Source organism: Rhinoderma darwinii, chromosome 4 (genome assembly GCF_050947455.1).
Source record: "Rhinoderma darwinii isolate aRhiDar2 chromosome 4, aRhiDar2.hap1, whole genome shotgun sequence".
Classification (NCBI taxonomy): domain Eukaryota; kingdom Metazoa; phylum Chordata; class Amphibia; order Anura; family Rhinodermatidae; genus Rhinoderma; species Rhinoderma darwinii.
In genome coordinates this window covers 179391266-179463354 of record NC_134690.1, presented here as the reverse complement: position 1 = coordinate 179463354, position 72089 = coordinate 179391266, and positions in this window count along the sequence as shown.

Genomic DNA, 72089 nt, shown 5'->3' with positions numbered 1-72089 from the left:
CTGTCCTGGAGTGGCCACGTCCTCAAGACCTAAGGGCCATACTGCGTTTCCTGGGATTCGCTAATTTCTACTGGCAGTTTATACCAAACTTCTCATCTCTGACGGCTCCCATCTCTACCCTTACCAAGAAGGATGTGAACGCCAAGGTGTGGACTCCAGAGGCAGAGTCCGCATTTAATATCCTCAAGAAAGCCTTCACTTCAGCCTCGATCCTCCATCATCCAGACGTATCTCGGCAGTTTTCATTGGAGGTGGACGCTTCTTCTGTTGGTGCAGGTGCACTTCTGTTCCAGAGGAGCACCAAAGGAAAGGCATTAGTATGTGGCTCTTACTCGAGACTTTTTTCTTCTGCAGAGTGAAATTACTCTATTGGGGATCGGGAGCTACTGGCCATCAAATTGGCTCTGGAGGAGTGGAGACATCTTCTAGAGGGCGCAGCTCACCCTATCTTAATCTACACCGACCACAAGAACCTCACCTATTTCCAGTCCGCTCAACGACGAAATCCCCGTCAAGCCAGGTGGTCGCTGTTCTTCACCCGTTTCCAATTCATGCTCCACTACCGTCCCGTTGACAAGAATCTAACAAATATCCCCTTACTAACGGTTTTAATAGGGGTGAACCACGGAGTTTTTCACCCCGCAATAGATTTTTTAAGAATAGCCTGAGGAGCAATAATTCTTCAAAACCTATTGTAGATTCTGCTCACCTTTTTTCACCAACAGACAAACGCACTATGGTTTCAGCACCAGTCTCTACTGCCGTTCCTACTGTACCTAAGCACATTAATGTCCCTATGGATACTATTTCGGCACCACCCATTAATCACCTTACTAAAGTACCCATCAATGCTTTTAAGGCTTCGGAATTGGAATTCCGTTTATTACAATTCCAATCCACCATTGAAGAGTCCTCCAATCCCATCCCAATATCCCTATCTCCTAATGAGTCCATTTTATCCTCTGACCATGGTATATCCCCCTCCCTCTTACAATTGTCCATTCATAATACCTCTGCTAGTCTTTTTGAAATGTCTCTACCCACCTGTACAGAGAATGTCGCCTTTGCATCATTGCCTAATGATGCAATTTTTGTTGCATCTGAAGCTGCAGCTTCAGCGCCTGTATCTTTTTTAGACACTACTACTTCTTTTTTAGGACTTCCCTCCCAACTCACAATGCCACCTGTCACGCCGACCATCAACAGCAACGACCAACTCATCACTTACCTCATAAGTCCAAAAATTCAAACAATTACACATTTTTTTCCCTTAGTTCAAAAAATATCGACAAAAAGAAAATTAGATATAGAGGAAGAAGAGGAGGCCTTAAACGAAATGCAAACAAAGAGACCCTCACCAACCAATCTGAAGAAACATCGAACCATTTATTAAAAATCAAACTTTTCAACTTATCCTCTTATGAATTTAATACACATGAGATTAGTCTCCTTAGCAAAGGTCTCTCTTTTTGCCCCGTCTCCCCACCCAATACTTTTGATCTCTTTATGAACCTTAATCGTTTTATCCGTAAACTTACCCTTACTAGGCATTTCTCTATGTCCAAAATGGCCCCTACCGTTCCATTACCGACTGCGATTTCTGAACCATCCACTTCAGTTAGTCCCCAAGTAATTATTGCCACTAATTTGAAGCCTAAATCAAACTTTTACCCTTTGCACCACCAAGGTGCTTTTATAGAAACCTTTTCTGCTTTAGTAGGTAATGAACTCAGATCCCTCGATAAACCCATTAATACTCCTCATAATCTCACTTACCAGGAGAGAATTGCATTGAAATCATTGGCCAAAAATAATACCATTGTGATCCGTTCTGCTGACAAGGGCGGTGGGATTGTTATCATGGACAAGGACAAATATTTGGATGAATCCTATAGAATTTTGGACGACAGCAGTTTCTATGTTAAACTAGCTATAAACCCGTTACCCATTCATATACCTAAATACGCCCTTCTTATAGATACAGCTTTCCATGAAGGGATCATCACCAAAAAAGAAAGAGGCTTTCTTAATATGCCCTTCCCAAGCATACCCTTTTTATACCATCTCCCAAAGGTGCACAAATCCATAACTAACCCCCCAGGTCGTCCGATCATATCGGGGATCGGGTCCCTTACTAGCAACCTCTCACATTTCATTGATACTCACCTTCAACCTTTAGTAGTCAGTCTTCCATCATACCTTAGGGACTCGACCCAAGTAATCAGAGAACTTCATTCACTTAACATCACCAATTCTATGTACCCCATCAATTTCCTCACAGCTGATGTAACTGCCCTCTATAGCAATATTCCCCACTCCAAAGGTCTAAAGGTCATTAGTTCTGCATTTTCTACTAAAACCTGTATGCCAGAGAATCAAATTGCATTTTTAAACAAATGTGTTGACTTTATTTTAAATCATAATTCTTTTACTTTTGATAATAAATTCTACAACCAAATTAAAGGATGCGCCATGGGCTCAAAGTTCGCACCGTCTTATGCTAATTTATACATGGGACATTTTGAAGATCATTATATATACCATGATCACCCCTTCAAAAGTAAAATTCTATTTTATAAACGTTATATCGACGACCTCCTCTTCATTTGGTTGGGCAATGAGACCGAAGCTTCATCTTTCATTGATCATCTAAATTTAAATAACTTAGGACTTTCTTTTACATACACTTTTTCCACTCTGTCTATTGACTTTTTAGACCTAACCATTTCATTTGACACCACAATTAACAAATTTATAACAAAGACACATTTCAAAACTGTTGATGTAAATAGTTACTTAAATTTCAACAGTGCCCACTACCCCCCTTGGATTAAAAATGTTCCCTTTGGACAGTTTAGAAGAGTGAGAAAAAATTGTACAACCGACTCCGATTTTACAGAGGAATGTAACCTATTGGAAAAAAGGTTCAGGGAAAAACATTTTCCTTTAAGTTTAATCAAAGGGGCACGTCAGAAAGCTTCTTTATTGTCACAATCTTCGTGCATTAAGCAAGATAGAGCAATCGAAAATAAACAGAAATTTAGTAATAATTTTATTACAACTTTTAATAGTGGAAACAAAAAAATCCGAGAGGTCCTTGATAAACATTGGCACATTTTGAGAAATGATCCCTTTTTAAAAACTGAATTACCGGATAGACCCACCATTACCTATCGACGATCAAAATCTCTTAAAAATATTTTAGCACCTAGTAAACTAAAAAATCCCATGGTACCTGTTTCCAGTTTGCTTCCTAGAATTTTGGGCTCTTTCAAATGTGGCCGACATAGATGTATGTGTTGCACTAATATCACTCACAAGACCTCCTTTTACACGTCCACAATGACTAAAGAATCTTTTAAGATCAATAGTTTTCTGAACTGTGGAAGCTCGTTCGTCATTTATTTGTTGGAATGTCCGTGTCATCTCCAATACATTGGCCGTACTACGCAATGTTTACGGACCAGAATCAATAACCACAGATTCAACATAAATACTGGTTTTTTAAAACATAGTGTCTCTCGACATTTCTCCACTACACATAATAGTCAGTTTAGCAGTTTGCTCATTACACCTATAGAGCAAATTCCGCACAATATCACTGATCGATTCAGCAAACTTAAGCAACGCGAAAACTACTGGATTTTTAAAATGAAAACCCTTCAACCTGATGGCCTTAATGATGTCTCTGAGTCCACTTTGGATTAATAATTGGCTTAATTACTAATACAGTATATTCTCATTTTTTCCATTTTTTGATATATGTTTCAGTTCATGATATGACATTATATTATATATTCATGACTATACTGTTTTTTGACCCATGTTGTCGTCTTAATATATTTGTGTATTTTATGTTTTGTACCATTAATGTTTTGTTTTATCTTCATCGTTGCTTACTTTTATTTTCTCTTGCATCATCAGTGTTTCTTTTCGTTACAGATTTATTCTGTATTTCTTTGTAATATATTCAGGTCTTATGCCCTTTACCATCATCAGTATTAATAGTACATACTGTTAATTATCAGTTACTGTCCTTTACATTTGTACATTTCATTATTTAGCCTCTTGTCCCCATATCATTCTTCATCTTTATTATTTCGTTCTTTACCTATTATCATTTACCGGCTGTCGGCTTTAATATCGGCTTTATAGCGCATCATTATACCATACCAGATTCATTTGTTCACTAATTTCTTATTAATTATTCATATCCAGTATTGGTACCCTTATTCTCTCAGTAATGCTCATATTTATGTTTTTGCATTCCAAATTTACACATATGACATCCCTTTTTTCTACATTCGTTGAACTGTTATTTATTTATGTTTTACCGGCATTTGCCGACTGCATTCTTTTGTGTGTATTAGGATTAAGTTCCAATTGTCTTTTTGACTCTCCTGATTATCGTGCCATTATACGGCCTATTTATACATTTTACATACTTTTTATTCTTATATTGTTTATAATTGTTGTATTGACACCAGCACCTATTTATCCGTTTATTTCACGGATAACCCCTCATCCTGTTCTGCATCCCCTGCTTTGGTACCACCTGTTTCATTGTTCCTATATTGTTTCCTAGCATATGGACTTGATCTTTCCTTTTTTATCATTTTTATCATTTTTATTATTTTGATTACGTTTATTATCTTTTGGTCATTGTTATCTGTCATTTTTTAACCTTTGAACTCTGACGTCACTTGAACGCCCTGCCCCTGTTCACATTGGCGGGTTTTTTCGAACTTTAAGACTCTATTTAAACTGTGATGTCTGTGCTCTCTTTCATGACCTGATGAAGATGCCGGTACGGCATTGAAACGCGTAGTCGTATTACCAATAAAATTTTATTTAATTATCATCATTTTATCATTGGATTATCATCAACATTCCGTAGTTTTCACTTCGGTCTTATCCGTGTGCAGCAGCGCCCTTGCAGACTCTTTTTTTCAGCCTACCCAGCAACGTTGACAAGAACGTGAGGGCCGATGCCCTGTCCACGTCATTTGAGACGGATGCCACTGTGGAGCCCCTTCAAAGTATCATAGACCCGTCCTGCATTGTCACTGCCAATCCTGTGCAGGTTAGAGACATCCCTCCGGGGAGGACTTTTGTTTGGTTGGCAGACTTGAGAAGAATTCTCTGCTGGGGACACACAGGGCCACACTTACCATGAGGCAAGTTGAGCCACTGGCTTCAGGCGGCACACTGCAGGGTCTTAGAGGGGGCGGCATTACAGAGCTGCTGGCCGACGTTTCCATCACTTATTTGCAGCTGCAAGATGTGCTGCCTCCTTAAGAGAATATGGCTCCTGTGCCACCTTAATATACCCCCCCCCCCCCCGACTTCCCCCGCTGCTCTCCACTCTCCTGTCCTTGTTGTAATGTGATCCTGCTCAGTGTCTGGACGGAGAGAGCAGGGGGCAGTGTGTCTTCACTGCACTCATCACGGCATGAGGACGCTCAGGGGAGATCCTGCCATGGACTCTCCACCTCTTCCTGATGTTCTCTGAAGTCTACAAAAGGTATGTGTAGTGTGTACTGTATGTATGTAATGTGTGTACTGTGTGTGTACTGTATGTGTAATGTGTGTGTGTACTGTATGTATGTAATGTGTATGTACTGTATGTGTTGTGTGTATATATATATATATATATATATATATATATATATATATATATATATATATATATACACACACGAGTATGTAATGTACGTACTGTATGTGTATATTTGTGTAGTTTAGTGTGTGTGTGTGTGTGTGTGTATATATTTGTGTATGTATCAGAGTGTGTTTGTATGTATGTACGGACGTACAGTACGGCCTCATGCACATGACCGGTTTTTCTCAGCTGTAATTTATCCGCACATTTGCGGATAAATTGCGGATCCATTCATTTCTATGGCCCTATGCACACGACCGTGGTTTACACTGATCCGTATGGGGGCTGCAAATCCGGAACGCAAAAACTCAAGACAAGTAATTTTACGGTCCGGATTTGCCAGTAATGGTGAATAATTGTGAATCCTAATGATACACCAATGCACAACTAACCAGTGCGGTCGTGTGCATGAGGCCATAGTGTGTGTGTAACGTATGTATTTATGTACGTATATGTGTGTGTGTGCGCAATATATATATATATATATATATATATACACACACACACACACACACACACACACGCCAATAAGAAACGAAGTGGCACAACGCTCACCTGAGCACTTTTGCTGTTTCGTTTTAGCGATCGGGGAGTGCTAAGTGCTCAAGACCCCCAATGATCAAAACGTCTGAAATTTTACTATGACATGTCAAATATCTTTTTTAAAGTTTAATTACACTTTAAGGGTCAGTTCACAAATAATTTTTTGACGCGGAAACCGCGTTGGAAAACGTGCCAAAAAATGGTTGAAAATGCCTCCCATTGATTTCAATGGGAGACAGAGGCGTTTTTTTACCCACGAGCGGAAAAACCATCTCGCGGGAAAAAGCAGCGGCATGCCCTATCTTTGGGCGTTTACGTCTCTTTCCTCCCATTGATAATGGGGGCAGAGAAAGTGTATTTCGCGGCGTTTTTGGCCGTTGCGTTCAATGGGCACGAGCGAAAAGCGCGGCAAACGGCGTGCAGGCAGATCAAAATCTGCCTCAAAATTCCAAACAGAATTTTGAGGCAGAATTTTCTGCCTGCAAAAAACTCTGTGTGAACGTACACAAGTTATGAGCCTATTTTTTCTAACTATTTTAAAGAGGCTCTGTCACTAGATTCTCAAATCCCTATCTCCTATTGCATGTGATCGGCGCTGCAATGTAGATAACAGTAACGTTCGTTTTTTTTAAAAACGTTAATTTTTGCCCAAGTTATGAGCAATTTTATATTTATGCAAATGAGCTTTGAAATGGACAACTGGGCGTGTTTTTTTCGTTATGTCCAACTGGGCGTGTTTTTTTCGTTATGTCCAACTGGGCGTGTATTGTGTTTTTAACTGGGTGTGTTTATGTGTATGACGCTGACCAATCAGTGACCAGTCAGCGTCATACACTCCTCTACATCTGCACGCTCCTCTCCTGAAATATTCTGTGCTGCTGTGAACTCTGCTCTTACCATTACGTAGCTCTCAGTCTGTTACCTCTCCTCCACTCCTGTCCTCAATAACACCTTCACATGATTGGCAAGTCACCACCCCGCACAAGATCCGCACGCTCATCTCCTGAAATATTCTGTGCTGCTGTGAACTCTGCTCTTACCATTACGTAGCTCTCAGTCTGTTACCTCTCCTCCACTCCTGTCCTCAATAACACCTTCACATGATTGGCAAGTCACCACCCCGCACAAGATCCGCACGCTCATCTCCTGAAATACTCTGTGCTGCCTTAAACTCTGTGGACAGGTCAGGATCCTGTTTTTTTTAAATGCTGCTGGGGAACCCGCTCGATCCACTATATAAGGCTGCGCCTCCATCCTCTTCTGCCCCAGGCACTTATTCCCAAGCACTGTAAACTTTCAGATTGGTTGCGGTGTGAATATTCGGAGAACGTGATTGGTTTATGTGCAGGGTAATGAACATACAGACAAGCAGTAGAAGACTGAATTCAATGAAATGCTCAGCCCTTAGTCAATCTTCTACTGCTTGTCTGTATGTTCATTACCCTGCACATAAACCAATCACGTTCTCCGAATATTCACAGCGCAACCAATCTGAAAGTTTGTCCATTTCAAAGCTCATTTGCATAAATATAAAATAGCTCATAACTTGGCCAAAAATGAAAGTTTTTTAAAAAAAACAAACGTTACTGTTATCTACATTGCAGCGCCGATCACATGCAATAGGAGATAGAGATTTGAGAATCTGGTGACAGAGCCTCTTTAATGTTCCCTAATATAACTGTATTTATTCATATATTTGTACTAATAAAGATGGGGGCAGCCATCTTTATTAGCATCTGTATATGTGTTTCTGCATGACACATACACAGGTGCTATATGGTGCACTCAGGGCTAGGGATGCACGATGCATCGAAACTTCGTTACTGTTTCGATACTCTGCATCCCCAAACGGTTCGATACCGTTATTTCATGTATTTCGATACTGAGCTGTGCGGCTGCACAGCTCAGTATAGTAACACATGAATGTATGAGAGCGGAGCTGCGGCCGTGTGATAGTCATTGCCGCGCTCCTGAGTCCTGACAACAAGTGCGCGGGGTCAGGATGATGCGATGCGGCCGGCACTGCACTAATGAGCAGCGGCACTACAAAACACACCCATGTTCTGTGTTCAGTGCCTGAACCACCGCTCATTAGTGCAGCGCCGGCCGCATCACCTCATGCTGACCGCGCGCGCACTTCCTGTCAGGAGCGGGGCAATGGCTGTATTACACAGCCGCAGCCCCGCTGGCGGAGATCAGTGAAGTCTCTCATCTCCGCTGTTATTCCCGTGAATGCTGCGATCACAGCGGACTGCAGCATCAGGGAAAAATGAGAAGGGGGATGTCCCTTGGATGCGTCACAGGGAATTCCTGTGATGTGATTGAGGGACATACCATATATGGGCAGACAGCCCAGTGTCCATTGAAGGACCCCAGGGCTGTCCTACCATATTTCCTGTTGTTAGGGCATACTTAGGTATGTCCTAACAACTGCCTGTGTACTATCCGTACACAGACTAATGTACTGGCATATAGATATATGCCAGTACATTAAAGTTTAAAAGATGTGTCAAATGTGTCAGAATAATTAATAACGATTAATATTTCTGCCGGATCTCTAGGTCCCGGGCGCCACAATAGGAAGTACAGTTCATTGACCTCTAGTTTCTATTGCAGCGCAGGGGAGAAGACAGAAGACTGCAGTAGGTGAGTAGATGTATTATTATTTTTCATACTGGTTATGTTTTGTTTTGCAGGTTCCGCTGGACCATTTGGACAACGTCGTGGATTCGTTGGATTACTTTGATGATCTACATTTTTTTTTAATAAAGAGGGTTATGTGAGAGAGTTTTTCTTTCAATTAAAAAAATGTCTTTTTTTTAATACTTTATTACCGTCTTCGTAATAGCCGCTGTCTGACAGGATCCATTACTAAGGCTGGGGCTTAGTGTTAACCAGTAAAAAGGCTAGCACCAACCTCCCATTATGACCCCAGTACCCAACGCCGCCAGGGGTACCAGGAGGAGCCAGGTACGATCCAAGACCCGACCATCTGAAGGGATGACGGTGCCCGGCCGTCGCTTCATATGTTCAGGTATTGGATTGTACCCGCTCTTCCCGGTACCCCTGGCGGTGTTGGGTACCGGGGTAATAATGGGAGGTTGGTGCTAGCTTTTTTACTGGTTAACAGTAAGCCCCAGCCTTAGTAATGGATGCTGTCAATCAGATAGCGGCCATTACACTGGCGGTAATAATGTATTAAAAAAACACATGGACATAAGAATTTTTTTTTTAATTTAAATAAAAACTCCCTCACACAACCCGCTTTCACCATTTTATTTAAAAAAAACAAAAAAACATAGATCATCAAAGTAGTCAAATAAATCTACGGCGTAGTCCAAACGGTCCATTGGAACCAACCGGGAAAAGTATGAAAAATAAAAAAATATACACTTTCCTTCTCCCCTGCAATGCACTAGAGTCTAGAAGTAAATAAAATAATAATTCCCCTTCAGACTCTGCTACCGGTCAACTGAAAAGTCGTTCGCCAGAGGGAACATTTTTTCCACATGGCAGAATACCAGGTCCCAGGCTCGGGTGAAGCTTTCTTTTACTCCACCATTGGGAAACATTTTTTCCTCCGGTGGAAGATTTTTCCATTGACATGTAGCAGTTCTATAGTGGTGGTGTTAGGGAGGACAAACTCAGCAATTGCACAATGCCCCCAAAATGGGCCGCTACTCTTGGGAAAGTGCTGTGTGCTTGCCTCCAGGCTAAAATGTGCCAGACAGCCCTGGGCCGTTGACTCCCTGCCCCACCGTTTTCTCTCGTAGACCACAGCCTGGTTTAGGCCTGCGGTCTACAACAGTCCAAGAGCACGCTATTGATGTTAGCGGCCTAGCGCGATTACGTCACTGCATCATGCCATCCGCGCTGGGCTGCTGAACTCAGCAGAAAGTCAGAACGTATGGCAGTGGTTACTTGAATAGATTTGGGGGGAGGGCGCCTTTCTGTAGTTCGCCTCAGGCAGCAAAGGGGCTAGGTTCACCCCTGGGGACACAGCTCTACACTGGCTGGGAACGCTGGCTTTCGTAAGACCCAGGACCTGATTGCTCATCTCTTCTGGTGGCCCACGCTAACCAAAGATGTTGTGGACTTTGTCTCTTCCTGCACGTTGTGTGTTTCTAACAAGGTTCCTCACTCCAGGCCTGCCGGCCTGCTCCAACCTCTGCCTGTAACCAATGCCCCCTGGCAGCACATTGCGATGGACCGGCAGGATGCAACACTGTCTGGGTGGTGGTGGACCGGTTCTCGAAGATGGCACATTTTATCCTACTGACCGACCTACCTTCTGCTCCCCGACTAGTGAGTCTCTTCATTCAGCACATCTTCCGCTTGCATGGCTTGCCCCTTCACATTATGTCCAATCGGGGGGTTCAATTTACCTCAAAGTTCTGGAGAGCCCTCTGTAAACTCCTGGATGTGAGATTGGACTTTTCCTCAGCCTATCACCCCCAGTCCGATGGGCAAGTTGAGAGGATCAACCAGATCATGGAGAATTATCTCCACCACTTGATCTCCTTGCAGCATGATAACTGGGTATAGCTTCTTCCATGGGCCGAGTTCTCATATAACAATCACAAAAGCGAGTCCACCACTTCCATTCCGTTTTACATTGTGTACAGTCAACATCCTAGAGTCCCTCTTCCTTTCTGCAAATCTGGCAATAAACCCGGTCCTCTATTTTGCTGGCAGTCGATCGCATGAAGCGAAAAGAGGATACAAAGAGGAGAGAGCCGCTTCAGTATCTTCCAGGTTCCAAAGTCTGGCTGTCCTCATGGAACATTCATTTAAAGGTACCTTCATACAAGTTTGCTCCCAGGTTCCTTGGTCCTTTTGAGATTCTGCAACAGATAAACCCTGTCTCCTTAAAGCTGCGGTTGCCCCCTACCCTCCGAATCCCCAACTCCTTTCATGTGTCCCTCCTGAAACCAGTGGTCCTGAACCACTACAGTGAGACTTCCAGTTCCACAGCTGCTCCCATCGGTTCTTCTTATGTGTTTGAGGTGAGGGAGATCCTGGACTGCAAAAGGGTAGGAGGAAGGACTTTCTATTTGGTGGACTGGAGAGGGTTTGGTCCTGAGGAGAGGTCCTGGGAGCCAGAAGAGAACCTCAGTGCTCCTGCTCTCATTAAGAAATTTCTCTCTCGCTCTGGTCCCAAGAAGAGGGGGCAAAAGAGGGGGGATACTGTAGCATCCATGGACTGTGACTAGGCCAGCTGCCTGTCCGCTACGGCGGAGCGGCCTAGTGGGTTTACATACCCTGTGATTGTGACACTGAAGCTGCATGTAGTGCCTGAGGAGCCTGTGTAGCTCAGCCAAGAAGGTGCTGGCCCCATGGAGTAGGCTCAACTAATGAAAGTCAGAGCCTAGAGGGTGTGCGTTGGCTGAGGTGCCAGAGAAGCCTGAATAAAGCAGTGCAGGGAGGACCCAGAGTAGCCGACATGAGAATGTTGGTATGAACTGAAGACGGGGACCGGTGAGATCGTGGGGTCAGAGAGAAACAGTGCAGCAAGACTAGAGGGTTGCCACCGAGGAGGTACCAGTAAGCTGATATAGAGAGAGTCTGTAACAAACTGTAGGAGGCATTCCTGTATCCGTGTGGGCTGAGTAAGTGCTAGCCCAGAGTGAGAGAGAGAGCCAAGCGAATAGTGAGAGACAGACTGTCCTGAGACCTTGTCACAGGCTGATGGATGTAAGGCCAATAGTGTTAGCGGACTTGGTATGTGCACAGGGACAGTAGTGAGCCCACTAGGCTTTTGGAAAAAGCCAAGAAATTAAGAGTTTTACCTCCTCCTGAGTAACGAGAAGATTGAAGTAGAAATGTTTGCTGCAAGTTATAAATAACCTGGGTGAAGATAAAGTTTACCCATGTAAAGTAACTGCTGTTAAACTGCTACTACAAGTGAAGTTGAGTGGTCCTTAAAGGGATGTTCCCCTTTGTAACAAGAATTTTGACTGGAACTGTGGTGGTCCCTCTGTTACCTGGTACCAAACTCCTGGTGTGCAGAGTGTTGTGTGATGTGCACATTGTCTAAGAACCAGTGGGTTGTGCACCTACTGTGCTAGTCAACCGGTTTGACTTAGGGTCAGCTCTAAGGGCATTATCTAAGTAGCCACCCTAGTATTCACACTTTAACTCCCATATGGGGATCTGGACTTCGCAGCAGGAAGACAACCCGGTCACTTCCTTTTGATGTGGTTTCGGTGCGAGTAGCAGGTGGCCCAGCGGGTCAGGATACAACGTGTAGTACACCAAGGGTACAGGCACTGGCAGATGAAACTTCGGCAGACTGGTGTGGAGGGGAAGTCATAGTTCATAACCGGTAGTAATCCTCATGCTCGTCTCAGGTAGCTGGACACAGACTGACAGTAGAAAGCAGGATTCGGACTGATGTGGGATAACAGGATGCAGAGTGGCAGCGAGTAGTTGGATGCAGACTGCTAGCGGGCAGCTGGATATAGAATGGTAGTGGGTAGCTGGATACAGACTGGTAGCGAGTAGCTGGATAAAGACTTGTATCGAGTAGCTGGATACAGACTGGTAATGGGTAGCTGGATAAAGACTGGTAGCGGATAGCAGAATACCGACTGGTACAGCCCCACTTCTGTAGATAGCGACATACAGCCCCCCTCCTGTAGATAGCGCCATACAGCCCCAACCCCCCCCCAAAAAAAATCTGCCTGTAGTCTAGTTAAAGGGGTTGTCCCACAAAACACATGTTTCCCCTTTCCACAGTATAGGGGATACATGTCCAACCGCTGGGACCCCCAGCGATAATCAGAACGGGGAACCGAAAGTCCCATGAAATGCTCCATGAAAAGCATGGGACTTCCAGGGTCTGTGTCCGGCTTGTGTGTCCAGAAGCTCCATATAAATGAGTGGAGCGCCGGTCACGCAAGTGCACAAGCCCCCTGTAGATAATGCCACACAGACCCCCTGTAGATGATGCCACACCCCCTGTAGATTATACCACACCCCCTGTAGATGATGCCACACACCCCTGTAGACAATGCCACACCCCCCTGTAGATGATGCCACATACAGCCCCCCTGTAGATGATGCCACACACAGCCCCCCTGTAGATGATGCCACACACAGCACCCCTGTAGATATTGGCACACACCTCCCTGTAGATAGTGCCACATACTCCCCCTTTATATAGTGCCACATACTTCCCCCTGTATATAGTGCCATATACTCCCCCTGTATATAGTGCCACATACTTCCCCTGTAGATAGTGCCACATACTCTCCCTGTAGATAGCCCCCACCCCCTCCCTGTCCCTGTAGATAGAGCCGTTGTGGCTCCCTTTATGAGCGGAATACCCGGACAGGCATCGGCAATACTCTGGCCGGTGATTCCGCTGCAGGAGGTTCCCCTGACATCACTGCCCTTATATGGACAGTGAAGTCATGGGCTACTCCTGGAGCACCGGAATCCCCAGCCAAAGCATTGCTGATGCTCTGGCCGGGAATTCTGCTAATAGAGGGAGCCCTGACTTCACTATTCATATAAGGGCAGTGGCACCTCCTGCAGCGGAATTCCTGGCCAGGGCGTCGGCAACGCTTTGGCTGTGGATTTCGCTCCAGGACGAGTGAATGGCAGAGCAGGAAGCAGATAGTTGCCATAGTATTCAAGTCCCGGTACAGTAATTTGCCGTGACTGTTTCTGTAAATTCGGGACAGTCCCGGCAAATTTGGGACAGTTTGCAAGTATTCACATATATCCCCTATCCTGAGGATAGGGGATACGTGTGTTTTGTGGGACAACCCCTTTAATGACCGAGATACCTCCCTGCTCTATCATAGTGTTTAATAGTATCTACATCCTAAGGGCGCAGGTACTATACTATTGAATGTGGCTGTAGAAGCCTTAATGGCTAATAGTGGCGCCACCGGACATGGGGGCCGTGACGGCGGGCATCACGGGCCCCCTCATGCCGCGGTCCCGTAGGAGCCGCTATGGCTGCTACAGGGGTAGTTATGCCACTGCCCGTAATGGCCGCAGGGGGGTGGGGCACAGAGGCACATAGCATTTCCAGTACTAAGCGAATGGTACAACCCTGTGAGAAATGCTTAGGCGGGGCATAATGTAGAAGAGAGTAGCCTCTCAGAAACCCATAGTAGCACTGGCTGAAAGCTGACTTTCACTTTGGCGCAACCAAGCTTAGGGGAACCCAGCGCGTTCAACATCCCCAACCCAGTTTCTAGGATAGCTCTGAATGATCATGCCACTTGACTTCAATAAAATCTGTTGAAATTGCAGCATCTGTGATGTTCTGGGAAACCCCTGTTACAGAAGGGTACTAAGCAGTAGTTTGCTGAGACTAAGTGTCCATATTAAAATAATCTGAAAAGAAAATGCGACTGCCCCCTTTTAACCATAGTGAAGAGCCACTACCCGTCTGTAGGATTACCTGTGCTTGTGCATTACACAAATTCCCATTGGTTTTCAGTAAAGTATAATACCCTTTTCCCATTTTTCCACTAAAGCAATGTAAAAAAAATAAAAATACATAATTGGTATCACCATGTACGATCTATTCTTATATAACGTTATTTAACCTGCACAGTGAACGCCAATCGACATAAAAATAAAAAAGTTATGGATCTCAAAATATGGTGAAATTAAACTATTTTTAAACAATTTTTTTCTTTATAACAGTGGTAAAACATAAAAAAAACCTATATCAATTTGTTATCGTAATTTTATCGACTCGCAGGTGAAAAAACCCAATGATGGACTGACAATTTTTTACCATTTTATAGATACATTATATGGTACATGAAATCATTTCATTAAAAACTACAACTTGTCCCGCAAAAAAGTTGTAGTTATGGCGTTTGGAATGCGAGGCGGGAAATATTAAAATTAAACAAAAATTAAATGAAAACGAAAAAAACAGAAAAAGGGCTGTGGTGCCAAGGGGTCAAATGTGACAAACTATCAAAAATATAAAAATATTTTGTGAGGGGCAATACATTTTCATAGCGCTATATGGACAAATGTATTGGGACACCTACACATTACACCTACAAAAGCTTTTATAACATCCCATTCTATATCTATAGGCATTAATATGGAGTTGGTCCCCCCTTTGCCGCTTAAACAGCTTCCACTCTTCTGGGAAGTCTTTCTATAAGATTTTGGAGTGTGTCAGTGGGAATTTCAGTCCATTCAACTAGAAGAGCATTTGTGAGGTGAGACACTGATATTGGACGAGAGGACCTGACTTGCAATCTCCTTTCTAGATCATCCCAAAGGTGTTCAATGTATTTGAGTTCAGGGCTCTGTGTGGGCCAGTCAAGTTCTTTCACAACAAACTCACCCAACCATGTCTTTATGGACCTTGCTTTGTGCATTGGGGCGCAGTCATGCTAGAACAGAAAAGGGCCTTCCCCAAACTGTTCCCACAAAGTTGAAAGCATACAATTGTCCAAAATGTCTTTGTATGCTGACGCCTTATAGCCCCATGGGCACAACCTTAGCCGTAATCCTGGTCCGCGATTATGGCTGCAGCCGGCCGCAAACAGGCACCCACATTTGCAGGCTGTGCTCCCATTATAAAGTATGGGAGCACGGTCCGTAAAAAGCAAAAAATAGGACATGTCCTATCTTTTGCTGAGCCTCTATACAGCAGTGACACCTTCCCGTAAATATACAGGATGGTGTCTGTCAGCCATAGAAATGAATAGGTCCGTAACTACGGTCCGTAATTAGGGATGAATTCTACGGTCGTGTGCATGAAGCCTAAGATTTCCCTTCACTGGAACTAAGGAGCCTGGGCTAAACTTATGCAACAACCCCAGAACATTATGCGTCCTAAACCAAACTTTACAGTTGGCACAATGCTCTCAGACTGGTAACGTTCTTCTGGCATTCGCCAAACCCAGACTCTGCCGGAACATGATTTACTGCTGCAGAGTCCAGTGGTGGCGTGCTGTACACCACTCCATCTGGCACTTGGCATTGTGCTTGGTGATATAAGACTTGCATGCAGTGACACCGCCATGTAAACCCACATCATGAAGATCCCGGCACACAGTTTTTGTGTGGCTCTTAATGCCAGAGGTGGTTTGGAACTCTGCAGTTATTGAGTCAGCATGGAGTTGGCAACTTTTTATTCACTATGCACCTCAGCAAACGGCAACCCCGCTCTATAACTTTACGTGGTCTGCCAGTTCGTGTCTGAGTTGCTCTGGTTTCTAAACGCTTCCACTTTGCAATTATACCACTCATAGTTGATTGTGAAATATCTAGGAGGAAACAAATTTCACAAACTGACTTGTTACAATGGTGGCATCCTATGAAAAACACTAGGAACAGAAGGAGTCATGCACTATTGTAATAAAGTTTGCCAATGGCATAGAAAAATAAGTTTTATTGGACAATACAAAATATATAGAGTTAAAAAAGACTACAAATCTGAAGACTGTACACCTCCCAAGTGGTGAAGATGAACCTAAAGGAACCACTCCTTATGTTGGCAGTTACAGGAAGAAAAGGCTTATCTGACAGATAATGAAATACCAGCTAGGACTAGGGCAGAAAATACAGTGAAGTAGCACTAGGCATAAGAGCCAGGGTATGTAAATTTAAGTAAATTACATCGTACATACAGCCAGAGTCACAGAGCTATTAAAGGGGTCTCTCCGTACTCGGGAAGATACTGAATTGCAGGAACCACATGGGTCAGTAACACTTTATGCTGTGCTTTACATTTTTTACTTGCTCCTTTCCTGTGGCGATAATACTCTGTGAAGATTTGTCTGTTTTGTGGGGATTCTCTGTGAGCACCTTTTGCTCTGATTGAAATCCACTCACTATGTTTACCTTTAATAGCTCTGTGACTCTGGCTGTATGTACAATGTAATTTACTTAAATTTACATACCCTGGCTCTTATGCCTAGTGCTACTTCACTGTATTTTCTGCCCTAGTCCTAGCTGGTATTTCATTATCTGTCAGATAAGCCTTTTCTTCCTGTAACTGCCAACATAGGAGTGGTTCCTTTAGGTTCATCTTCACCACTTGGGAGGTGTACAGTCTTCAGATTTGTAGTCTTTTTTAACTCTATGTATTTTGTATTGTCCAATAAAACTTATTTTTCTATGCCATTGGCAAACTTTATTACAATAGTGCATGACTCCTTCTGTTCCTAGTGTTTTTCATAATTATTTTGGAGTTTCTATTCTGACAAAGGGAGGTCTAAATCCGCACATGCTGGTGACCTAGCCCTTATAACCATTTTCCTGTTGAGACATATGTTTATAAAAAATGGTGGCATCCTATTACAGTACCACGCTCAAAATCAGTGAGCTCTTTAGAACAACCCATTTTTTCACAAATGCCGGTGCATTTACAAACGCACGGATAGGTGCTTGATTGTGGCAATGGGACCGAATGAAACACCTGATTATAATGATTTAGGCTGGGTTCACACGACCTATTTTCAGACGTAATGGAGGCATTTTACATCTCGAATTACGTCTGAAAAAACGTCGGCAAACATCCGCCCATTACTTTCAATGGACTTTACGATGTTCTGTGCAGACGAGCTGTCATTTTATGTGTTGCTGTCAAAAGACGGCTCGTAAAATTACAGCCTCGTCAAAAGAAGTGCAGGACACTTCTTGGAACGTTTTTGAAATGAAAACAGCTCCAAAATGGGCGTAAAAAACGCTGCGAAAACACAGCGAAAAATGCCGCCAAAAACGCGAGTTGCTCAAAAATATGTCTGAAAATCAAGGGCTGTTTTCCCTTGAAAACAGCTCCATATTTTGAGACTTTTTTGACTCTACGTGTGAACATACCCTCAGAGTTGTGTCCCAATACTTTTGTCCAAGTAGTGTTTATGTATAATATCACACATTACACATTACACATACATTTCACGGCAGCCTAGTTTAAGTCTCTGGAGCGGGTGCTCGGCTTTCTGAACAGCCAGGCTCCTGCTCCAATGGTAGCGATCGAATGGTAGCCCTTTGTCACCCATCGGCGACCCGCAAATGCCATTGCGGGCCTTCGATGGTGTGCCATGGCAGCTGGGGACCTAACAAAGTTTAAAAAAAGAAATGAAAGTACACATATATGGTATCGGCGTGACCGTAATGACCCAAACAATAAACTTAACATGTAATTTAAACTTCAAGGTGAAGGCCGTAAAAACCCCCCACAGAAAAGTATGTCGAAATTGCTATTTTTTTCCATTGCGCCCCCAAAATGTAATAATAAAAGTTAATCAATAAGTCCCATGCACCCAACAAAAGTACCAATGAAAACTACATCCCGCAAAAAAAAAAGCCCACATCTACATTGACGGAAAAATACAAAAGTTACGGCTTTCGGAATGCGACGATGCAAAAACAAATAATTTTTGTTCGAAAGTGTTGTCATTGGGCAAAAGTAGTAAAACATAAAAAACCTATACATATATGGTATCATCGTAATCGTATCGACCCATAGAATAAAGGTAACATGTTATTTAAGCCACATGGTGAGCGGCATCAATTTAAAACGCATAGAACAATGGCGGCATTGACATTTTTTTTTTACTATTCCTCCCCAAAAAAGTTAATAAAAGTTAATAAAAAAATTAGATGTACCCCAAAATGGTGCCATTAAAATAATACAACTAATCCCGCAAAAAAAAGTCCTCAGCTACACTACCGTTCAAAAGTTTAGGGTCACTTAGAAATTTCCTTATTTTTGCAAGAAAAGCACAGTTTTTTCAATGAAGATAACATTAAATTAATCAGAAATACACTCTATACATTGTTAATGTGCTAAATGACTATTCTAGCTGCAAACGTCTGGTTTTTAATGCAATATGTACATAGGTGTATAGAGGCCCATTTCCAGCAACCATCACTCCAGTGTTCCAATGGTACATTGTGTTTGCTAACTGTGTTAGAAAGCTAATGGATGATTATAAAACACTTGAAAAACCTTGTGCAATTATGTTAGCACCGCTGTAAATAGTTTTGCTGTTTAGAGGAGCTATAAAATTGACCTTCCTTTGAGCTAGTTGAGAATCTGGAGCATTACATTTGTGGGTTCGATTAAACTCTCAAAATGGCTAGAAAAAGAGAGCTTTCATGTGAAACTCGACAGTCTATTCTTGTTCTTAGAAATGAAGGCTATTCCATGCGAGAAATTGCCAAGAAACTGAAGATTTCCTACAACGGTGTGTACTACTCCCTTCAGAGGACAGCACAAACAGGCTCTAACCAGAGTAGAAAGAGAAGTGGGAGGCCCCGCTGCACAACTGAGCAACAAGACAAGTACATTAGAGTCTCTAGTTTGAGAAATAGACGCCTCACAGGTCCTCAACTGGAAGCTTCATTAAATAGTACCCGCAAAACGCCAGTGTCAACGTCTACAGTGAAGAGGCGACTCCAGGATGCTGGCCTTCAGGGATGAGTGGCAAAGAAAAACCCATATCTGAGACTGGCTAATAAAAGGAAAAGATTAATATGGGCAAAAGCACACAGACATTGGACAGAGGAAGATTGGAAAAAAGTGTTATGGACAGACGAATCGACGTTTGAGGTGTTTGGATCACACAGAAGAACATTTGTGAGATGCAGAACAACTGAAATGATGCTGGAAGAGTGCCTGAAGCCATCTGTCAAGCAGGGTGGAGGTAATGTGATGGTCTGGGGTTGCTTTGGTGCTGATAAAGTGGGAGATTTGTACAAGGTAAAAGGGATTTTGAATAAGGAAGGCTATCACTTCATTTTGCAACGCCATGCCATACCCTGTGGACAGCGCTTGATTGGAGCCAATTTCATCCTACAACAGGACAATGACCCAAAGCACACCTCCAAATTATGCAAGAACTATTTAGGGAAGAAGCAGGCAGCTGGTATTCTATCTGTAATGGAGTGGCCAGCGCAGTCACCAGATCTCAACCCCATAGAGCTGTTGCGGGAGCAGCTTGACCGTATGGTACGCAAGAAGTGCCCATCAAGCCAATCCAACTTGTGGGAGGGGCTTCTGGAAGCATGGGGTGAAATTTCTCCCGATTACCTCAGCAAATTAACAGCTAGAATGCCAAAGTTCTGCAATGCTGTAATTGATGCAAATGGAGCATTCTTTGACGAAAGCAAAGTTTGAAGGAGAAAATTATTATTTGAAATAAAAATCATTATTTCTAACCTTGTCAATGTCTTGACTATATTTTCTAGTCATTTTGCAACTCATTTGATAAATATAAGTGTGAGTTTTCATGGAAAACATAAAATTGTCTGGGTGACCACAAACTTTTGAACGGTAGTGTATGTCGACGGCAAAATAAAAAAATTAGAGCTCTTTAAATGTGACGATGGAAAAACGAGACAGGGCTTGGATGTCTGATTACAGCCGGGCTCCTGCTCCAATGGTAGCTCCAACAGTAGTGATCAAAACTTACTTAGATCGCAGCCGTTTAAACCCTCAAATGCCGTGGTCATTAGCGACCGCTGCATTTGAGTTGTTTACAGAGGGAGGGAGCTCCCTCTGTCACCCATCGGCGGCCCGCAAATGCAATTGTGAGCATCTGATGGGTGCCATCGCAGCAGGGGGCCTAACAAAGTCCCCCAGGTCTGCCCTGGCTGTATACCTACTAGGACGTGCCAGTGGCAGTCCTAATAGATGCCTATCAGTTTTATACTGACAGGCAATAATGCTTTGGTATACAAAGTATACCAAAGCATTATATCTGTGATCTAAAGATCGCATAGTGAAGTCCCTAGTGGTAATGAAAAATAATTTATGTGAAATAAAAATGTATAAAAAGGTTCACATTAAAAAAATAAAACCATTTTTTTGCCATAAAAAATGGTTTTATTTAGTAAAAGTGTAAAAATAAAATAAAAACTACACATATATGGTAACCCCGCAATCATAATGACCCAAAAAATAAAGTAAGCATATTATTTAAACCGCAAGGGGAACGCCGTAAAAAAAACACGCAAAAAAACAACGGCAAAATTGCTATTTTTTCCCATTCCCCCCTAAAAAAATAATAAACGGTTAATCAATAAGTCCCATGTACCCCAAAATGGTAGCAATAAAGTCCCACAAAAAAACAAGACCTCATATGGCGACATTTACGGAAAAATCAAAAAGTTATGGCTCTTGGAAAGCGGCGATGCAAAATACAATTATTTTAGTTCAAATGTGTTTTTATTCTGCAAAAGTAGTAAAACATAAAAAAAACAATACATATTCGGTATCGCCGTAATCGAACCGACCCATAAAATAAAAGGTAACATGTTATTTACGCCACACAATAAATGGCGGAAATGTAAAATACATAGAACTATTCCTGAATTGCTGTTTTTTTTACATTTCCCCCAAAAAGTTAATAAAAGTTAATAAAAAAACGTTATACACCCCAAAACGGTGCCATTGAAAAATACAACTCATCCCACAAAAAACAAGTCCTCATACAGCTATATCCACGTGAATATAAAAAAGTTACAGCTCTTTGAATGTGACGATGGGAATCTAAAAAAATTGCATGGATATTAGGGCCCAGAATGCATGCAGGGGGAGGCTTAAAGAGGCTCTGTCACCAGATTTTCAAACCCCTATCTCCTATTGCAGCAGATCGGCGCTGCAATGTAGATAACAGTAACGTTTTGTTTTTTTCAAAAACGAGCATTTTTGGCCAAGTTATGACCATTTTTATATTTATGCAAATTAGCCTTTCTTAAGTACAACTGGGCGTGTTTAAAGTTATGTCCAAGTGGGCGTGTATTGTGTGTGTGTACATCTGGGCGTTTTTACTTGTTTTACTAGCTGGGCGTTGTGAATGGAAATGTATGATGCTGACGAATCAGCATCATCCACTTCTCTTCGTCACCACCCAGCTTCTGGCAGTGCACAGACACACAGCGTCTCCTCGCAAGATCATGCTGTGACGTCACTCACTTCCTCCCACAGGAACTTCATCGCGTCGGATGAGCGAGGACACGCTGTGTGTCTGAACTGCCAGAAGCTGGGTGGTAACGAAGAGAAGTGGATGATGCTGATTCGTCAGCATCATAGACTTCTATTCACAACGCCCAGCTAGTAAAACAAGTAAAAACGCCCAGATGTACACACACAATACGCGCCCACTTGGACATAACTTTAAACACGCCCAGTTGTACTTAAGAAAGGCTCATTTGCATAAATATAAAAATGGTCATAACTTGGCCAAAAATGCTCGTTTTAAAAAAACAAAAAACGTTACTGTAATCTACATTGCAGCGCCGATCTGCTGCAATAGGAGATAGGGGTTTGAAAATCTGGTGACAGAGCCTCTTTAAGCCAGGTTTTGTTTGATTTAGTTTAAGATTTTTGTACCTAGAGATACAAGAAATAAGGAACTGAAAAAGCTACACATATAGCAAGAGTTTATCATGATAAGAATAATGTAATAGTCCAAACCGACTGCAGGTTTAAACTAGGTTTACACTGCGTTTTTTTGGCACTACAGGTCTACTTTGCCCATAGACTATAATTAGCCAAACATATACCAAATGATAGTCCCTGGCATCTTTTTAGGCGGTATCTAACGTGCCCATATTTATTTATATTTTAAGATTGTGGAAAGAGTTGTTTGTCATTGTATTTCTACCTCTCCCATTTTTAACATTACCGTATTCTAGCCCTATAGTCTCCTGCAGTCCTACTTGTTCTTCTTGGACTTTACGTCACATCTTTCCAGACAATATTGAAACAGAAAAGCAAGAACAACCTCCCACGGAAGGCAGCAAAACCACTGTTTACTGCATTCAATTCTACTGGTACTACTTTATATTCAGAGATTTACCAGTCTTATAAGCTGTGAATAACTTGCATTGACAAAACAAAATGCGCAAACTTGCCTTAAAGAAACCATGATAACCTCTTTGCAAAATAAACAAAATACATATATCACATATTTAACACATACTAAACGAACATTCATTTTGTTATGGCTGGCCACCAAATATTTCAAATTTCCCCTTTTTAAGAAGTATATTTTATTTTCCTTTACTTTCAATTGCTTTTAGTTCTTATACAGTATGTGGAAGCAAAATGGGTTCTTGATTGTTTATTGATTCCATACACAGTTAGAGTAAAATAGTATATCAGGTAAGGCCTAAGGGGTGGATAGTCAGATTGCTTACAATTGTAACAATGCCAGGTCAGGTCAAATAGCGATTGCATGGTGATAGCTTTCCTTCCACTGCATTTGCAAAACCATATTTGTTGGCTTCTTATTTTAAGTTTTATTTTCTTAAAAACTATTATATTGGTACAATAATTCTGTAAAAACATTTTGTCATTTAACATTTTATAATGGCTTATTTTACATCTGTCTATTTCTAATTTATAAAACGGCTATGCTTATACAAATGCCAAGTGACAAGTGCAATCGAACACTATTTAAATCTAATATTGTGGGATTAAGTAAAGTCCCCACTAAGGGATCACATCTTGAGTAAGTTAGATTCTGTCACTATCCTTCAATTGGAGTCTCTGATGCCTACAAACTGTAAGACTGTGTTGACATTAGGCTTTTTCTTTAAAATGTCCAGTTCTGTAATTTTTACAGTAACATGTAGAAAAATGTTTCCTTTAATGTCCCTATTGATTTGAAATGGCATCAGTTAATATCTACTCAACCTTCTCGCCCAATTTCCATCACTAGTTGGAGATGAGGGCAGCATTACCCTCTGACTTTTCCTCCTCACTTGTTAGCCTGGGCTCTGCACTATCTTCTCATTGGCCCCTACCAGCTAAGCTGTTCTTTCATGTAAAACCAAGGGTTTTGTAGTGTACGCCGTACGATGGAACTGGCACTTCCGGTATCTTCGATGTTCTGCTCCTCTGGCGGAGCAGAATAACATAAAGATCAACACAGGTATGAATCTGCCCTAAGGCTCTGTTAACATTAAAAAAGCTGGACAAAAGATCACTGCATTCTGCGACAGTAGCCATTATATTCAAGGGATGCTGTTAGGGTCTGAGGGTGTCAGGCATGCACTGGATTCGGTGCTTCCTGTATTTTCATTGTTTTGCTCCTATGATGGAGCAGAACAATGGAAACACCGAACATAGATGTGAATGAAGCCTAAGACTGTTTGCCTACAGATAGCAGCTGCAGGAGCTTATATTTAGCCCTGGTTTCTCACATAGAAATCTGCAACCTTGGATTTCTACTATTGGTTTTGAATCTGTTAGCTTACTCAGATCAATTTAAAGGGGGTTTCTAGGTGCTGTATATATATTTTTTTTATTCTGCCTAGGAAGCTATAATAATAAAAATGGCAGAGAATTAGAGCTCTTTGCATCTCTCTTTACATGTGTGTGTGATGACAAGTGTAATCTCACAGGGACCACAACAAATAATATTTATTATAATAAAAATAGAAACAATGTTCTCATTGGTCAAATAATTTTATATTTGCTTGCAAATAATGGTGTACAATAAATGATAAATTATTACAAAAGCAAAAATGAAGTCTTATTGTCCTGTTTTTAGGATCTTTTTTATAATTCTGCTAGCTAGTAAGCAACTAATAATTAAGGATTTAGCTCAATGTCATTGTGTTAGGAAATGTCCTCTTGATATTGTCATATGGGTTAAACAGGTATTCCGCAGCACATTCTTTACTTCATGTTGCCTAACTTCACTTTTAAAATATTTATCACTTAATTCAAAAAAGTAATAATGGCAATGTTCTAAGTTTTCCCAGGCCATATTCACTCTCCAGAGTAATTACTTGTGATGAACGCTTCAGGGTACAATATCCCCAAAGAGACTCTCTGGATACCGAGGAAATTACCAAGATGCTTCTTCCTCTTTATGTTGCCATCCCTGGAGGAGTCAGAAAATATTAAATTGTAATCAACTGCAAAATGAAATTTTGAATCCAAAATCATTTAATTATGAGATTAACTATTCGGTAGCAAGCCTCAGACGTTCCAAGTATTTTTAGCATAGCTTAATCCAATAAAGACCAAGCCGTTATATATATTTTTTTTTTTGCCTGATCGAGTGTCCTTCGATGTTACCCAAAATTTAGCACAATCTATATATCTATAATCCTGTCAATGAAAGAAAGAAATGGATTTATTCTATAGTATAATGCAACATAAACCCCACACACTTGCTCAATTTCTTAGACAATTTGTTGTCTATATAAAATGTTGTAGAGTGATACAGTGCTGCATTATATATTTTTATGTATTGTTATGAGAGCAATATTTGTTGAAAGAGAAAAAATGCATTTGTCTGGATATCATTTCGTTTTTAAAGTGGATCCATTACATAGGGTAGCATATTACAGCTACATGTCTGTACTCCTATTATCCCGCACAAAAAAAGGATTCTGCATGGTATAACTTTATGCCCATATACGCCGGCCCTACACACTTAATGAGCTCTAAAAGGACAAAAATATAAGCAATGTATACTGTAAAAAGATAAAGTTCTTGTATTTTGTTACGTTTTTTTTAAACTTATATATGGATAAGTTATAGTATCACTGTGTATATATATATATATATATATATATATATATATATAACATTTCATTCTGCACGAGTAAATGTGTAGCATGTGCATGGATTTTCTAGTGGGCAGGTTTTTGAACTAGGTGCCAAATCATACTTCAGCATGGTGTAAAGCTTAAGATTGAAATAGTAATAGGTTTTTCAGTGAGATAAAATTGGAGTTCCACTGCGTTAGAACAAAACAGTCATCTTCAGCAGTTTCTAGTTATGAAAAAATAATGAGTGTTATGTTATTTTCTTTTCTAAGTTTCTTGCACAAAGTCTACTTATAATTTGATAAGAAAATTGACAGTTTTGGAGAAAATCCTAAAACAACAAGGACACATGAAAAATGAAATGAAGAGTTTTTTAATTTGAATCTGGATTTTTGGCCTGTAAGGGTATGTTCACAGGCAGTTTTCAGACATAATACGGGCGTTTTACGCCTCGAATTACGCCTGAAAAAACGGCTCCATTACGCCTACAAACATCTGCCCATTGCTTTCAATGGGTTTTACAGTGTTCTGTTCCCACGAGGTGTAATTTTACGCGTCACTGTCAAAAGACGGCGCATAAAAAGACGCCCGTGTCAAAGAATTGCATGTCACTTCTTGGGACGTTTTTGGAGGCGTTTTTCATTGACTTCATTGAAAAACATCTCCATTAACGTCCGTAAAATATGCCGCGAAAGACGCGAGTTGTTAAAAAATTTCTGAAAATCAGGAGCTGTTTTCAGGCGAAAACAGCTCCATAATTTCAGATGTATTTTGCTACTGCGTGTGAACATACCCTAAGTACTATGGATGTCTGATCACATATACCCAAAATATATTTTATGTAGAAATAACAACAAATATGAGTAGAATACTTCTTCTTCTTCTTCTCCCATTATACGTGATGGATATGTGTTGAAGGGCATTGCAGCACACAGTACATTTTTGTGAAAGTTGTCCTACATCAGCCAAGGTTTATAACGGAAACAAAGACGCAGTGCTGGATCCGTCACATGACGCATACCACCAGTGCCCGATAGACCCTATTGACTTGGATTCAGTTGGGCTCTGTCATGGTGTTCCTCATTCTTTCTTTGGGCTATTTTTCCTGTCAAATCTGATGGGAACATAGGCTCAACATGCAGGGTAAGGTATACAAATGATCAGTAAAACTGTATTAAGGTAATGTTAAAAAATAATGTTGGAAATTTATTAACCTCTTGGGGACATCCATTGTACAGCATCACAATATGGCTCAGGCTCAGTAGCTAAACCTGCACCATAAGCGACAGGTGGCGGCTGTTTCAATCAGCTGACACTCACCTGAAATGACCCCAGGATCAGAGATATCTCCAACCCTGGCCATTTAACCTCTAAGATGCTGCGGTCAATAGCAAATGCAACATCTGAGTGGTTAGACAGAGGATGGGGGCTCTCCTCTGTCAGCTGATTGCCCCCCCCCCGTGATGAAATGGAGGGGTGCCGAAGGTCTGCCTCAAGGTCTGTCTTCTGTGATCTAATGGTAGAGCACAGATAATGGCTATACACTGCAATACATAAGTACTAGCTGGAGGGACAGGAAGGTGAAGCTGAGGTAGAGGGCAGGGACAGTTAACAGTTAATGTGGTGCCATTACAGAAGAGTGGAGAAATATACACTGTATGTCCAGAAGAAGCTAAGGCTGGAAGTGGCTGGTACCTGGAGCAGGGCTGAACCAAAAAAGAGAGAGACTTAAGGCCTGATAATGGGCCTAATACTCTGGATGTAAACAGTGAGTGTACTATTAGGGTATAAAGGGACTTGTCCTACCTACACGTTTAGGTTATAAGAACAATCTACAGGGTGGGCCATTTATATGGATACACCTAAATAAAATGGGAATGGTTGGTGATATTAACTTCCTGTTTGTGGCACATTAGTATATGGGAGGGGGGAAACTTTTCAAGCTGGGTGTTGACCATGGCGGCCATTTTGAAGTCGGCCATTTTGTATCCAACTTTAGTTTTTTCAATGGGAAGAGGGTCATGTGACACATCAAACTTATCGAGAATTTCACAAGAAAAACAATGGTGGGCTTGGTTTCAACGTTACTTTATTCTTTCATGAGTTATTTAAAAGTTTCTGACCACTTATAAAATGTGTTCAAAGTGCTGCCCATTGTGTTGGATTGTCAATGCAACCCTCTTCTCCCACTCTTCACACACTGATAGCAACACCGCAGAAGAAATGCTAGCACAGGCTTCCATTATCCATAGTTTCAGTTGCTGCACATCTCGTTTCTTCACAGCATAGACAATTGCCTTCAGATGACCCCAAAGATAAAAGTCTATGGGGGTCAGATCGAGAGGCATTTCTTCTGCGATGTTGCTATCAGTGTGTGAAGAGTGGGAGAAGAGGGTTGCATTGACAATCCAACACAATGGGCAGCACTTTGAACACATTTTATAAGTGGTCAAAAACTTGTAAGTAACTCATGAAAGAATAAAGTAACGTTAAAACCAAGCACATCATTGTTTTTCTTGTGAAATTCTCGATAAGTTTGATGTGTCACATGACCCTCTTCCCATTGAAAAAACTAAAGTTGGATACAAAATGGCCGACTTCAAAATGGCCGCCATGGTCAACACCCAGCTTGAAAAGTTTCCCCCCTCCCATATACTAATGTGCCACAAACAGGAAGTTAATATCACCAACCATTCCCATTTTATTTAGGTGTATCCATATAAATGGCCCACCCTGTACATGTGTATGTTCAAGAATAGTGAGACGACTCCTGCGAATGTTAGTGTCTGGTTAGAAACAAGTTGTTCTTTAAGCATGGAGTGTTTATAACTGTTGTTGCAAACAGTTTAGAATGGTCCTTTTAAAGACGGCCTCTTTCATATAGGAGTAAGAATTGTGTGTGCACCACTCTGTGGTTTGTGGACCGTAAGGGTATGTGCACATGACCTATTTTCACACGTAATTCAGGCGTTTTACACCTCGAATTACGCCTGAAAAGACGGCTCCATTATGTCTGCAAACATCTGCCCATTGCTTGCAATGCGTCTTACGATGTTCTTTTTAGACGAGGTGTCATTTTACGCGTCGCTGTCAAAAGACGGCGCGTAAAATTACACCGGCGTCAAAGAAGTGCAGGACACTTCTTGGGACGTTTTTGGAGCCGTTTTTCATTGACTCCAATGAAGAACAGCTCCAATTACGTCCGTAAAAGACGCCCCGATATACGCGAGTACATGCAAAACCGTCTGAAATTCAGGAGCTGTTTTCGCCTGAAAACAGCTCCGTAATTTCAGACGTATTATGCGTTTGCGAGTGAACATACCCTAATACTGGTTCCGTAGATGTATTGCAATGTGCAAGTCGGGATCTGTGAAAGATAGTGGTGTAATGGCCCTGAGAACCCATGGGGGCATGGGACATTCTCATTACTTAGTGACTGCTGCAACCTCGTGTTGGCGCATAGATAGTGGCAGAGAGTCAGAGACCCACAGTGACACGGCAGGATGGGCTAAGAGCTGACAGTCACAATGGTGCAACCCAACTTAATGGGACCTACTGTAGAGGCTGAAATTCACAGCCCTGGTAAGGACTGCACAGAAAATGAAACCTACCTGAGAATCTACTTTAATAAATCTGTTCAAACCAGAACACTCTCTGATTATAAAAGAACCATCCATTACAAAAGACCATTAGATCTTCAAATATTCTGTCACCTTCCTCATCACTTAGGTGAGCAAGTTGCAGAGAGTGACAGAATATTTAAAGATCTAATGGTCTTTTCCTGATCTATTTTTTGTAATCCTAGTACCAGGGGCGTCGTAAGCACCGGGCCTTCGGGGCCCAAGCCTCGGATCTTTGGCCCGATGCAGAGGATCCCCAGGTGACTGAAACATACAGTGGTGCAGCTATAGGCATCACAGAGGTCGCAATTTCGACTGGGCCCCGAAGCAAAGGGGGGCCGCGGCCCCCCGCACCGCGCCTATATTCAGTTACTATAGTAACTGAGGGTCATGTAATAAAATACTCAGGCCTCTGTTACTATAGTAATAACTATATACTTACCCTCCTACTTCCAGAGCAAAGCGGAAGTCCCAACGTCTTCTAGCGACATGACTTCACGACCCTGTGCGCCGCACATGATGTCATGATGCGGGATGGCATCAGGACATCCGCTGCACCTGAAGACGAAAAGGAGGGTAAGTGTAAGATTACTGTCTGCTGGGGTCTTGTATCTAAGCATACCTTGTGATATGCTTAGATACAGGGTCTAACAGACAGTATTAAACATGGACTCTGTATCTAAGCCTACCACACGCTATAGGGAAAAAGGAAACAAAGCGCACATAGTGCATGAGCCTGTATTAGGTGAGAACAAAAGGAAAAAAGTGGTCAATTGTGCTGACCTGATGTTGTTATGCTCGGAGCATAACATCCCAAGGTGCGTGTCCAAGTTAGACTTAGGTAGAGACAGTTGCAGCCCAAATTCCGGTTTGAAGATTGGTAAAAATCCACTATGTAGATCCAGGAGATAGGGAGATAAAAAATGGAATATCCAAGGGCGCAGCTGTACTGGAAATGGCTTTTATTTGTACAACAACAACAACAATGTGTTTCAAGGCCGTACCGGCCTCTTCGTCAGGTTAGGTACAAGTGTTAGGTCTATTCATGATGACTGTGCATTTATAGCTGGCCTAGGAATCAGTACCGGGTTAAGTTAAGACTTAACCCGGTACTGATTCCTAGGCCAGCTATAAATGCACAGTCATCATGAATAGACCTAACACTTGTACCTAACCTGACGAAGAGGCCGGTACGGCCTTGAAACACATTGTTGTTGTTGTTGTACAAATAAAAGCCATTTCCAGTACAGCTGCGCCCTCGGATATTCCATTTTTTATCTCCCTATCTCCTGGACCTAAGCCTACCACACGGTAGACTTAGATACATGGCCATGTATGATACTGTCTGATGGGTCCTGTATCTAAGCCTACCACATAGTAGGCTTAGATACAGGGCCCCAGCAGACAGTAATCTTATACTGTATAAGATTACTATCTGTTGGGGCCCTATATCTAAGCATGACATGTGGTAGGTTTAGATACATATCTCATCAGACAGGAACACACATGGTGTGATCCTGTCTGCTGGGCCTTGTATCTAAGTCTACCACATGGTAGGCTTAGATACATGGCCCATGTGGGATCCTGTCGTATGGGCCCTGTATCTAAGCCTACCACATAGTAGGCTTAGATACAGGGCCCGAGCAGAGAGTAATCTTATACAGTATAAGATTACTGTCGGCTGGGGCCCTGTATCTAAGCCAACCTTGTGGCAGGCTTAGATACATGGTCTAACAGACAGTATCTGTGACATCCACGGCCACGGACCCTCAGGATTACTCACCCCTCGACAGCCGCAGCCATGGACTTGTGAGCACTAGTCCCCATCTCCTCCCCAGGAGACGCCAGCACTCACTTCTGCTACACTACCTGGTGATGCCCTTCAGTCTGTGTAACGCTCCGGCGGTCTTCCAGGAATTCGTCAATTATATCTTCTGAGATCTCCTCTATGTCTGTGTCGTGGTCTATCTCGATGATAGTTTGATTTTCTCTCCATATCCAAGAACTCATCGAAGGCTTGTTGATCAAGTTCAACTGCGTTTACGGGAGAATCGTCTATATGCCAAGCTGGAGACGTGCGTCTTTGAAAAAAATTCTCTGCCCTTCCAGTGCTACGTCTTCTTGTATCAAGGTCTCAAGAAGGATCCTGAAAAGGTAAAGTCCATCCTGGAATGGCCACATCCTCAGGGCTTGCGGTCCATACAGCTTTTTTTGGGATTCGCCAACTTCTACCGGCAGTTTATCCCAAACTTCTCATCACTGACGGCTCCCATCTCTACCCTTTACGAGAAGGGTGTGAACGCCAAGGTGTGGACTCCAGTGGCAGAATCTGCATTTAATAGCCTCAAGAATGCCTTTAGCTCAGTCTCAATCCTACATCATCCTGCTGTCTCTCGACAGTTCTCGTTGGAGGTGGATGCTTCCTCTGTTGGTGCAGGTGCAATTCTGTTCCAGAGAAGATTCAAAGAAAAGGCAGTGGTGTGTGGCTATTTATCAATACTTTTTTCCTCCGCTGAGCGCAATTACTCTATTGGGGATCGGGAGTTATTGTCCATCAAATTGGAGCTGAAGGAGTGGAGACATCTGCTAGAGGGCGCAGCTCATCCCATCCTGATATACACCGACCACAAGAACCTCACTTATCTCCAGTTGGCTCAACGGCTAAACCCTCGTCAAGCCAGATGGTCGCTGTTTTTCACCCGTTTCCAATTTGTGCTCTGCTACCGTCCTACTGACAAAAATGTGAGAGCCGATGCCCTATTCAGGTCGTTTGCAACCGAGGACATTGTGGAGTCCCCCCAATGCATCTTAGACCAGTCCTTCACTGGGGACACAGCTCCAAGCTGGCTGAACACGCGGGTGTTGGTAAGACTCGAGACCTGATAACTCGTCATTTCTGGTGGCCCACGCTGCCGAAAGATGTTGTGGACTTTGTCTCTGCACTATGTGTGCCTCAAACAAGGTTGCTCACTCCAAGCCTGCCGGTCTGTTCCAACCTCTGCCTGTACCCAATGCCCCTTGGCAGCACATTGCAATGGACTTTGTCACTGACCTCTCTCGCTCCCTCAGCTGGATGCAATACTGTCTGGGTGGTGGTGGACCGGTTTTCAAAGATGGCACATTTTATCCCGCTGACCGGCCTACCTTCTGCTCCTTGACTGGCAAGTCTCTTTATTCAGCACATCTTCTGCTTGCATGGCTTGCCACCTCACTTTGTGTCTGATCGGGGGGGGGGGGGGGGGTTCAATTTCCCTCAAAATTCTGAAGAGCCCTCTGTAAACTTCTTGATGTGAGATTGGACTTTTCCTCAGCCTATCACCCACAGTTCAATGGTCAAGTCGAGAGGATTAACCAGATAATGTAAAATTATCTCCGCCACTTCATCTTCATGCAGCATGATGTCTGGGTACAGTTTCTTCCATGGGCCGAGTTCTCGTTTAATAAACACACCAGTGAGTCCATCAGTTCCACACCGTTCTTCATTGTCTATGGCCAACATCCACGAGTCTGTCTTCCTGTGGCAGCTACATCTCAGGTACCCGCAGATGACTCTGCATTTGGGGACTTTCTGCAAAATTGGCAACAGACCAATTCCTCCATTTTGATAGCGGTCGATCGCATGAAGCAAAAGGCGGATACAAGAAGTAGAGAGCTCCCTCAGTATCTTCTGGGTTCCAAAGTCTGGCTGTCCTCAAGGAATATCCGTCTGAAGGAGGCTTCATACAAATTTACTCCCAGGTTCCTCTGACCTTTTGAGATCCTACTTACAAATGGACACAGCCAGGCCAGAAATGCTGATGAAAGGGCGAGCAGGTGCTTTAAATAATAATAGCCACTCCCACTAGTCTTGAGGGGAGTGGTGTGTGGTGCATGGGATGTGTAGTAAGAAATAATAAATGAATAGTGTGTGTGCAAGTGTAATACTATAAGCTGGGAGAGCATGGTGTGTTGTTGTTTGGCATAGCAAGCAGGGTAGCCCGCTCTATGAATTATCAAGGCGTCACAAATAGGCTTCTACCTGGCTATACACGTTGTGCCTCATGACGTACACACTATCCCTCCATGTTTCACTCACTTGCACCCCATTATCCATTTATTTCTATTGAGGCACTTCATTTATTACTGCCCTCTATATTTCACTTATAGTATTACACTTGCACACACACTATTCATTTATTATTTCTTACTACACATCCCATGCACCACACACCACTCCCCTCAAGACTAGTGGGAGTGGCTATTATTATTTAAAGCACCTGCTCGCCCTTTCATCAGCATTTCTGGCCTGGCTGTGTCCATTTGTAAGTATGGCCTTTTTCGGTGTTTTTGTATATGTCCCTGTGTTTTTATCGGTTCCTTTTGAGATCCTGCATCAAATTAACCCAGTCTGAAATAAACTTCGGCTGCCGCCTACCCTCAAAATCCCCAGCTCCTTTCATGTGTCCCTCCTGAAGCCTGTGGTCCTGAACCGCTACACTGAAACTCCTAGCCCTGCAGTTGCTCCCAGAGGTTCTTCCGATGTTTTCGAGGAAGAGGAGATCCTGGACTTCAAGAGAGTAGGAGGAAGGAATTTTTATTTGGTGGATTGCAAGTGGTTTGGTCCAGAGGAGAGGTCCTGGGAGCCAGAAGAGAACCTCAATGCCCCTACCCTCGTTAAGAAGTTCCTCCCTCGCTCTGGCTCCAAGAAGAGGGGGCATAATAGGGGGGATACTGTGACATCCACGGCCGCGGACCGTCGGGATTACTCACGCCTCGACGGCCACACCATGGACTTGTGAGCGCTTGTCCCCATCTCCTCCCCAGGGGATGCCAGCGCTCACTGCCGCACCACTCTGCTGTGTCCCGTAGGGTGCGCGCGCAAGCTCGCGCTCGGCCTTAAAGTAAATCATCAGAAATTAGCCCATGATCACCCTGGACTATAAGAAGGGATCTGCCCTTTTTCTCCTTGCCCGAGTGTTGTTCGTACTCCTCTGTTAGTTTACAAATGGTCCCTTAGTGTTATCCTGTTCCTGTTGTTCCCGTGCCCTGCTACCTGTATCCTGTATCCCGTTTTGTAGTTATTCCTGTGCCCGCTATATTGTTGGAGTTGAGTTCTGCCATCGGCCACATCTTCTCTGTATTGACTTGGTCCACTGTAGTTCGGCCAGCTGCCATCCTGCTACAGCGGTGCGGCCCAGTGGGTCCACAAACCCACTAAATCGTGACAGTAACACGTGGGCCCTGTATCTAAGCCTACCATGTTGCTGGGGTGCCGGTGGCTAAAAACTCCTCACATGCTGCGATCTCTATTGAGCGCAACATCTGAGGGGTTAATCGGCCAGATCGGATGCTAGCTCCGGTCCTGGCCGATACCTCAGGGTGCCAGCTGTAACATACAGCTGTCATCCGGCGGTGATGGTGCGGGTTCAGCTCCTGAGCCCGCACTATCACCAGGACGTAATGGTACTGCGCTTTGCGGGAAGCCCTTCCCGATTGCGCCGTATATATACGGCGCATGTCGGGAAGGCGTTAAAATTTCAATAAAATGTTTAATAAGGGTTGTGTGGGGGGGGGGGGTTTATTTCAATACATATAAATATAAATAAATATTTTTTTCTATGTCTTTGTATTTTATTTTAAACTTTATGACTACCGCTTTAGTAATGGCTGTCTGAACGAAACACAGTTTTTCCTGCTTGCAGGCATTTAGCTACCGTTTTTTCAGGCGTATTTTGAGGTGTTTACGCCCCGAAATACGTCTGAAAACTCTGCGTGTGAACATACCCTAAGCCTATCATGTATGATACTGTCTGCTGAGACAATATATCCAATTCTATCCAATGGTGTAGCTATATGAGCCTTAGTCTTATAGACGTGGTATCTCCGATATGTATATATGGAGTGGGTGAGGGTATGTTCACACGAGGTCATTACGTCCGTAATTGACGGACGTATTTCGGCCGCAAGTACCGGACCGAAGACAGTGCAGGGAGCCGGGCTCCTAGCATCATAGTTATGTACGACGCTAGGAGTCCCTGCCTCGCTGCCGGACAACTGTCCCGTACTGTAATCATGTTTTCAGTACGAGACAGTTGTCCGGCAGCGAGGCAGGGACTCCTAGCGTCATACATAACTATGATGCTAGGAGCCCGGCTCCCTGCACTGTGTTCGGTCCGATACTTGCGGCCGAAATACGTCCGTCAATTACGGACGTAATGACCTCGTGTGAACATACCCTTATGGTGGTAAATATATGTCTCTGAGCTTGTGCTCCTGATATTTTAAGACCCTTATGGCAGGTTCAGAAGTGGCGGAATTGCTGTGGAATTCCGCTACGGACAGTCCGCAGTGGAATTCTCCAGCGGCCGTTTTTTTACATATGTTTCAATACATTTTTAGGCAAGTTAGTTTAGACATTGCGGAAAACTCCGCTGCGGACCATAGGCTGCGGTGCAGAATTTTCCCTCCGCAGCATGCACTGTCTGTTGCGGAGAAGAAGCGTAATTTCACTGCGTATTTCAGCCTTTGCAATGCAAAATCAGAAATCTGTGGCAAGTCCGCTGTGTTTTCTGCAACGTCAGAATTACCTGTCAAATATGCAAATGTTAGTGCAGATTCATTGCGTAATTGCCCCAAATCTGCACCAACATTTGCAGCAGAAAAACTCTGCCACGTCTGGACATGCCCTTACAACGCCCCTGCCTAGTACCAAGTGATCTCAGACTGGGCTAATCGTCTTTCTATTTGTTTTGTACATTTGTACATTTGTTTGAGGAGTTTGACCTACGTAATTCTTGCGGTTGAGCTACTTTTTAAATACATTTTACCGTAATCTGCTGTGCAATTTCTAAAATTTTCTTTAAATACATGAGTGCTTTTCTTTTCAATGTAATTACAAAATAAAATAGGCATAATCACATTCATAAATTTACAATATTGATAACATTGACCATTGTCTTTTCATAATGTGAAAAGTTGCAGAAACACACTGAGCTTCAATACGAAAATATCATGTATCTAAATGATTATCTAACATTCATCCACATGAAGATTTACTATTTTTCAAATATTTTCCTCTATTTTGCTCTATATAATATTTTATATGTATTTTCAAATACATATAAATTATATGAATATTATATTAATATAAAAGTTAGTCAATTGGCTAAGTGATTAGTAGAGCTGCCTTGCAGGAAGAACTGGAATTCAGGATTCAATCTGACCAGGGCAATATGTGTACGAAGTTTGTATGTTCTCCCCATGCTGGGTACTGAGAAGTTATTTGACTTTATATGAAACTGGTATGAGTGTGTGTATGGGATAGCGAAATTAGAATGCGAGGACCTCTAATGTGAGTTAATAGATTCTGGTTTCAACAGTGATGTATAGGTTGGTTCTTTCTAAATATTAGATTATTATGAGAGGTAGTTATTATGAGGGGTAGTCAAAAAGTTACATTGGATTTCTTACTCTGCTGATGTAAATACATATCTAGACTATTTTTCAATATAATCACCTTCTCCGCTAAGTCCCTTGTCTAAGCAGTAGACCAAAAAATAAAATCGATGCTGGTAAAAAGATTCATCCTGCTCATATAGCCATTTTCAGACTTTTATGTCAGTTCTCTGGAACCCTTACACACTTTTCCAAACTGAAAATGTTTATAAACAATGTACAATTTCTTTGCAATGCAATACAGACACAAAGGCAGCACTTAAAATGGACCATTAGTCACCCATTCAATGTTTTAGCTTAAATGAGCCTTTCTCAGGCATAACAGCAGTGCAAAACAGTTTTCTGTAAAAACAAAATACGAATGTTTTTGTCTGAACAGAGGGTCCCTAGTTGTAAAAGAAGTACTTGTAAATTGTCACTTGGGGATACAGGATTGTATATAAATAAAAGCAATTGGTAACCTGTTGTTAATGAACCAGTTTTTGAGGCATTTATGTCAGCCGTAAAATATCATATACATGATCTTAAAGAAAAATTTGATGGGTCCCGGTTGACTCATCTAGATTTGATCAGAGAATACGTTAATGCCTTAAATACATAGTCTAGTGATGTGTTCCTGGTGATAAAGCCGGAATCTTGGACGTCATCACAATATCTGGAGGAAATTAGTAGACAAGTTAATGACCCTGAGGTATTAGAGGAGGATAGACACGGCCCTAAGTAAATAGTAGGATAAGGGCGTTATTATAAGAAGCTGTGTCAGCAGAAATTCTAGGCAAAGATCTAATGGAGTATTTAACAGTTGAACATCCGGCAACCCCGCTACTGTATTGCCTCCCGAAAATCCATAAATGTTTGGTCAATCCACCAGGATTACCGATTGTGTCCAGTCGTGAGTCAATATTTGGCCCTGCAATATTTCTTGATAAGATTCTGAGGAAGTAAGCCGGAACAGCTACTTCCTACATTTAGGAAACAACTGATATTTTGCTTAAATTAGATGAAGAGACCCTTGAAAGGGATATCATTTTGGCATCTTTTGATGTCTGCAGTTTATACATCTCCATTAATCATGTAAGGGGTATACGAACCATTCATTATATTTCCACCGACTCAAAAAAGTTTGATACATTTTTCTAAAAAAATGATCTTAAGGAAAATTTATTCCCTATTCCGTGACTATTTTTACATACAGAAACGAGGGACCACCGTGGGTACAAATGTAGCACTTACATATACAGTGAAGGAAATAAGTATTTGATCCCTTGCTGATTTTGTAAGTTTGCCCACTGTCAAAGTCATGAACAGTCTAGAATTTTTAGGCTAGGTTAATTTTACCAGTGAGAGATAGATTATATTTAAAAAAAAAACAGAAAATCACATAGTCAAAATTATATATATTTATTTGCATTGTGCACAGAGAAATAAGTATTTGATCCCCTACCAACCATTAAGAGTTCCGCCTCCTCCAGACCAGTTACACGCTCCAAATCAACTTGGTGCCTGCATTAAAGACAGCTGTCTTAAATGGTCACCTGTATAAAAGACTCCTGTCCACAGACTCAATTAATCAGTCTGACTCTAACCTTTACAATAGAGAGGAGCGAACTGGGACAACCAAACCCGGTTTCGGTCCGAACTTCCGGAAAAGTTCGGTTCGCAGCGAATCCGAACTTCACCGGGTTCGGCCGAACCCGTTTTGACCGAAACCGGCTACATTTTGCCACCTGCCACATGTTACATCTAAAATGGAGGATTTCACAAGATCACCTGACATCAGGCTACCCCATAATGCCTTGCAAACGGCTCTCCCAGCCAATCGGGAGGCAGCATAGGGGCGGGCTCAAGCCTGCAATAAAAGTCTATGCACGGAGCTCAGCGGCCATTTTAGAGACAGGAGCTGTAGGGACAGCATCTCTGTGCAGTAAGGGAAAGCTTTAGGAATCTAAAAGGCAGGAATCCAGCAATCGAAGGTGCTCATCCACTACTCACTACTCAGCCAGTGTGTGAATACGCTTTTATAAGGGGCTCATCCCCCTTGCATTCAACTTGCAATACAGGCAGGCTTTGTAGTACTGCATCGCCCAGCATTCCCTGAGTCAGTGCACAGTGGCTGATAGAAATTCTCATTCATTGCCATTTGCCAAGCCAGTGTGTGAAAACGCTTTTAGAAGGGGCTCATCCCCGGCCGCAATGCCGCACCTTCCATGAGGCCAGGTGAGCCGACGGCCTCAGGCGGCACCACCTACCCAAACCGGGGGGGCGGCATTTTTAGCCAGAGACGGACTGGACCCGGGGGAGGGGCCATGCAGACGCACATAGATAGCAGACGTGCTGAACGTCTGAAACACACCTCCTCCTCTCTGACGCTGTACACAGTACATGCAGCCAGAGAGGAGCAAGTCTGCAGGAGAAGCGACGAGCAGCACGAGCAGCACGAGGTAAGTTCCTGCCTTGCTGGGACCAGGACCCGTGACGTGAGTATACTGCAAGGGGGAGTCTGGACATTTTACCGACAGCAGAGGGCTCTATGGGGCTGGAATAATCCACCCCATAGAGCCCTCACATCACTATAATGGAAGGATTAGTGTGGGTGGGGGAGGGTCTGAGCGTCTGTCTGACTTACTGCAGAGAGCTCTATAGGGGGGGATTCTGCCCCCCCCTTTAGAGCAGTCAGTCAGATGCTCAGACCCCCCCTAACCTTTCAGTATAGTAACTAGTCAGGGCTCTATGGTGGGGGGATAATTCCCCCCTATAGAGCACTCTGCTGTCAGTAAAACGCCCAGACCCCACCCCCCCTTGCAGTATACTCCTGGCTTTGTAGCATTCCTGTGCTTAATTAGCGTGGGAAAGCTACAAGCAGAGCTGTGACTGGTGAGTCTCACAGTCACTCCCAGTGCACACTGCATGCAGCAGCTGCGGCATTCAGTCTGACTGTGAGTCTCTGACCAGTCACCACCCACACGCAGCAGACAGGAGAGACTAATAGTGCCTGTCGTTGAATAAACCCTCAACTACTACAGTTTCACAGGCATTGAGTATGTCTGCTTTTATAGTGTAGCGGTTAGCTTGTCTGCCTTACATATGGAGGTTGCTGGTTCAAAGCCCCGCTGTTTTTATTTATTTATTTTTTTATTAATATCTTACTTGTATTGGGCTTTGTTCACACTAGCATTAATATACGTTTACCTCTCTTCCGTCAGAGGAAGAGAGGATCAATACGTTAAACGGAAAGGCTCCATTAGAATTACCATTGCTTTCAATGGTAATTCTTTTGTATCAGTTGCTTTCCGTTTGTTTCCGTTCTTTTGTACGGAAATAAAAGTTCTGCAGACTTCACTTTTGTTCCTTTTAAAAAAAACGGAAACTTAGCGATCGGAGACAAACGGAAAGCAACTGATACAAAAGAATTACCATTGAAAACAATGGTAATTCTAATGGAGCCGTTGCTTTCCGTTTAACGTATTTGACTTTCCGTTGCGGGGTTCACCCGACGGAAACCTCCCACGGAACCCCGGAACGGAAAGCTAACGCTGATGTGAACAGGCCCTAATCCTTCCCCATAAACCTGTCCCCGCTAATTAAAATAAATATATTATATAATGTATATAGCGCTATAGCCTGTATCCGTCAGGTCAGCGGGTCCTGCAGGATCGAGCTGTTACCGATCACATCTAAGTTCATAACTTAGATGTGATCGGTAATAGGCGACCTAATGGATTCAGATCTCAGCGCTATATACAGCTGCTCTGTATACAGGATACAAAGCAGCTGTATCTCAAAAAGTACAAATCATTTTCAATAAAAAGTAATTAAAACTTGCACCAATCGCATTAATAGATATCTTTATATATCATAGTGACATGTCCGAAGTTTTCATCGGTGGGGGACCGAGCACTGAGGCCCCCACCGATCGCTAAAACAAAGCAGCAGAAGTGCTCGGGTGAGCGCTGTGCCGCTTCATTTATGATCGACTTTCAGCCGAGTGAGCGGTGTACGGACTCCTAGACTTTCTATTGAGCCCGTACAATGCTCCAAGGAGAGCCAAACAGAATTGAAGCGGCACACCGCTCACCAGAGCACTTCTGCTGCTTCGTTTTAGCGACTAGTGGGGGGTCTCAGTGTTCAAACCCCACTGATCAAAACTTCTGACATGTCAAAAGTTTTTAAAAAAGTTGTTACACTTTAAAGAGAATCTTTCACCTGCCCACAGATTTGCATTTGAGTGCAGTGTGTAATGGGGAGGGCTGCACAAACTCTGGGGCACTTTAAAAAAAAAATTCCTACCCTCTTTCCTTACTTAGATATCGGTGCCGTAATGTTTGGCGTCGATATTTAAATAACCCCATGAACTGCCAATGGGGCGGTAATTGGCAAGGGGGCGTGTAACATCGCTGTGACACTGCCCAATCCGCTACTGACAATGAATTCACACTCTTCTTCTGTTCCTTAGTGGTGGCGGAGCTGCGCGCACGCGCGCACGCGCTCTCTGTCCAGCTCTTGCTCTGAAACTGTCTGTAGTGATTGCACAGTGTCACAGCGATGTTACACGCCCCCTTGCCAATTACCTCCCCATTGACAGTTCAGGGGGTTATTTAAATATCGGGCGCCAAATATTACAGCACCGATATCTAAATAACGAAGGAGGCTAGGAAAAATATGTAAAGTGCCCCAGAGTTTGTGCGGCCCTCCCCATTACATGCTGCACTCAGCTGTACATGTATGGGGAGGTGAAAGGTTCTCTTTAAAAGAAAGGTGTTATAATTTTTTTTTTTTATTTGATATGTTTTATTTTATGGGCCTAATTTTTCTAATTATTTTAATATGTTCCCGAAGGTAGCTATTTATTCATATGTCTGTGGGGGCAGCCAACTTTATTTTTATTTTTCATACTGCTAATTTTTGTTTTGCAGGTTCCGCTGGACCATTTGGACTACGTCGTAGATTTGTTGGACTACTTCGCTGATGTAAGCTTTTTTTCTTTTAATAAAATGGTTAAAGTGGATTGTGTGGAAGAGTTGTCATTTCAATAAAATAAATTTCTTTATGTCTCTGTTTTTTAATACTTCTTTACCGCCTTAGTAATGGCTGCTGTCTGATTGAGAGCGTCCATTACTAAGAAGGGGCTTAGTGTTAGCCATTAATAAGGCCATCACTAACCCCTATTATTACCCTGGTACCCACCGCCACAAGGAGTACCGGGAAGAGCTGGGTACGATCCAGCACACGACCATTTGAAGTGAAGGGTACTTGGGTGGCTGCAGTCTGGTACTATCAGGCTAAGAAGGGACAAAAACCATGGCCCTTCCCACCCTCGTGATGCTAGGCTGCTGCTGCTTTATTGTATCTGGCTGGCTATGAAAAATGGAGAGCATCTCACGTAATTTTTTTTTCAATTTATTTTTAAAAAATGACGAGGGGTTTCCCCAATTTTTCATAACCAGCCAGATAGAATAAAGCAGCTGCAGCCTAGCATCCCCAGGGTGGGAAGGGCCACTTTTTTGGCCCTTCCCAGCCTGATAATACCAGCCTGCGGCCTAACCGTCGTTTCAGATGGCCAGGTACTGAATCGTACTCGACTCTTCCCAGTATCCCTGGCGGCAGTGGGAACCGGGGTAATAATAGGGATTAGTGATAGCCTTTTTACTGGCTAATGCTAAGCCCCAGCCTTAGTAATTGAACGATGTCAATCAGACAGCTGCCATTACTAAGGCCATAATAAAGTATTAAAAAAAAACAGACATAAGAAATTTTTTTTATTGAAATCAAAACTCCCCCATGCAACCCTCTTTCACAATTATTTTTTTTTTTAAAGTAGATCATTGAAGTAGTCCAATGAATCTACGACATAGTCCAAACGGTCCAGCGGAACCCACCAAAAAAAAGTTAGCAGTATAAAATTTTTTAAAAAAATTAACTTGCCACAATAGAAACCCCTGCTCCGCCGTTTGCTATTGTAGGCCACATAATTCACTGTATTCTACGATATATATTTACTTGTGCTCCCACAAAGTATAGGAAATTGTAATTCACTGAGGTAATGATTGAGTAAAACGTATAAATTTTATTTCATAACTCTCTAAAAACAGGGGTATAGTCACCCCTGTGAAAAGCCCCACCATGTGCATTAAAAACGTATTAACACATACTCCAATTCCTGGTTCGTTTGTGAACCCTCTCTAACTGGATATACTTGAAAGATACAAATTTGGGATCAGCATTTCAACATTGGTGTAACAGTGGATTAGACCCTAAAACACACCAGAGCCTGCAGTTACCGCTCCTAAATCTCCTGGTGCTAGGGTGCACAACAGTGCCACTGTCACCTACGCTATGATCCCTCACTAACCTGACCCTACGCGTTTCTATACATATCATCAGGGGTCTGTAACTTGGTCATTCTGGCTAGGGTGCCAGCGATATTAATTCATTAGCAGATATTCTGCTGTACAACACGGAAGCGTGCACGCATGGATGTCAGCGGCACGCTTCACTCGGGACCCAGAGTTGATATAACTAATACTCCTCCCCCCGGGGCTCGACAGTGCACTTCGAAACAGCCAATCACAATAGCCCACCTCATTCGTGAAGCCTGACCATGTGACTCCCGGCCGTCTGCTGACGTACCCGGAAGTAACATCGACAACATCAAACGAACGCGCAGGCGCAGTGGGAGGCTGTAAGCGCATCTCCTTACTGCACATAAGCCCATTCTCATCAGGGATGGAGTATGATAATAGCAATAGGGTAAATATTGCGGATCAGCTCAAAACCGCAACTCAGCTGCCATAGATAAAGCACCTTCTCTGTAAATACACTTTGCATGGATAAATAAGCGATATTTATATTTGCCCCACTTTAGAATATGAAACACTTCTTTTGAAAGGAAAGACTATACCTGTTAAACAATAAATGGTGTACTGCAAGTTACTGTATTATAACCAGGAATAACAGCTACACACACACTTTGACAACCATAAGTAGTAACATTGAGATATCTATTTAAATAAAACAGGTATAGTTTGTTTGCTCATTTAGACCTTCAGGCTGTACGCAAGCCAGTCTATAGATCCACTGGGCCTCTTTACGCAGAATAAGATTGTCCCAGTCCCCTCCCGTTTTGGAGGACGTACCAGTTCAATCGCATGGAATTTTAAGCATTCTGCTCTGCCCTGATGTTTTGCATGTACATATTTGGATATGGGAGTATCTCTTTCATTTGTAACATCTCCAACATGTTCTCTAATCCGGCGCCGAAACTGCCGCACCGTTTTGCCCACATAATTTAGTGGGCATGGACATGTTATCAAATAAACCACCCCTGCTGTTTTGCAGTTAACAAAGTCTCGAATGTCATACTCGACCATGGTGGTAACACTTTTGAATTTTCTCCCATTCTGGATAAAGTCACAAGCCTTACAACTGCCACATCTATGAGTGCCTGGTATCTGCCTATTCAGCCAGGTTCCATTTTGTGTTATAGCGTCAAAACAACTGTGCATCACCCTATCTCTGATGTTTTTACCTCTACGGAACGTGACTGAAGGCCATTGTGTAATCTGATCCACCAAGTCCATATCTGCATTTAGGATACGCAAGTATCTTTTTAATATTTGCATAATCTCAGATTGTTTGGAGTCATAGGTACCTATAAGTCTCGTAACCCTTTCCTCTTTCCGTTGTCTAGGAACTAAAAGACTCTGCCTGTCTGCATCCCTCGCTCCCTCATAGGCCTTTCTGATTACCCCCTTGGGGAAGCATCTCTCCTTCAATCTATTTATGAGATCCTGTGCCTGTATCTCAAAATCATCCATCGAGCTACAGTTCCGGCGTACTCTCATAAATTGGCCTCTGGGGATACCTCGTTTGAGGGGATAAGGGTGACAACTATCCCATTGTAAAAAGCTGTTAGTTGCTGTCTCCTTCCAGTGTACTTTAGTACGAATTGTGCCTTCCTTAGTTTTCATAATCTTTAGATCTAGAAAAGATAATTCCTGATCACTGATTTCACATGTAAACCTCAGCCCTAGATTGTTTTCATTAAGGGCTGCCACAAAGGTATTGAATTCCTCAACTGTGGAATTCCAAAGCAACAACACGTCATCAATGTATCTAATCCAGATACCTATTGATAAAGTCCACTTTGCAAATTTATCCCCAAACACTACTGTCTCTTCCCACCAGCCAAGATATAAATTCGCATAGGTGGGAGCAGTAGGACTCCCCATTGCTGTGCCACGTTGCTGATGAAAAATGCGATCCTCAAAGATAAATACGTTCCTTTCTAACACAAAATGTAACAGTTGCAACACAAGCTGGTTGTGAGCCACATATTGAGTGCCTCGAGATCTTAAGAAGTATTCCACTGCCTCATAGCCAAGTCCATGTGGAATAGAGGAATACACAATGGCCTTCAGTCACGTTCCGTAGAGGTAAAAACATCAGAGATAGGGTGATGCACAGTTATTTTGACCCTATAACACAAAAAGGAACCTGGCTGAATAGGCAGATACCAGGCACTCATAGATGTGGCAGTTGTAAGGCTTGTGACTTTATCCAGAATGGGAGAAAATTCAAAAGTGTTACCACCATGGTCGAGTATGACATTCGAGACTTTGTTAACTGCAAAACAGCCGGGGTGGTTTACTTGATAACATGTCCATGCCCACTAAATTATGTTGGCAAAACGGTGCGGCAGTTTCGGCGCCGGATTAGAGAACATGTTGGAGATGTTACAAATGAAAGAGATACTCCCATATCCAAACATGTACATGCAAAACATCAGGGCAGAGCAGAATGCTTAAAATTCCAGGCGATTGAACTGGTACGTCCTCCAAAACGGGGAGGGGACTGGGACAATCTTATTCTGCGTAAAGAGGCCCAGTGGATCTATAGACTGGCTTGCGTACAGCCTGAAGGTCTAAATGAGCAAACAAACTATACCTGTTTTATTTAAATAGATATCTCAATGTTACTATTTATGGTTGTCAAAGTGTGTGTGTAGCTGGTATTCCTGGTTATAATACAGTTACTTGCAGTACACCATTTATTGTTTAACAGGTATAGTCTTTCCTTTCAAAAGAAGTGTTTCATATTCTAAAGTGTGGCAAATATAAATATCGCTTATTTATCCATGCAAAGTGTATTTATAGAGAAGGTGCTTTATCTATGGCAGCTGAGTTGCGGTTTTGAGCTGATCCGCAATATTTACCCTATTGCTATTATCATACTCCATCCCTGATGAGAATGGGCTTATGTGCAGTAAGGAGATGCACTTACAGCCTCCCACTGCGCCTGTGCATTCGTTTGATGTTGTCGATGTTACTTCCGGGTACGTCAGCTGACGGCCGGGAGTCACATGGTCAGGCGTCACGAATGAGGTGGGCTATTGTGATTGGCTGTTTCAAAGTGCACTGCCGAGCCCCGGGGGAGGAGTATTAGTTATATCAACTCTGGGTCCCGAGTGAAGCGTGCCGCTGACATCCATGCGTGCACGCTTCCGTGTTGTACAGCAGAATATCTGCTAATGAATTAATATCGCTGGCACCCTAGCCAGAATGACCAAGTTACAGACCCCTGATGATATGTATAGAAACGCGTAGGGTCAGGTTAGTGAGGGATCATAGCGTAGGTGACAGTGGCACTGTTGTGCACCCTAGCACCAGGAGATTTAGGAGCGGTAACTGCAGGCTCTGGTGTGTTTTAGGGTCTAATCCACTGTTACACCAATGTTGAAACGCTGATCCCAAATTTGTATCTTTCAAGTATATCCAGTTAGAGAGGGTTCACAAACGAACCAGGAATTGGAGTATGTGTTTAATACGTTTTTAATGCACATGGTGGGGCTTTTCACAGGGGTGACTATACCCCTGTTTTTAGAGAGTTATGAAATAAAATTTATACGTTTTACTCAATCATTACCTCAGTGAATTACTCTTGTAGGCCACAGCCTGGTTTAGGACTGAGGCCTACAAGAGATCGGGAGCACGCTGATGACGTCAACTGCCCGGCACGATGACGTCACTGCATCATGCCATCCACGCCAGGCCACTGAACTCGGTTAAAAATAATAAGTCAATTAGGTAATAAAAAGGGGGCATAGAAGATGTTAAACCATTTTCAGTGTTAATGCTGCGTTGCTGATCTATGATACTAAAGTAATACAGTAAAAAGAGTTCTTTAAATCTTTTCTATACATTAAACAGCACTTTACAAATAAACAACAAATGTTTTCCTATTTATTTATTTTTTATATATTGCATGTTTGATGTGTAAAGCCAGTAATGAGAAAACTCCGATAGATTGGGGAGGGGGGGGCGCTTTTTTATAGTTCGCCTCAGGCAGCAGAGGGGCTAGGTTCACCCCTGCCCGGCCGTTAACATAACAAACAAATAACAATCCAACTTGCAATACAGGCAGCCTTTGTAGTAGACGTAGTACTACAACGCCCAGCATTCCCTGAGTGCACTGCGGCGTGGCTGATAGAAATTCTCATTCATTGCCATTTGCCAAGCCAGTGTGAGTGTGTGAATACGCTTTTAGACGGGGCTCATCCCCGGCCGTTAACATAACAAACAAATAACAATCCAACTTGCAATACAGGCAGCCTTTGTAGTAGATGTAGTAATACAACGCCCAGCATTCCCTAAGTGCACCGCGGCGTGGCTGATAGAAATTCTCATTCATTGCCATTTGCCAAGCCAGTGTCAGTGTGTGAATACGCTTTTAGAAGGGGCTCATCCCCGGCCGTTAACATAACAAACAAATAACAATCCAACTTGCAATACAGGCAGCCTTTGTAGTAGACGTAGTACTACAACGCCCAGCATTCCCTGAGTGCACCGCGGCGTGGCTGATAGAAATTCTCATTCATTGCCATTTGCCAACCCAGTGTCAGTGTTTGAATACGCTTTTAGAAGGGGCTCATCCCCGGCCGTTAACGCAACAAACAAATAACAATCCAACTTGCAATACAGGCAGCCTTTGTAGTAGACGTAGTACTACAACGCCCAGCATTCCCTGAGTGCACCGCGGCGTGGCTGATTGAAATTCTCATTCATTGCCATTTGCCAAGCCAGTGTCAGTGTGTGAATACGCTTTTAGAAGGGGCTCATCCCCAGCCGTTAACATAACAAACAAATAACAATCCAACTTGCAATACAGGCAGCCTTTGTAGTAGACGAAGTACTACAACGCCCAGCAATCCCTGAGTGCACTGCGGCGTGGCTGATAGAAATTCTCATTCATTGCCATTTGCCAAGCCAGTGTCAGTGTGTGAATACGCTTTTAGAAGGGGCTCATCCCCGGCCGTTAACATAACAAACAAATAACAATCCAACTTGCAATACAGGCAGTCTTTGTAGTAGACGTAGTACTACAACACCCAGCATTCCCTGAGTGCACCGCGGCGTGGCTGATAGAAATTCTCATTCATTGCCATTTGCCAAGTCAGTGTCAGTGTGTGAATACGCTTTTAGAAGGGGCTCATACCCGGCCGTTAACATAACAAACAAATAACAATCCAACTTGCAATACAGGCAGCCTTTGTAGTAGACTTAGTACTACAACGCCCAGCATTCCCTGAGTGCACCGCGGCGTGGCTGATAGAAATTCTCATTCATTGCCATTTGCCAAGCCAGTGTCAGTGTGTGAATATGCTTTTAGAAGGGGCTCATCCCCGGCCGTTAACATAACAAACAAATAACAATCCAACTTGCAATACAGGCAGCTTTTGTAGTAGACGTAGTACTACAACGCCCAGCATTCCCTGAGTGCACCGCGGCGTGGCTGATAGAAATTCTCATTCATTGCCATTTGCCAAGCCAGTGTCAGTGTGTGAATATGCTTTTAGAAGGGGCTCATCCCCGGCCGTTAACATAACAAACAAATAACAATCCAACTTGCAATACAGGCAGCTTTTGTAGTAGACGTAGTACTACAACGCCCAGCATTCCCTGAGTGCACCGCGGCGTGGCTGATAGAAATTCTCATTCATTGCCATTTGCAAAGCCAGTGTCAGTGTGTGAATACGCTTTTAGAAGGGGCTCATCCCCGGCCGTTAACATAACAAACAAATAACAATCCAACTTGCAATACAGGCAGCCTTTGTAGTAGACGTAGTGCTACAACGCCCAGCATTCCCTGAGTGCACCGCGGCGTTGCTAATAGAAATTCTCATTCATTGCCATTTGCAAAGCCAGTGTCAGTGTGTGAATACGCTTTTAGACGGGGCTCATCCCCGGCCGTTAACATAACAAACAAATAACAATCCAACTTGCAATACAGGCAGCCTTTGTAGTAGACGTAGTACTACAACGCCCAGCATTCCCTGAGTGCACCGCGGCGTGGCTGATAGAAATTCTCATTCATTTCCATTTGCCAAGCCAGTGTCAGTGTGTGAATACGCTTTTAGAAGGGGCTCATCCCCGGCCGTTAACATAACAAACAAATAACAATCCAACTTGCAATACAGGCAGCCTTTGTAGTAGACATAGTACTACAACGCCCAGCATTCCCTGAGTGCACCGCGGCGTGGCTGATAGAAATTCTCATTCATTTCCATTTGCCAAGCCAGTGTCAGTGTGTGAATACACTTTTAGAAGGGGCTCATCCCCGGCCGTTAACATAACACACAAATAACAATCCAACTTGCGATACAGGCAGCCTTTGTAGTAGACGTAGTACTACAACGCCCAGCATTCCCTGAGTGCACCGCGGCGTGGCTTGCCATTTGCCAAGCCAGTGTCAGTGTGAATATGCTATTAGAAAGGGGCTCATCCCCCGGGTTTTGATTCAACTTGCTGCACTCCAGCAGTGAAATGTCTGGTAAAAAAAAGGTTGTTAAAGGACAGGGTAGAGGAAAAAACACCCATGCCGTCTCCTCTTCCAGTCCAAATGTTGGATCTGTTGGTGCCAGACCCAGTACCAGCATTTGTGGCACAAGACATGTGCCCAGTTCCACTAGTAGCAGCAGCCATGTGCCTGCTGGTAGTAGTAGCAGTATCAGCAAGCCAGACTTGTCCATCTTCTCCGGTGGGTGGGTTACTTTAGACAATACGGCCATTGTGGACTGGTTGGCTTGCTCGCGGTCATCTCAGCAGGAAGACTCTGACGATCTGGCTTCAATCCAGGTTTCGTTGGATTCCAGATCCTCTACAGTTCCTTGGCACAGTGACAGTAGTAATATAGGTATTTCTAGCGTTTCCATTACATCATCTATGTCTTCGCTCCCCCTTCCTAGCTTGAAGCCATCTTTCCTGAGAGTCCTAAGAGACATCTCCTCGGGTGCGAAGGAAGATACTGAACAACATAGTGATGATGATGATGATTTGTTTTCCGCGAGTCAGCCAACGGAGTGTGTTGCGGCGGTGGTGGAGGTGGAAGCGGTGTCCGAGACGCATAGCTGCGGTAGTGGGGGTGTTGGTGGTGGTAGCCGTGGGGGCAGATGCAGTAATGAGGGGGGGCATGGAGTCCGCCATGATGTCACATCACATTTACAACACAGTGACAGAAGTGGCGGGGATGATGAGGAAGGCTATGATGATGATGTTGTTTTAGACAGGACGTGGGAACCAGGTGACGAGGTGATGACGGCGTCAGAGGAGGAGGGTAGTAGTGGCGGCACTGGCCGTGATAAACAGCCAAGCCGAGGTAGGGGCAGAAGTCAATCTGCAAAACGTTGCAGCGGTAGGGTCAGCTCAGGAGACGGTGACGGCGACACTGATGCTGGTGTAGGCTCCCGAAAAAAGCCTGCCAGACAAGGGGCAAGCTCGGGTGGTGGTGATGGTGGTGGTGGTGGCGGTGGTACTACCTCTTTACGGTACTCTGCCGTGTGGCAATTTTTCTGTACCTTCCCGGAGGACGAAAACATGGCACAGTGCCGTATCTGCAAGCAGAAAGTAAGGCGTGGGCAGGGCAGCAATGTAGGAACTACCGCTCTACGTAAACACATGGAGCGGCATCACAAGGCCATGTGGGACAATCGACATGCCCCACCATCATCATGTACATCTAATGAAGACCCCTCTGCCGCTGCTGCTGCTCCGAGTCCCTGTCATCTAAGTAGTAGCCAGGCCTTATCCACCATGTCGTTGTCATCATCATCATCATCACTGTCATCTAGTGCTCCTCCTACGTCCCGTCAGTTATCCATTACGGAATCGTTGTCCAATAAGCAACAATATATACCCAGTCATGCACTTGTCGTGCGGCTTAATTCACACCTGGCTAAGTTGTTGCTGGTGCAGTCGCTGCCGTACCACCTGGTCGACTCCGCCGGCTTCAAGAAATTGATGGCCTGCGCTCAGCCTAGGTGGCGAATACCTAGCCGACATTACTTCTCCAAAACAGCTGTCCCTGCCTTGCACAAGCATGTGGAGGAAAAGGTGTGCCAGTCCTTGCAATTATCCGTGTGCAGCAGGGTACATGCCACCGTCGACACGTGGAGCAGCAACTATGGGCAGGGACAGTACATGTCTTTCACGGCCCACTGGGTCAATATTTTGCAGTCCGATGCACCACCGCAGCAATGCCGGGCATTACCACCTCCACGCTTATATAGCTTTCTGGTTCAACTCCGGACACCAGGCGCCTACCATCCTCCTCCTCCTACTCCTCCTCCTCCTCCTTGCCTTCCTCCTTGGAGGTCTTCCCGTCCCCGACAGGACACAGCGTATCTTCCACTCCTCCTCCCTCCTCTTTTCATAGGTGCAAGGTGAAGCGCCACAACGCTGTCTTACACCTGCTGAGCCTGGGCGAGAAAAGCCACACAGGGCAGGAGCTGCTGCTGTGCATCAAGGAAGAAATCGCACGCTGTCTGTCTCCTCTGGGCAATGTTGTCTCTGATACCGGCAAGAACGTTGTGGCTGCACTGCGTCTAGGTCACCTGACACACCCTGTCTCCACTGGGCAATGTTGTCTCTGATACCGGCAAGAACGTTGTGGCTGCACTGCGTCTAGGTCACCTGACACACCCTCCTTGCATGGCACATGTGATCAATCTGGTCATAACACGGTTCTTAAAGTCATATGTTGGTTTGAAGGGTGTGCTGGCCATGTCCAGGAGGGTTTGCGTTCGCTTTAGACGTTCGTATGCATTTAAGCACGCCCTCCTGGACTTGCAGCGTCAAAACAATCTCCCAAAACACAGCCTGATTTGCGACGTTCCAACACGCTGGAATTCCACCCTGCACATGTTGGACCGTCTGTACGAACAGCGGAAAGCCGTGAATGATTTTCTGATGCAGCAGACGGGCAGCGTTTGGAGCCAGTGTAATTTCGACCTCAGGCAGCTGGTTAGAGATGCATGTCGCGTTTTGAGGCCCTTTGAAGAGGCCACACGATTTGTGAGCCATGACGCTAGCAGAATGAACGATGTTATGCCGCTGATATTCATTATGGAGCAAACGCTCACAGCGATGATTCAGCAAAGGATGGAGGAAGGATCACATCTGGCTATGGATGTTGAGGAGGAGGATGAGGATGAGGAAACAGGACCTGAAGAGGAGCTGGGTTTGGAGATGGAATCACAGGAAGGGATAGGGGACGAGGCAGCCGCACAACATGACAGTGATGGTGGTGATGACGAGTCTGACGACGACCTTGATGATGGACAACCATGGCAGTATGGGGCGGAGATGGAACCAACCGGGCCCTCTGGCCAGGATGGTGAGCTGTATGCTTCGTTACTTGCACGCTGACTGTCGTATTGTTAGCATGAAGCAAAGAGATGAGTACTGGATAGCCACACTTTTAGACCCTCGGTATAAAGCCAGAATAGGGGAGTTTTTTGCGCCTTCCGAGAGGGAGGCAAAATTGGCTTATTATCGAGAGAAGCTATGCAGCCAGCTTGTCACGGCTTTCAAACGGCAAACACCTGCTGCAAGCATGTCTCAGGCCTGCCCCACCACTGGGCTTTGTCCTGTGACTGTCGTCCAGTCTCTTTTTTTAATGTGCTGCTACTACTACTACTACTACTACCCTTGCTGTCTGTGTTGGCTACCTCTACTACCACCAATACACCTCCACTGCCGTCTGCTACAAGCAGGCCTGAGGCCTGCCCCACCACAGGGCTTTGTCCTGTGACTGTCGTCCAGTCTCTTTTTTAATGTGCTGCTACTACTACTACCACCCTTGCTGTCTGTGTTGGCTACCTCTACTACCACCAATACACCTCCACTGCCGTCTGCTACAAGCAGGCCTGAGGCCTGCCCCACCACAGGGCTTTGTCCTGTGACTGTCGTCCAGTCTCTTTTTTTAATGTGCTGCTACTACTACTACTACTACTACCACCCTTGCTGTCTGTGTTGGCTACCTCTACTACCACCAATACACCTCCACTGCCGTCTGCTACAAGCAGGCCTGGAGGGCTTGTCAAAGCCATTGCTTGTTGCTTTTACATCCATGTATGGATGAACCCTGGCAGGCATCTGCCAATAAAAAGGGTACATTTTTGGAGGGCTTGTCAAAAGCCATTGCTTGTTGCTTTAATGCTTTTACATCCATGTATGGAAGAACCCCGGCAGGCATCTGCCAATAAAAAGGGTACATTTTTGGAGGGCTTGTCAAAAGCCATTGCTTGTTGCTTTTACATTACATCCATGTATGGATGAACCCAGGGTAAATTTTTGGAGGGCTTATTAAAAGCCATTGCTTGTTGCTTTTACATTACATCCATGTATGGATGAACCCTGGCAGGCATCTGCCAATAAAAAGGGTACATTTTTGGAGGGCTTATCAAAAGCCATTGCTTGTTGCTTTTACATTACATCCATGTATGGATGAACCCCGGCAGGCATCTGCCAATAAAAAGGGTACATTTTTGGAGGGCTTATCAAAAGCCATTGCTTGTTGCTTTTACATTACATCCATGTATGGATGAACCCCGGCAGGCATCTGCCAATAAAAAGGGTAAATTTTTGGAGGGCTTTGAAAAGCCATTGCTTGTTGCTTTTACAACCATGTATGGATGAACCCCGGCAGGCATCTGCCACCATAAAGGGTAAATTTTTTGAGGGCTTGTCAAAAGCCATTGCTTCTTTTTTTACCACCTTATATGTATGAACCCTGGCAGGCATCTGCCGCCAAAAATGGTTAATTTTTGTACCTTTTTTAACAATGCATTAAGCATACAACATGCACAAGTGCAGTGGTTTCTGTTAGTTATCACCGTGTCCCATCCGTTTTCCTATAGCCATACATGTTGGCGTAACTTTGACACTAACTTTGCCTTAAAGATAGCTCAAAAGTACTTGGATACACTCATGGGTGACCTAAGAGTGTTAGACAGGGCTTCTAGGGCTTTTAAACAGTGTTATACACGATTTTTAGGGGCTTTCTTGTATTACAGGTTCGGTCAGAACTAGTTCGGTCCGAATCGAAATTTTTCATGAAATTCGGCGAACCTGCCGAACCGAACTTTTCAAAAGTTCGCTCATCTCTACTCTACAACATGGGCAAGACCAAAGAGCTTTCTAAGGATGTCAGGGACAAGATCATAGACCTGCACAAGGCTGGAATGGGCTACAAAACCATAAGTAAGACGCTGGGTGAGAAGGAGACAACTGTTGGTGCAATAGTAAGAAAATGGAAGACATACAAAATGACTGTCAATCGACATCGATCTGGGGCTCCATGCAAAATCTCACCTCGTGGGGTATCCTTGATCCTGAGGAACGTGAGAGCTCAGCCAAAAACTACACGGGGGGAACTTGTTAATGATCTCAAGGCAGCTGGGACCACAGTCACCAAAAAAACCATTGGTAACACATTACGTCGAAATGGATTAAAATCCCGCAGTGCCCGGAAGGTCCCCCTGCTCAAGAAGGTTCATGTACAGGCCCGTCTGAAGTTTGCAAATGAACATCTGGATGATTCTGAGATTGACTGGGAGAAGGTGCTGTGGTCAGATGAGACTAAAATTGAGCTCTTTGGCATTAACTCAACTCGCCGTGTTTGGAGGAAGAGAAATGCTGCCTATGACCCAAAGAACACCATCCCCACTGTCAAGCATGGAGGTGGAAACATTATGTTTTGGGGGTGTTTCTCTGCTAAGGGCACAGGACTACTTCAACGCATCAATGGGAGAATGGATGACGCCATGTACCGTCAAATCCTGAGTGACAACCTCCTTCCCTCCACCAGGACATTAAGAATGGCTCGTGGCTGGGTCTTCCATCACGACAATGACCCGAAACATACAGCCAAGGCAACAAAGGAGTGGCTCAAAAAGAAGCACATTAAGGTCATGGAGTGGCCTAGCCAGCCTCCAGACCTTAATCCCATTGAAAACTTATGGAGGGAGCTGAAGATCCGAGTTGCCAAGCGACAGCCTTGAAATCTTAATGATTTACAGATGATCTGCAAAGAGGAGTGGGCCAAAATTCCATCTAACATGTGTGCAAACCTCATCATCAACTACAAAAAAAAACGTCTGACTGCTGTGCTTGCCAACAAGGGTTTTGCCACCAAGTATTAAGTCTTGTTTGCCAAAGGGATCAAATACTTATTTCTCTGTGCACAATGCAAATAAATATATATAATTTTGACTATGTGATTTTCTTTTTTTTTTTCTATATAATCTATCTCTCACTGGTAAAATTAACCTAGCCTAAAAATTCTAGAACGTTCATGTCTTTGACAGTGGGCAAACTTACAAAATCAGCAAGGGATCAAATACTTATTTCCTTTACTGTATCAATATATTCATGAGAGCCCTCGAAGAAGTTGCGTCTATGTGTCCCACCACTTCAGTCATGTACTGAGGTAGTGGAGATTCATAGACAAAGCTTTTGTTATTTGGACAGTTTCCTTGACACAGTTGGAAGAAGTTTCTTCTTTCCTAAATAAGATGGATGAAGACATAAAATTTACCATGACATTATCAACAATGTCCCTACTATTTTTGGCCATGTAGGTCTATAGATTGGAAAACAAGTTAGTAACAGACCTATATACTAAGCCCAAAGATCGAAAACAATTTCCTGTGATTTGATAGTCAATACCCAAGATGTATGATGGAATACCTCCCCTTCAGTCAGATGCTAAGCGTAAAACGCCCTGTACACCCCCAGAAACTGTCTAGGGGGATGGAGGAGATGAATGACAAATTTGAACAGAGGTGCTATTCATCAACATTATTGACAAGGCAGAGAAAAAAAGTGAAGGGTATTACTAAATATGAATTGCTTTAAATTGACTCGACGTCTAAGATGACTTCTGTATCTCATACTCCCAATTAAGCAATAGGTTTGACAACATAATTTGGAAAGAGTGGCACATTTTAAGAAGTATATGTCGATCAGTACATGAGTTTAGAAGTCCCCCCAGGATGGCATAAAGACGTCCCTTTAACCTAAAGGACTGTCTGGTACATGCATACATGGCGCCGACACAGATTAGTCACCAGTCAGCTGTAGGTATAGAAAAAAACCAGGATGCTTTTCCATGCTTAAGCTGTGGGAATTGTGGTAACATGACCATGAAAATAGATTTGTTTATCCCCAGAGTGGGGTAACTATTAGAATTAAACAATTCTTGACCTCTGTATCGGACCATGTGGTTTACGCATTGCAGTGTCCCTGCAAATTATGCTATGTTGTGGAGACTACCATTGAATGTAGGGTTAGGATTAACAAACATAAGTCAACACATGGTACAAAGAGGTTGGACCTACCAGTGTCTAAACAGTTTCTGACAGCTGGAAATGGGGTTAATGATTTCAAATTCTGTATTGTAGAGACCATATCACCGTATATTAGAGGGGGAGACAGGACAACTAAACTCAAGCATAGGGAGTTTTAATGGATATTCAGATTAAATAGTTTGACCCCAACGGTCTAAATCTAGACTTTAAAGTTATTCCAACTATCCCAAAATAGGGTAAATTGCGCCTGCTAATTTCTAGATACTGAGGTCAGAGTCTTGCCAGATTCCATGTATTGTTCTATTTTATTGACTTTGAAAGTATGAGTGCACCTTTAATAAATTATTATCATGTATGCTATATATAAAATTGAAATATTAGTCAATTCTCAAATCTCATGGTAAATTTAAACTTCATTGTATGAATGTCTCCCACAGACTCTCACATTGACTCTTCCTCATTGAAACTTATGTCCATTATTTTGTATAATTTGCACATTTTGGTGTTAAAACTGTGGCTCCAGTCAGGCCTAATTTTGGCTCTTTTACATTTTTGCACTTAGTTTCATATATATTCCATATGTATATGAGATATGGATCCCAATTACAATGTTAAGATACTCCACAGATTGAAATAAAGCCCTCGTTAGAGTCTATACAATACTGTTGTATTAAGTCAAGATTGTAGAGCCCTTGATGTGGTACTTTCTGTTTCTGAGACTCTGGCAGAAATTACAGACACTTGCTGCCATGCTCACGGAATTGTGCCACTGCAATGGAGATGGGGATCACCCTATTATCTGACTGGTTACCCCTTGGTTACCCTGGGTAGAGGCATAACTAGGTTCTCCAGCACCCAGGGCAAATATTCCGTTTGGCGCCCCCTCAACCTCTTTACCGAAGTCTCCTTCCCCCTCGCCATGTTTGTTTTCTCTAGCAATCAATGAGGTGTCATTTTTTTATGTAACTCGAGCATAAAGCCATTTGTACATTTTACAAGCAATATAGGTATATATAAAACACCAGAACCAAGCTCATTACATATATACAACACCAGAACCAAGCTCAGTAAATATATACAGCACCAGAACAAACCTAATTAAATATATACAGCATCAGAACAAGCACAGTACATATATACAGCACCAAAACCTTGCTCAGTACATAAATACAACACAGGAACCTAGCTCATTACATATATACAGCACCAGAACCAAGCTCAGTACATAAATACAGCACCAGAATCAAGAGCCGTACATAAATACAGAGCCAGAACCAAGCTTAGTACATATATACAGCATCAGAACAAAGCTCAGTACATATATACAGTTCCAGGACCAAGATCAGTACATATGTACAGCACCAGAACAAAGCTCAATACATATATACAGTACCAGAACAAAGATCAGTACATATATATACAGTACCAGAACAAAGCCCAGTACATATATATATACAGCACCAGATCTAAGCTCAGTACATAAATACACCAGCACAAATACAGCTCAATTTAGTGCAACTCCTGCCATATAGGCTTTCACTAATTTGTATACAGCTCCCAGCATGACCCGAACAATGGTAAAGTTATCCTGGGAGATGCTGTTTCAAAAAAAATAAAAAATCATACCACCCATCATCTTGCTGCAGATCATACAGTGACTACAGTGCTGATTAGAGGCAGAATAAACATTTACATTAAGTGGCTCACAGGTGATGTCAGATTCTAGTTGTTCTTTTTCTCTTTTCTTCTCCACCCGGTCCAGATATCTATGACGAATTTTCCCGGCCACAGCCCATTTCTGCGGTTTGCACCTCAGATGTCTTCAGCTTCTCACTTTTCAAACATTTCTGCACCTATAAACAAAGATAGTTCTCATTGTGCCAAACACTGCACCTCTAATTATAATAGCACCATACATTGTGTCCCACACAGAGACTGTGCCCCCTGTAGATATTTCCCCCTGTAGATAGTGCCCACATATAGCCACCCCTGTAGATGGTGCCCTGCATATAGCCCCCTGTATATAAGACCCCACATATAGCCCCGACTGTGTCCCACATGTAGCTCACCATGTAGATAGTGCTCCACATATAACCCATCCCTGTATATACTGTCCAATATATAGCCCACCGCTGTAGTTAGTGCCCTACATATACCTCCCCTATAAATAGTGATCCACATATAGCCCACCCCTGTATATAGTGCCTCACATATATTTCCCCCTAGAGTGCTACATATATAGCCCCCCCTGTATATAGCCCCCTGTAGATATAGCCCACCCCTGTATATAGTGTCCAACATATAGCCCATCCCTGCACACAGAAAGGAAAGGAGAATGCACGCCTATATGTAAAACGTAACTTTATTGATATTAACATATGATATATTAAAAATGTATAAAACAGATACACACAATGGACTAAAGGACACTGTTCCAATAACAGAAACAAAAAGACACATTGATACAGACTGTGTAACGCTCATGCCGAAGAGCAAGGAAAGTCAATGCTGAAAATGGAATTGCAGCCATATGATAATATGCATGGCACTAGTATTCAACTCTAGCAATGAGAATCAAGGGCAAAACAGTGTGCACAAATTAACTAGTAGTTAGACACAATAGCCATAAAGTGGCTTACAGGACTATGCTCAGAGAGTAAACTCTAAAAGGCTGTATAAGAAATATAGCTAAAGACAGATCTCTTACCCATAAACGGCTGTAAATGCAGTCTGACAGTGTGCACTGGACCCCAACGCGCGTTTCGCACTTTGCTTCCTCAAGGGGTTTAGTGTGTCCAGTAAACTGCTGTCTTAAATACATGTGACAGCAGCTGATGTAGATGTTTGCTGAGTGTCCAGCGTGCGTTGGCGCGCATCCTCCGCCGACACCGGAAGTGCGGCATGCCCCACTTCCCGTCCCCAGCGCCATAGCGCATACCCAGGATCTCCGACGCGTACAGAGATCCCGGGCATGCGCAGTGCGCAAAGGGGGCGCGGACCGGGCCAGACACAGATCGGTGACACACAGAGGAGGCGCGCACCCATTGGACAGGGAACAAACGTAAACAAGAAGATCGGTATTTAAACACATGTTTTACAAAATATGTAGCACCCTACTTTAATATACACTGTATGTCCATACATTAAAAACCGACAGTCACATAGTTAGATAATATCAATAATGATACTGCCAATTATCGATATCATCTGTGCAAAGGTGAACTTGTAATAAGGGTCAATATAGTGAACAACTAATATAGTGATGTGTAATGGTGACCAAAAAAAGGGTGTGCATTTGTATGTGTAAGTGAATGAAAGAATATAAACATAAAAATAAATATATAAATATAATCATTAGTAAAATGAAAAAATAAATAAAAACACATGAATGTCAACTAGTCGACAAAGAACCTTAAAGTATATGTGGTGACGGTGTTCAGACACAAAATTAGATAAGGGGAGAGAAGTATAAACTCCCAATAAACAAAGTGTATGGGAAAGAATTATTAATATTAAATAGAGGGGGCAGTTACCACTCAGCAAACATCTACATCAGCTGCTGTCACATGTATTTAAGACAGCAGTTTACTGGACACACTAAACCCCTTGAGGAAGCAAAGTGCGAAACGCGCGTTGGGGTCCAGTGCACACTGTCAGACTGCATTTACAGCCGTTTATGGGTAAGAGATCTGTCTTTAGCTATATTTCTTATACAGCCTTTTAGAGTTTACTCTCTGAGCATAGTCCTGTAAGCCACTTTATGGCTATTGTGTCTAACTACTAGTTAATTTGTGCACACTGTTTTGCCCTTGATTCTCATTGCTAGAGTTGAATACTAGTGCCATGCATATTATCATATGGCTGCAATTCCATTTTCAGCATTGACTTTCCTTGCTCTTCGGCATGAGCGTTACACAGTCTGTATCAATGTGTCTTTTTGTTTCTGTTATTGGAACAGTGTCCTTTAGTCCATTGTGTGTATCTGTTTTATACATTTTTAATATATCATATGTTAATATCAATAAAGTTACGTTTTACATATAGGCGTGCATTCTCCTTTCCTTTCTGTGTGCATAAATGTCTATATAGGAGTGCCTATTTTGTTACTTGGGGAGCATGCTCTACCGTATAGCAGCTAGCCCCTTCTACTTTCATTGCTGTTGGACTTTTCCTGTTTCTATATAGCCCATCCCTATAGATAGTGTCCTGCATATATCTCCCCAATAAATAGTGCTCCACATATAGCACACCCATGTATATAGTGCCTCACATATAGCTCCCCTATAGTTCTCTACATATAGCTCACCCCTGTATATATCCCCCCTGTATACAGTGCCTCACATATAGCTCCCCCTATAGTGCTCCACATATAGCCTACCCCTGTATATAGCTCCCCTGTATATAGTGCCTCATATATAGCTCCCCTATTGTGCTCCACATATAGCCCACCCTGTAGATAGAGCCGACACCTGTAGATAGAGCCCACCCGTAGATAATGTTACAAATTTTTATTAGGATAAAAAAACTACAAATTTTACTCACCTTAATCCCGTTCCCGTGCATCCAGTGGCAATGCAGACCTGCTCTTTTCTGAGCAGGTCTGCTGGGGTTAAATGATGCAAGTGGCGCGATGATGTCATCATGCCACTTGCATCGTTGGAAGGCGCTGATTGACAGGGCAAGTCATTCTGCCCTGCCAATCAGCGCCTTTCATAGACGCAAGCGGCGCGATTACATCGCGCCATAGTGCCCTGTCAATCAGCACGTTTCAAGGATGCAAGTGGCGTTATCACGCCGCTTGGGTCATTGAAAGACCCTGAATGGCCTGGCACGGAATGTATCAGGCCATTCATCGCACATAGTGCAGGAGGGGGTGGCAGCGGCTGGTTTCAGTGGCGCCGCTGCCCCCTCAGAGAGGCAGCAGGCCGCCATCATGGACGGTGCAGACCTGGCGCCCCCCCCCCACATTCCCTCTTAGTTGTGCCCGGGGCACATGCCCCGCCTGCCCCCATAGCTACGCCCCTGCCCTGGGAGTACCCAGTTTTTGGATACACCCAGTACAGTACACTGATTTGCATTATAGATGTGAATAAGGGAATAGGGAAAGTAGGAGGGGTTGCCCTTTTCCTGCGTGATAATTAGCAAAAAATTATCTGAAAAAGGCAGGTAAGTATAGCCATATGTGACTCAATAGTTAGAAGCCTACAACAACATCATTAAACCCCGAGGGCTATATCCTCTATGATTTGGGATTCTGGTCACAGTGACAGTGTATCTGACTTTAAACTGAGATCTGTTTTTATATGAAACAGATGTAGAGCATCCTGAGGTTTTATCATAGGACCATAATGTGAATGCCTCCTGTAAGGAATCTGGACCACTCTGCACATATTTGGCCATATGACAACTGATGCTACAAGAGTTACTGGTGCCTGCCAAATTCCAAATATGGCGGCTCAATCATCACACCACTTATTGAGCATAGTATTGGCCCTTGCGAATCAGCGCATTCGCGGTTGTATGTTTAGCCTCTTCTACTAGTAAGTCTATTGGCTATGGTTGCAGACATGCGCAATGAGGGGACATAGATGCTGGGAGCGAACGGGTGGTGATCTAAATAAAGTGTTAATGTTTACACGTATAGGATATTTATTATGACAATCACCTGAAATGCATTATTGATTGCCTTGTTTATTACAATTATACATATACCGTGTAAATTCTACCAGATGTCATGCACACATTAAATAACATTTATTGACACGTCTTGTGATATATTCAATGACTACTTTTATATGAGATTTTTGCACACATAATATCATAATTGTTTGATCTGTTTTAATCACTGTTAATGACTCTGTGAGTCATATATACTTGCCATTGTTTGCAATGCTGTTATGCTTGAGAGAGGTGGATTTGAGCTGAAACGTATGTGGGAATAAAGTTCTATTGGATGTGCTGCCTTGGTATCTGTGGAGTGTGTTGTGTTGTGCTATTGCCTAAATAAGAATACAAATGTATAAATCTGTACTGTCCCTGATGAATTTTAATACATAGCAAAACATGTTAGGAAGATTGTATTTCAACAGAATGATAACCACTGCAGGGATTAAATAGGGCTTGTTAGCAGTTCCGGGATACTCTTTTCAGGGAGATTCCCCTATCTGGGCTTCATAACAGTGGTAGAGAAGGAAAACAAGCAGCAGTCACCCAGATGCAGTTAAAAGTCCTATATTACGGCTTCAAATAAGGACTACGGAGGGAGGACGAACAGAGAGCTAAGCCCTATCTGAGCTTCAGTCTGGGACAGTATTAGGGCATACAAAACTGATCAGGGAGCACACAGCTGCTTTGAAGGGGCCGCAGCGCTCGTACGAGTGCTGCTCCCACTTCATTACGAACACTGCCTGTATTGTAAAATTGCCGACACAGCAGTAGCGGTGATTCACAGTTTTACAACCTTCTCCCATTAAAGTGACTACGGCCCCTTCAAAACAGCTGATCGACAGGGGTCCCTGCAGTCGGACCCCGAGCGATCAGCTATTGATGGCCTATCCTGATGATAAAACCCCTTTAAATTAATATTGAATATCTTATTTAATTATTGGATGCCTTTTACCCATGATACACATATCTCACACAGTATTTTCGCCAATGCTAAACCGCACAGATGTTTTTGCAGCTGTTACTAAGTGCAACTACAGTTTACAAACCCTGAATATGCAGATGGTCAGGATTATGAAGACATTATTCTTCTCAGACAAGATATGGTGAAGATTATTAAGCAACTTGGGGAAGTGGAGGGTGGTGTCGGGGATCTTGAGAATCAATTAACCCAATTTAAACAGGGCCTTGCCAGTGTCACCACAAATGTTAACACTAGACTGAAAAAAGGACTGTCGCAACAATCTTCGGATAATTGGGGTACGTGAAAAATTAGAGGGCCGCAACCCTGTGGTCTCTTTTGAGAGTTGATTGTATCTTTCCCAAATATATCCACACTCAAACACCCAACATTTGGGAAAGATACCCTTCAAGACATTTACATCAAGGGGCCAATCCACGCCCTATCTTTATCAGGATACTACCGTATAAGGATCAGGACATTATCCTGATAAAATCCTGGGACCATTACAACCTAAAGATTGATGGTAGGAGAATATCTATGTTTTCAGACTTTTCAGCAGATGTTCAAAAAACAAGAGCACAGTTTCTTGATGTAAAGAAGAGACTACAAGCTTTGGAAATCCCTTACTTCATGCTCTATCTACAAGGCTAAAGGTTGGTGCCCTGGGTGATACCTTTTTCTTTGGTTTACCGACTGCTGCGGTATACTGGATGGATGACAACGTGAAAAAACGTAGACGTTTGAAACAATGACTGTATTGTATGACTATTTCTATAGATAAAGCATCAAGGTGCACTTTTATTATTGTTCCAGCGTAAATAGGATGTTGTAAATAGGATATCGATTTATATTGTACATTGACAGATATTATTTATTTATCTCTAAGAAAGCTGGAATGTGTCACGTTGTACTACAGTTTTAGTGTTCTCGAAAAGCTAACAATCAGGAATTATTGCTACCCCTGCTTCCTTCAATAAAAAGGTATGTTTCTGTTATTTGTGTGCTACACTGCTATTTAGTGTTTGGGACAGGCTGCTCAAAGGGCTACGTGGTATTATATCAGAGGAGAATTAGCCAACATAAACCTACTGGTACATGCAGGGGAGGTCTAGTTAATATATATATATATATATATATAGATATATACTGTATGAGTACCTATATCTTACACTAGACCTTTAATGAAACCAAGTAAACCTTGGTGTATTGCCCTAAACAAATGATAGAATACCTATAAGCTGTAGGGTCAATTAACACATTGTCGTTTGGAGAAACATATATAAATTTTATTAAATATAACAATATTACAATATTAAAAGATGAATCATGCTGAGCATGAATAAAAACGTCTGTCAATTACAGAGGACATACAGGTAACACGGAAATGGCAATGAAATAAATATATACGTGTATTACAAGACAGAAATAGGCCTGACCAGGAAAATGATTGCAGCTTCTATATAAGTAACAACGTGCAAAGAATTGCATAACATGTGTAAGGAAGCAAGAGTAAAAACTCTGCTAGAAATGACTGCAAATGACTGAAATATGACGTCAGACACCTGCCTATTGCTGGACCTGATGAATGCAGGTGCAGTTGGTAATAATGCAGGTGGTTTAAGCAAAGTAGTACACAAAGAGTGGAGCGTATAACATACCCATAGTAGCCCTCTGCAAGGAGAGAACGTCAGTCCCGACGCGCGTTTTGGCATGTGTTTTAATCTGATTGACTTTTATTTATTTTTTTAACTGAGCACTTCCCACACCTATCTATATTTTAACAAGCATCTTGTTTTAACATGTCACTGAATAAATGAAGAACATACTGGTTTGCTGACACCTAATGCCTTCTCACCCTTCTGAAGGAATAACCTCAGAAATCCGATAGAAAAGGTGCAAAAGGTTCAATCACAGATGTGACCAAATCTGACATTCTAGACAGTATGACTAGAGAAATGTATATAGAAGTCTAATTGCATATGAAATACTGTTTGTTCAAATGTGATTTATACAAGACTATAGAAGTTGGCCTTACTTTTTTGTGGTATTTATTTCATTTTATCGTTTGCGTAATCGAGGTGACCAAGTGGGTCATCTGCATTCAATGAACTGTCCTACAAAGTCCTAAATAATTTCAATACAATATAAATATATTGCTGATAGGTAAACTAAACCATCCTTGCTTTTCAGCCAGCGGGTAGATTAGGCAGGACCAGGGTCAGGGAGGAAAAAAGCTGGTCAATTTCTCCAGGCCCTCATTTTCCAAGGACTAGGAGGTGAGTACCCCTAGCAGCAATCTAAGAGTGAAGCCGGAAACTTTTCCATTTAACTGTAAGTTCCTGTAGTCAGGCAGAGCACTCTGCCCGACCATAGAGAGAATTGTGTGACAGTTAATGCCTCCCTGTCTCCTGCTCTGCACTCTCCTACTGCTTTTTAGGAACTTACAGTGGTATTCCAAGCTATCCACTGGATAGGTGATAAATGCTTGATTGGTGAAGGTCCGCCCCCTGGGACACCCCTAGCCGCAAGACAGCAGTTAGGAGTAGTTTGAATAAAGCGGCCGTCAGGCCTGAATGGTGCCACTTCTTTTAAAGTCTATGGGGCTGACGGAAACAGGCGATTGGTGGGGCTCCCAGCAGACAGACCCCTACTGAGCTAGCATTCATCACCTATCCAGTGGATAGGTGAAAAATACTTTAGGCTGGAATACCCCTTTAACTGCGCTGGTATGTATATGTCTGTAAATCAGATGTTGACTGTTTCCAATAACAACTAGCAGAATTGTAAATGGTTTTCTAGATTGTAATGTTCGCTATAACTAAGGATTAGTACTAGCGCAATCTGTTTATAAAGTATTTTTATGTAGATCATATTTACTAACTGTAAAATTGTTTTCAATTGTCTTTAAAATTATTCAGAGCATCCAGTGGTGTGGAAGATCACATAACTACCCAGAAATCATTATAGTTATGAATAGAGATGAGCGAACCGGGACAACCGAACCCGGTTTCGGTCCGAACATCGGGAAAAGTTCGGTTCGCAGCGAATCCGAACTTCACCGGGTTCGGCCGAACCCGTTTTGACCGAACCCGGTCAAAAATATTATACAAATCGGCAGCCACTTGTCTCTATCTATCACTGATAGAGAAAAGAGGCTGCTGATTAAAAATAAAATAAAAAGCATTTCATACGTACCCGGTTGTTGTCTTGGTGACGAGTCCCTCTTCTTCCTCCAGTCCGACCTTCTTTTCTGAAGTGGCAGCCTGTGATTGGCTGCAGAGGCCTCTGCAGCCTGTGATTGGCTGCAGAGGCCGCGGCAGCCTGTGATTGGCTGCAGCGGTCACATGGGCTGTAACATCATCCAGGAATGTCGGGCCGGATGTCGAGAGGGACGCATCACCAAGGCAACGGCCGGGAGAACGGACTGGAGGAAGCAGAAAGTTCTCGGTAAGTATGAACGTCTTTTTTTTTTTACAGGTTACTCTATATTCTGATCGAAATTCACTGTCCAGGGTGCTGAAACAGTTACTGCCGATCAGTTAACTATTTCAGCACCCTGGATAGTGACTATTTACGGACGTTGCCTAGCAACACTGCCGTAATGACGGGTGCACACATGTAGCCACCCGTCATTACGGGGCCTCATGCACACGACCGTAAAAACACCCATTATTACGGGTCGTATTTACGACCCGAAATAGCGGGCCCATAAACTTCTGTTAGCCACGGGTACCTTCCCGTTTTCTCACGGGAAGGTGCCCGTGCCGTTAAAAAGAAAGAACATGTTCTATTTTTTTATTTTACGGGCCGTGCTCCTATACTTTATAATGGGAGCACGGCTCGGAAAAACGACCGGCTGCCCGTGGCCGGCCGTGCTCATCTCCTGAAATACTCTGTGCTGCCTTAAACTCTGTGGATAGGTCAGGATCCTGTTTCTTTTAAATGCTGCTGGGGAACCCGCTCAATCCACTATATAAGGCTGCGCTACAGTACAGCATTTAAAAGAAACAGGATCCTGACCTGTCCAGAGTTTAAGGCAGCACAGAGTATTTCAGGAGATGAGCGTGCAGATTCTGTGCTGCTGTGAACTCTGCTCTTACCATTACGTAGCTCTCAGTCTGTTACCTCTCCTCCACTCCTGTCCTCAATAACACCTTCACATGATTGGCAAGTCACCACGTAATGGTAAGAGCAGAGTTCACAGCAGCACAGAGTATTTCAGGAGATGAGCGTGCGGATCTTGTGCGGGGTGGTGACTTGCCAATCATGTGAAGGTGTTATTGAGGACAGGAGTGGAGGAGAGGTAACAGACTGAGAGCTACGTAATGGTAAGAGCAGAGTTCACAGCAGCACTGAATCTGCACGCTCATCTCCTGAAATACTCTGTGCTGCCTTAAACTCTGTGGACAGGTCAGGATCCTGTTTCTTTTAAATGCTGCACTGTAGCGCAGCCTTATATAGTGGATTGAGCGGGTTCCCCAGCAGCATTTAAAAGAAACAGGATCCTGACCTGTCCACAGAGTTTAAGGCAGCACAGAGTATTTCAGGAGAGGAGCGTGTGATTGGCTGCAGAGGCCACTGCAGCCTGTGATTGGCTGCAGAGGCCGCTGCAGCCTGTGATTGGCTGCAGAGGCGGTCACGTGGGATGAAGCGTCATCCCTGGAGATCGGCCTTCTGACGTCATCCTGACGTGCGTGACCGCCACTACAGCCTGTGATTGGCTGCAGCGGCGACATGGATGAAACGTCATCGCTGGAGGCCGGACAGGAGGAATGTAAGTATGAACGTATTTTTAATTTTTTTTTATTACATTAAAATTTTATTTTCCGTGCGCCGAGCATGGTACTGTCAAGGTTGCTGAAAGAGTTAGTGCAGCCCATTAACTCTTTCAGCACCCTGGACAGTACCATGCTCGGCGCACGGAAATTACAGGTTCGGTCAGAACTAGTTCGGTCCGAATCGAACTTTTTCGTGAAATTCGGCGAACTAGCCGAACCGAACTTTTCATAAGTTCGCTCATCTCTAGTTATGAACATGGTGGACCTCATAAAAAAAACATAATTCAAAACAATCTATCAGGGCATATGGAAGCCATATAAACCACATACATCACTCTCTTCATGTTTTTGTCTGGTTGCTGCAGACGTGGCTTCCCCTGCCAGTACCAGCTAGTTGCTGGGCAAGCTTTTTTTCTGTTAAATTAAATTTTAAGATGAACAGTATACAGGGAGTACATTCAGCATGATAACGGTTTATAAATAGATTACTTTACTTATAGATTACAGATTTATTTACCTTAATATTTCTTTATAGATAATCGCAAATATAAATAAATTGTCACAGACTACTGCACTTTGGTTAGGAATACTTATCAGATTAATTATACTGATAGGTAATTATAAACCGTTGCTTGTGGAAAACCAAATGCAAAAATATAAAACCACACTCCGTAATTAACTGACATCTCATTAATTGTCACTTCAATTAATTTGTTCTTACTTATTTCGGAGCCAAACTTAAGTCATGTGAAAAGTCTTGCAAATATTGAAGTCATTAAAAATAGTATCGAATAACCTTAGACAAAAAAATTCAGGTAGCGCTGACAGTATTTACAGGCATTCTGGGAACTTACTTTAAAATGATTTACTGCTGTTACACAAAACATTTTGGATGTAGGATAAACTGGCATAGACAGAAAATGCACAAGACAGGAGATAAGATTAAACTGGTGGAAAATAATGGCAAACAGCAATCTGTAATAACTCACAGGAAACTGATTTTTGCTTTAAATTAGAGGTGCCTGAAGACAGACCAAAACAGATTTCTTCTTTCACATTCTAAAATTGGTATGCAACTCAACATGTCAGCAATCACCTGTAGTATTTTACCTGTCAAGCTGCAATACATATGTAATAATTTTCACAGAAAGTAGACATAATTCAGAGAATGACTTATAGGATTTAATAGTAGGCTTATATTATACAACGAAGTATAACAAGTGATATATGTTACATTGATTTCAAGAGAAGGTTTTCACTATAATACATCAGACTATGCTTAAATGTTTGCTGAACTTTTCCAATGTATCATAAACTGGCAGAACCAATTGGATTGGTATCAAGTAAAATTCATATAGCTTATATCAGCAAAGCTATGACCTACAGTAACAGTCACAATAGTCAAAAAGTGAAATATCCAACTTTTACATTTACAAAAGCATTGACCAGGGAAGGATTGGGGAGGGGAAATTATTATTTTTCTTTAATTCAATAGATAACGGCCAGTATGCTTACCTCTCCCAACTCCAGGCTTCTCTTCAGCTCCTGCCAGCATTAAGAACCTGTGTGCAGCAGTGCTGCAGAGGAGTCGGGAGCGGGGAGAGGTAATTATAGAGGGGTCTGATCTGGGGTATAATTATTGGAAGGGTCTGGTCTGGAATCTGAGCTGCTCTGGGTTCCGAATAAATTTAGGGTATCTTGTCTGGGGTCTAAATTTATTTAGGAATCTGATTAGGTGTCGGAATAAATCTAGGGTGGTCTGGTGTGGGATCTAAATTTCTTTAGGGGTCTAATCTGATGTCTGAATTATGGGTCTGGTCTGAGGTCTGAACTAATGTTGGGGTATGGGGTCTGTATTTAGGGGGATTGAAGTAAATCAGGGGTCTAGTCTGAGGTATGAAGATATTTAGGCGTCTGGTCTGGGGTCTGTAGTAATTTTGGTGTCTGGTCTTAGGTCCGAAACAATTTTGGGGACTAGTCTGTGGTCTGTATTTAGGGGGCCTGAAATAGTTTATGAGACTGGTGTGGGGGTCTTAATTAATTTAGGGGTCTGAATTTATTTACAGGTACAGTCTGTGATCTGAATTTATTTTGGGGTCTGGTCTAGGGTCTGAATGAATTTTGGAGTCTGGTCTAGGGTTTGAAATAATTTAGGGGTCTAAATGTATCCAATAAATAATACTTACCTTATGCCGCTCTGTGTGTCCTGTGTACCTCAGGGCGCAGAGCTGAAGATCAGTGGGGAGAGGGGTCTGGTCTGGGGTCTGAATAAATAAATAAAGTCATTTTGGGGTATTTAGGGGGTGTGAAGTAATTCAGGAGTTTAGTGTGGGGTTCCAATAAATTTAGGTGTCTGAATTTAATTATTGCTCCAGTCTGGAGTAATTGAACAGTCTGTTCTGAATTAATTTAGGTGTCTGGTCAGGGGTTCTGAATTATTTAGGGGTTAGGTCTGGGGTCTGAATTTATTTAGGGGTCTGTTCTGTGGTTAGGGCTCTGGTCTAGGGTGTTAATTTATTTTGGGATCTGGTCTGGGGACTGAATTAATTTAGGAGTCAGGGGTCTGAATTTTACAATAGATAATGGCTGGTATGCTTACCTCTCCCTGCTCCCAGCTCCTTCTCAGCCCCTGTCAGTATCAGGAACCTGTGTGTATCAGCGCATGGAGCTGAAGAGGAGCTTGGAGTGGAGAGAGGTTAGTATATAGAGTGGTCTGATCTGGGGTGTTACTATTTAGGGGATCTGGAATTGTGAGATTTGAATACATTTAGGGGGCCTGCTCTGAGGTCTAAATTCAGCTTGATGTCTGATCTTGGGTATGAATAAATGTAGATGGTCTTGTCTTAGGTTTGTATTTATTTAGGGGTCTGGTCTGGGGTCTAAATTAATGTAAAGTTCGGATCTGCAGTCTGAATTAATTTGAGGGTCTGGTATGGGGTTTGAATTAATTTAGGGGTCTGGTCTGAATTAATTTAGGGGTCTAATCTAAAATAATTTAGGGGTTTGGCATCTGAATTTATTTAGGCATCTGGTCTGAGGTCTTAATTTGTGTTGTCATAGAGGGTGTGGATGGACTGTAGAAGTGAAGTGCCAAAGATGTCTGGGCATCAAACTCAGGAGGTCATCATAGTGGTCTGGGCCGAATGGAGAAGAAATGGAAAGTAAAGAACTCCAATCAGAGATGACGTCACCTGAGAGTCACTGGATATTTTTTTTTTAACATCTCTTTTTCTTTTGAGGTTTGGTTAAATGCCCAGTCTAAATATGCTGATGCAGCAGCAACAATAATATCTTATGGGAACATACATTAATCCTTTCCAAATAAGCCAGAACCACGCCAAATTCCTAGTAGTAGAGAGAATATAAAAAAAAGAGAATTAAATATGTTTAAGTCCCTTTCCCCTTCTTTTATATCTCCAGAATTTAATTTATATAGCAAAATCATGTGTTTCCTCCACATCCATTTGTATGATCCAAGGATTTAATTTAATATTGTCTTATTGACTTGTTTTTTTCTACTTCTTTAAGACTGGTGGGGAGTCTAGATATCATTCACGTAATATTAACAAACTGCCCAAGAACTATAATTGCAAAAGCAATTTAAGATTTCTTGGTGGAAAGCTTCTATTAAGTACACCCGAATGCCCCAAAAAGTACAATACTGGATATCAGGAATCACACAATCAATGACCTTTTTAGTCTAGAGCAAAACCTCGTTCCATGTGGAACTTTGGACATTTTCATAACATTTGTATAAGACAATCGTTGGTTAATAAACATTTCAGGCAGGAAGAAGTGTCGAAAGTATAGCACTTGTTCAAAAACTCTGGAGTATAGTGTGATGCATGATTAATCATAAACTGTGATACACAATGTGCGTAGTTTATTAAAAGTGCATAGTGCCCATATAGTTATGTTTTCTTGGCTCATCTATTCTTACTCTTGTGGACATGTACTCTGCAAAAAGCATTCAACATTATTTGATTTAAAAAAAAATAGATATCAAACTTTTTCTTTTAGTCTGCTTACTCAATAAATTGTGTAATAAAGATTCTTATTTTACAAATTTAGATTTACAGATGTAGCAAAGTTTAACTTGGCTCAAAACAGCTGATTGGTAGGGGTCCCGGGAGTCGGCCATCTATTTTTACTGGCTGGAAAACCTGTTTAATAGAGTCAAGGCCTTCAGAATTAGCTAGAGTAGAGAGAAGCTACAAATAGTGCCTCTCACACTGGAAGACTCTTCTAACAAAAAGTAGAAAACCCCTTT